The sequence below is a fragment of the Macaca mulatta genome, chromosome 19 (assembly GCF_049350105.2).
Source record: "Macaca mulatta isolate MMU2019108-1 chromosome 19, T2T-MMU8v2.0, whole genome shotgun sequence".
NCBI classification, from domain to species: domain Eukaryota; kingdom Metazoa; phylum Chordata; class Mammalia; order Primates; family Cercopithecidae; genus Macaca; species Macaca mulatta.
In genome coordinates, this window is record NC_133424.1 from 23,947,703 (window position 1) to 24,019,791 (window position 72,089).

General features: G+C 38.8%; 1 protein-coding gene and 1 pseudogene across 1 annotated transcript; both read left to right on the forward strand.

Moving 5' to 3' along the window:
- The first annotated feature begins 29,122 nt into the window (after window positions 1–29,122).
- On the forward strand, window positions 29,123–58,172 carry LOC144336629 (uncharacterized). Its single transcript, XM_077977100.1, has 4 exons — window positions 29,123–29,221; window positions 30,111–30,206; window positions 55,353–56,600; window positions 58,105–58,172. Exons 1-4 carry the CDS (start codon window positions 29,188–29,190, stop codon window positions 58,170–58,172), a joined length of 1,446 nt encoding a protein of 481 aa, XP_077833226.1. The 5' UTR covers window positions 29,123–29,187.
- MACMULV1R-PS1038 (vomeronasal 1 receptor macMulV1R-ps1038 pseudogene) lies at window positions 62,782–63,101 on the forward strand (annotated as a pseudogene).

A 72,089-nucleotide genomic window follows, 5' to 3' on the forward strand; every position in this document is an offset into this window, starting at 1 on the left:
TGTATTTTTAGCAGAGACGGGGTTTCACCATGTTGGCCAGGATGGTCTCGATCTCCTGACCTTGTGATCCACCCACCTTGGCCTCCCAAAGTGCTGGGATTATAGGCGTGAGCCACCATGCCCGGCCAGGTGACCTATTTTTTTATCCCCTGATAGCAAAAAACTTGTGAGCCATCCCTGACAAAAATGTCTTTATGAAAGATCCAGGCATCCTGGCTCATACCTGTAATGATAGATACATAATACATTGAGGTTGAAGAATTTCTTCAGGCCAGAATTTCAAGACCAGCCTGTATTATGTAAAAAGACTTCATCTCTCAAACAAGTACCTTCAAAAGAGCTTTGAGATCCAGGGATGGAGTTGCCAAACCCTCCTAAAGCCCAAGATTGAGGAACATTCTTTTTAAGAGACAGGCTTCTATTAAGGTGGCAAACTACAGAACCTCTGTTCTTGGCTATAGACCAAAAAATAACCAACCCAACTTGCTCCCACTGAGAATTCTGAACTTACCCTATAACCATTCCAAACTCCTCCCAGTCAAAACCTGGGAGAGCTTCTGCTCTTCCAGAGGCCTGGAGGAAAACACCCATTTGTAGCCATACAGTTTAACATTTTACTTCTAGCTCCAAGCCACAGTTCATGGCCAATTCTGCTGAAGTAGAATCCCACACAGTGACCTGGGAAGATGCTCTCTAGTACTCAGTGAAAGGCGTCCTCATCCACATCCTGATGTAAGACCCACCATATGCAGATATGACTGCAACAACTTCCCCTAGTGTCTGCTCTGCAGATGAAAGTCCTGAAGGATATTCAGTCTTCCAATAATAAAATGGGAATTACCACTACCCAAGCCTTTTGTAACAAGCCAACTAAAGGTAAATCCTCTGTAGACGCAGCAGCCTTGTGACCAACCTACCACCTCTGCCTATTACAAATGAAGAGGTCATCCTATAAATATGGGATCTTTGCCTCTTGTAACCAGTTTATATAAACTTGAAGAGGTTTTCGTTCAATGAAATTTTCAAAAACCAATGCAAAGCAAAACTATATTGTGCCCATTGTCAATGTTTCCATTTTAACATAACCCTGGAAGTATGTAGCAGAAGAGTTAGGCAAAAATACATTGTTTAAAGCCATTGAAATTGAAGACAAGTAAGTAAAGAGTTGCTGTTTGCAGATCATATCATATTATATATTTTTAAAAAACCATAAACGGTAAATTTAAGGCCAGGCATGGTGGCTCATGTCCGTCATCCCAACACTTGGGGAGGCCAAGGCAGGCAGATCACCAGAGGTTAGGAATTAGGAACCAGCCTGGCCAATATGGTAAAACTTTGTTTCTACTGAAAACAGAAAAATTAGCCACGCATGGTGGCGGGCGCCTACAGTTCCAGCTACTCAAGAGTCTGAGGCAGGAGAATCACTTGAACCTGGGAGGCAGAGGTTGCAGGGAGGCAGAGGTTGCAGTGAGCCAAGATCACGCCACTGCACTCCAGCTTGGGCAACAGAGTAAGACTCCATCTCAAAGAAAAAGAATATATTTTAGCCTAAAATATTAACTCCATGCTTCAGAAAGATAAATTTTCTTGTTTCACCTAAGTTGTACCTTAAGAAATGCAATGAGATAGACAACAACATAAAAATAGTGGGGGACTTTTATACGTTACTTACAGCATTACACAGGTCATCATGAGAGAAAGTCAAACAAACAAACAAACAAAAATCAATGGGCTTAAACTATACCTTAGAACAAATGGACTTAACAGATCTTTACAGAATATTCTACCCAGCAACTGCAGAATATACATTTTTTTCATCAGCACATAAAACATTCTTCAAGATAGACCATACGATAGGTCACAAGACAAGTCTGAATTTTTTTTTTTTTTTTTTTTTTTGAGACGGAGTCTCGCTCTGTCGCCCAGGCTGGAGTGCAGTGGCTGGATCTCAGCTCACGGCAAGCTCCGCTTCCCGGGTTTACGCCATTCTCCTGCCTCAGCCTCCCGAGTAGCTGGGACTACAGGCGCCCGCCACCTCGCCCGTCTAGTTTTTTTTTTGTATTTTTAGTAGAGACGGGGTTTCACCATGTTAGCCAGGATGGTCTCTATCTCCTGACCTTGTGATCCGCCCATCTCGGCCTCCCAAAGTGCTGGGATTACAGGCTTGAGCCACCGCCCCGGCCTTTTTTTTTTTTTTTTTTTTTTGTAACAGCGTCTCACTCCGTCACTAAGGCTGGAGTGCAATGGTGCAATTTTAGCTCACAGCAACCTCTGCCTCCCAGGTTCAAGGGATTCTGCTGCCTCAGCCTTCCAAGTAGCTGGGATTACAGGCACATGCCGCCATGCGTGCCTGCTTTGTATTTTTAGTAGAGATGGGGTTTCACCATATTGGCCAGGCTGGTTTTGAACTGCTGACCTCAGGTTATCTGCCTGCCTTGGCCTCCCAAAGTACTGGGATTAAAGCGTGAGCCACCATGCCCAGCCCCTGAATAAATTTAACAATATCAAAATTTTATCAAGTACTGTCTTAGACCGCAGTGGAATAAAATTAGAAATCAATTCCAATAGGAACACTCAAAACCATACAAATACATGAAAATTAAATAACCTGCTCCTGAATGACTGTTGGATCCACAATGAAATCAAGATGGAAATTAAATAACTCTTTAAACTGAATAATAGTGACACAACATATTAAAACCTCTGGGATACAGCAAAAGCGGTGCTAAGAGGAAAGTACATAGCATTAAATACACACATCAAAAAGTTCAAAACACCACAATAAACAACCTAAGATTACACCTCAAGGAACAAGAGAAACAAGAACAAACCAAACCCAGCAGGAAAAAAAAAAAAAAAAAAATCAGAGCAGAACTAAATAAAATTGAAACTTAAAAAACATAAAAGATAAATAAAACAATAAACTAGTTATTTGAAAAGATAAACCAAATTGATAGACTATTGGTGAGATTAACCCAGAAAAGCAGAAGGAAGATCCAAATATGCTCAATAAGAAATAAAAGATCATTCTGAGTTTTTGGCCAGGCGCGATGGCTCAAGCCTGTAATCCCAGCACTTTGGGAGGCCGAGATGGGCAGATCACGAGGTCAGAAGTTTGAGACCATCCTGGCTAACACGGTGAAATCCCATCTCTACTAAAATATACAAAAAACTAGCCAGGTGTGGTGGCCAGCGCCTCTAGTCCCAGCTACTCGGGAGGCTGAGGCAGGAGAATGGTGTAAACCCGGGAGGCGGAGCTTGCAGTGAGCCAAGATCCGGTCACTGCACTCCAGCCTAGGCGACAGAGTGAGACTCCATCTCAAAAAAAAAAAAATAAAAAGAAAGAAATAAAAGATCATTCAAAGCTACTATGAATACCTTTACATGCTCAAACTAGAAAATCTAGAGGAATTCCATAAATTCCTGGAAATATACAACCCTCCTAAATTAAACCAGGAAGAAATAAAAACTCTGAACAGACCAATAACAAGTAGCAAGATTAAACTACTAATAAAAAATTGCCGCTGGGTGCAGTGGCTCATGCCTGTAATCCTAGCACTTTGGTAGGATGAGGCGGGTGGATCACTTGAAGTCAGTCTGCTAGGGATGCAGAGATGATTTAACATAGGTAAGTCAATACATGTTATCCACCAAATAAACAGAATTAAAACCAAAAATTATATGATTATCTCAAAATACACAGAAAAATCATTTGGCAAAATCCAGCATCCCTTTATGATTAAAATCCTCAGCAAAATTGGGATAGAGGGAACATATTGTAAGGTCATAAAAGCCATCTATGACAGGCCAGGTGTGGTGGCTCACGCCTGTAATTCCAATACTTTGAGAGGCAGAGGTGGGCGGATCACCTGAGGTCAGGAGTTTGAGATCAGCCTGGCCAACATGGTGAAACCTCATCTGTACAACAATACAAAAATTAGCCAGGAATGATGGCGGGTGCCTGTGGTCCCAGCTACTGGGGAGGCTGAGTCCCAGAGGTGGAAATTGCAGTGAGCGGAGATTGTGCCGTTGCACTCCAGCCTGGGCGACAGAGCAAGACTCCGTATGGAAAAAAAAAAAAAAAAAAAAAAAAAACCATCTATGATAAACAGCCAACATTACACTGAACGGGAAAAAGTTGGAAGGATTTTTTCTGAGAACACAAGACAATAATGCCCACTCTCACCACTTCTATTCAACATAGTAATGGAAGTCTTAGCCAGAGCAATCAGAGTAAAGCAAAAAAAAAACAGCATCTAAATTGGTAAAGAGGAAGTCAAACTGTCACTGCTTATCAATGATATAATTGTATAGCTGGGAAACCCTAAACACTCATCTAAAAAGCTTTTAGGGCTGGGTGCAGCGACTCAAGCCTGTAATCCCAGCAATTGGGGAGGTGGAGGCAGGTGGATCACCTGAGGTCAGGAGTCCAAGACCAGCCTGGCCAACGTGGTAAAACCCCGTCTCTACCAATAATACAAAAATTAGCCAGGCGCGGTGGCAAGTGGGTGTAATCCCAGCTACTAGGGAGGCTGAGACAGGAGAATCACTTGAACCCAGGAGGTAGAGGTTGCAGTGAGCTGAGATCATGCTACTGCACTCCAGCCTGGGCGACAGAGTAAGACCTTGTCTCAAAAAGAAAAAAAAAAAAAAAAAGAAAAGAAAAAAAAGCTTTTCGATCTGATACGTAAATTCAGTAAAATTTCAGGATACAAAATCAATGTGCACAGATTAGTGGCACTGGTGTACACTAACAGTGACCAAACTAGGACTTAAATTAAGAACTCAACTCATTTAAAAAGAGCTGCAAAAAAAATAATAATTAGGAATATGTCTAACCAAGCTGGTGAAAGATCTCTACAAGAAAAATTACAAAATGTTGCTAAAAGAAATCACAGACAATGGAAACAAATGGAAACATATTTCATGCTTATGGATGGGTAGCAATCCTATTGCAACAATGATAAACCAACCAAAAGCAATCTTCAAATTCAATGTAATTTCCATCAAAATAGCATTATTATTCTTCACAGAACTAAAAAAAATCCTAAAATTTATATAAAATAAAAAGAGAGCCTCCATAGTTAAAGCAAGAAAAAAAAAAAAAAAAACCAAAAAAACCAAAAACACACACACAAAAATCTGAAGGCATCACATTATCTGACTTCAAACTATACTACAAGGGTATAGTTACCAAAACAGCATTGTATGGGTATAAAAATAGACATTTAGACCAATGAAACAGAATAGCGAAACCAGAAATAAACCCAAATACTTACAGCCAACTGATCTTTGACAAAGTAAACAAAGATATAAAGTGGGGAAATAACACCCTATTCAATAAATGGTGCTGGCATAATTGGGAAGCCACATATTGAAGAATAAAACTGGGTCTTCGGCTGGGCACAGAGGGTCATACCTGTTATCCCAGCCTTTAGGGAGGTTGAGGTGGGTGGATCACGAGGTCAGGAGTTCAAGACCAGCCTGGACAAGATGGTGAAACCCCGTCTCTACTAAAAATAGAAAAAAAATTTAGCTGGGTATGGTGGCGGGTGCCTGTAATCCCAGCTACTCGGGAGGCTGAGGCAGAGAATTGCTTGAACCTGGGGGGCAGAGCTGAGATCACGCCACTGCACTCCAGCCTGGGCGACACAGCGAGACTCCGTCTCAAAAAAAAAAAAAAAATATGGATCTGCATCTCTCACCTTATAAAAAAATTAACTCAAGATGGATCAAATACTTTAATCTAAGACCTGAAACTACCCGAATTCTAAAGCCTTGGAAAAACTCTTCTAGACATTGACTTGGGCAAAGAGTGCATGACCAAGAACCCCAAAGCAAATGCAACAAAAACAAAGACAGATGTGACTTAAACAATTCTCAAAAGAAAATATACAAATGGCCAACAACAACAAAAAATACTGAACATCACTGATGATTAATGATCAGGGAAATGCAAATCAAAACCACAATGTGATACCACCTTACTCTTGCAAGAATGATCATAATTGGCTGGTCATGGTGGCTGATGCCTGTAATCCCAGCACTTTGGGAGACCAAGACTGGTGGATCACCTGAGGTCAGGAGTTCCAGAGGAGCCTGGCCAACATGGTAAAACCCCGCCTCTACTAAAAACACAAAAATTAGCAGGGTGCGATGGCTTATGTCTGTAATCCCTGCTGCTCCGGAGGCTGAGGCTGGAGAATCGCTTGAACCCGGGAGGCGGAGGTTGCAGTGAGCCGAGATCGCACCACTGCACTCCAGTCTGGGCCAGAGAGCGAGACTCCATCTCAAAAACAAACAAACAAACATACAAACAGAAAAGACCATAATTAAAACATCAAAAAATGGACCAGGCACGGGTGGCTCATGCCTGTAATCACAGCAAACTCCCTCTCGGAAAAAAAAAAAAAAGAAGAAAAGAAAAGAAAAGAAGGGATAAAACCCCAAATGTTGTGTGTCCTCACTTATGAGTGGGAGCTAAGCTATGAAGATGCAAAGGCATAAAAATTATATAATGGGGCCAGGCGCGGTGGCTCACGCTTGTAATCCCAGCACTCTGGGAGGCCGAGGCAGGCAATCACCTGAGGTCGGGAGTTCAAGACCAGCCTGACCAACATGGAAAAACCCTGTCTCTACTAAAAATACAAAATTAGCCGGGCATGGTGGCGCATGCCTGTAATCCCAGCTACTCGGGAAGACTGAGGCAGGAGAATCGCTAGAACCTGGGAGGCGGAGGTTGCGGTGAGCCGAGATCGCGCCATTGTACTCTAGCCTGGGCAACAAGAGCGAAACTTTGTCTCAAAAAAAAAAAAATTAAAAAATTAAAAATTAAAAAGAATTATATAATGGACTCTGGACATACAGCGGGAAGGGTGGGAGAGGGAGTGAGGGATGAGAGACTACATATTGGATACAGTGCACACTGCTTGGGCGATTGGTGCACCTAAATCTCAGAAATCACCACAAAAGAACTTATCCATGTAACCAAATACTACCTGTACCCCAAAACTACTGAAATATAACAATTTAAGACAAAAATAAAACCCCCCAAACCCCATAAGTTGAAGTTTATATGCTTTGGCTTTTTTTTCCAGAAATGGTCTCACTCTGTCACCCAGAATGGAGAGCAGTGGCTTGATCAGGGCTCACTGCAGCCACAACCTCCTGGGCTCAGGCAGTCCTCCTACTTCAGTCCCTGAATAACTGGTACTACAGGTTCAGGCCACCATGCTAAATTAGCTGGGCGTGGTGGTGGGCGCTTGTAATCCCAGATACTCGGGAGGCTGAGGCAGAAGAATCGCTCGAACCCAGGAAGGCGGAGGTTGCAGTGAGCTGAGATCAAGTCATTGCATTCTGGCCTGGCTGGCAGAGCAACATTTGTCTAAAAACAAAAAAAGATAAAAATAAAGATTGTTTCAAGTTAAAAAAAAAAAAATCTAATAAAATAAAATAGAAAAAGTTAAAAAATTATAAGAGATTATAAGGCCGGGTGCCATGGCTCATGCCTGTAATCCCAGCACTTTGGGAGGCTGAGGTGGGCGGATTGCCTGAGGTCAGGAGTTTGAGACCAGCCTGGCCTCAACATGGTGAAACCCTGTCTCTACTAAAAAAACAAAAATTAGCCAGGCATGGTGGCAAGCGCCTGTAATCCCAGCTTCTAGGGAGGCTGGGGCAGAAGAATTACTTGCACCCGGGAGGTGGAGCTTTCGGTGAGCTGAGATCGCGCCACTGCACTCCAGCCTGGGCGGCAGAGGGAGACTGTCACAAACAAACAAACAAACAAACAAACAAACAAAAAAGAGATTATAAAATTTATGTGAAAGTTAGAGTGTTCAAAAATGACAAATTTGATGGATTTATTTATAAGATTTTACTAAAATTAGGTTTAGGTTTTTTTTTGTTTTATTTTTTGAGATGGCGTTTCACTCTTGTTGCCCAGGCTGGAGTGCAATGGCCCGATCTCAGCTCACTACAACCTCCACCTCCTGGGTTCAAATGATTCTCCTGCCTCAGACTCCTGAGTAGCTGGGATTACAGGTGCCCATCACCACACCTGACTAATTTTTGTATTTTTAGTGGAGAAGGGGTTTCACTACGTCGACCAGGCTGGTCTTGAACTTCTGACCTCAGGTGATCTACCCGCCTCGGCCACCCAAACTGATGCCATTAAAGGAGTAAGCCATCACGCCCGGTCTTCAGTATTGATAATACACTATTACTAAAGTAAAAATTGATTTACTGTTGAACAAAAATTTTATGTATTATTAACATGGCAGTAAACTATATTTGTTCACATTTTGAATACATTTAAAAAGAGAGTAAAGAAGAGAAAGAATTTTCCCATGCTCTGGGGTGGGCCCGGCTCAGCTCAGGGAGGAAGCCCTGCCTGGAAAGGCTGCAGCCTTTTGTTATCAGAAGCATGGGATAACATCTTCTGTCACTCAGGGCCTGAAGGGGCGGGGCCTTAAACATCATCCAATCAGGGACGCTGGGCTGGGACCGTCCAATCAGGCATGCAGCTGGAGCAGACAGGGCGACTTCCGGGATGTGGTCGGACCTTTGGCTCTCGCCGCAGCCGGAGGTCAAGGTGTGGTGCTTGCTGCTGTGTGTCTTCTCCTCCTAGAGGCCCAGCTTCTGTGGTCCTGTGACCTGCAGGTATTGGGAGATCCACAGCTAAGTCGCCAGGACCCCCTGGAAGCCTAGACATGGTGAGTGTGCCGGGTCCGACATCCGGAGAGAGTGGCCGGGGCTGGTTGGAACCGGCTGTGGCGGGACTCAGGCCTCCCCGCAGTCAGCTCCACAATCTGTGCCCGAAGTTCTCCTTGCCTAGCTCCACCTCAGTCCGCTTCAGCCATAAGATGGCGGCTGCGCTGACACCCGGCCCCCGGGCGTCCTGTCTCTAACCTGCGCTATAACTGTGCCCTGGCCTGGAGACCTCTTGGGGCAGCTCTGCACCCGCAGCGCGGAGTCTCTCCCATATGTGCAGGGACCATGGGAGGGTCGTCAGAGGAGAATCCTGACTCCGCGTGTGGGTTCATGAATGGGAAGAGGTTTGGTTCGTGAGGTTCCCAGCTCCTGTTTCCTCTTATTAAAAATTTACGGAAGTCAGCGCACAAATATAAAATAATTTATCCAAAGAGTGATTCCAAAATTGTAGAGCACCCAGCTGTGGGTTGTAGTTTATGGTCTATTGAAGGGATTTGACGGAAGAGTTTTATAAGGCGCATAATGAAGAAAACCAAATTCAATAATTGGTTAGGTACAGTTAGGTAGTTTCTTAGTTTGTACTATCAAGATGGAAATTTCTTGATTATGTAGTCAGAGATTAATTGGCAGTTTATAGTTTCTTAAGCCTGAATTTTTTTCCCCAATATAGTAATTTACAAAAAGTGCATTTGAATTAGTTTTTTTTTGAGACAAAGTCTCACTCTGTCGCCCAGGCTGGAGCGCAGTGGCACCGTCTGGGCTCACTGCAATCTCCGCCTACCAGGTTCACGTGGTTCTCCTGATTTAGCCTCCCAAGTAGCTGGGATTACAGGCATGCGCCACCACGCCCCCTTAACTTTTTTTTTTTTTTTTTTTTTTTGAGAAGGAATCTGGCTCTGTGGCCCAGGCTGGAGTGCAGTGGCGCCATCTCGGCTCACTGCAAGCTACGCCTCCCGGGTTCACGCCAGTCTCCAGACTCAGCCTCCTGAGTAGCTGGGACTACAGGCACCCGGCATCACGCCCGGCTAATTTTTCTATTTTTAATAGAGACAGGGTTTCACTGTGTTAGCCAGGATGGTCTCGATCTCCTGACCTCGTGTTTCACCCGCCTCGGCCTCCCAAAGTGCTGGGATTACAGGTGTAAGCCACCGCGCCTGGCCGGATTAGGTTTTTTAAAAGTAGAATTTAGGAACTAGAGCCTCTTCAGTCTAACTGCCTATTTGCACACCCCACAAGGAACTGCTCTTTCCTTGCATTTTTCACATGTGTCCCAAGCAGGGCCTCAAGTCTATCCCCCATCCCCTATTTCTCCAGCCTGACTCTGGCTTGCAGTAAAATACTTAATTTCCTCTTCCTTCTGACATTCCCAAATGCCAGTTTCCCCTCCCTTATTCATATTATCAACTATTTGTCCTTTAGTGTACATTTTGATACCTGTTTTAATCATTTTTTTGACAAAGCATTTGATGGCACATTTAAAAAAAAATGTTTTCTGTTTGTAAATATTTTTTCTTCTGTTTTCCCTAGACACAGATATCAGAATGTTTTGGGGGTCAAGGTTTCCCTTTGGAAACTTTATAGGGAGATGTGTCCTCAGCTACCCTTCAATTTTTTCTTGGACCTGAGATTCAGTACTGTCTGGGGAAAAACCAGGATACCCGCCATGGCTATGTCTGCGAGAGTGTCTAGTGAATATCAGTTCCTGGGTCATTTTCTCCCCTAAGACAACCTGAGGTATGGAGTGGAGCCTCTTAAGAGAGCAGGTGTTGGCCGGGCGCGGTGGCTCAAGCCTGTAATCCCAGCACTTTGGGAGGCCGAGACGGGCGGATCACTAGGTCAGGAGATCGAGACCATCCTGGCTAACAGGGTGAAACCCCGTCTCTACTAAAAAAAATACAAAAAGCTAGCCGGGCGACGTGGCGGGCGCCTGTAGTCCCAGCTACTCGGGAGGCTGAGGCAGGAGAATGGCGTAAACCCGGGAGGCGGAGCTTGCAGTGAGCTGAGATCCGGCCACTGCACTCCAGCCCGGGGACAGAGCGAGACTCCGTCTCAAAAAAAAAAAAAAAAAAAAAAAAAAAGAGAGCAGGTGAATGCCCTTTGACTGAGAGGCATCTTCTGGTGCGCTGTTTTTTTGGAAAGCTACCCCCTTGAGATACTAATATTGTCTTTACCCAACCCAGCTTCCATTTCTTGGAGACGCGTTGCTGTTCAGACAATCAGATGCTGGTAGTGAAGGGGAAACCAAAATAATTTTTGCCCCTGGATTCTCTTAGGGGACAGAAAAATAGTGATAGAAAAATGGTAAAAAGTTTGTGAAATAAAATAGCACTCCAAAGACAAAGAAAAAAACTGATCCCAGTGAGATGGTGCAAGAACTTGCAAAGTGAAATATACCTGGGGCACTCACTGGGACAGAGTTTGTTCAGAGTCTCCTGAGAGAATGATTATTGAGCACTTAAGTGAACAGGATGGGGTGGGAGAATCTCTAAGGTAATTGGATGGCCTGACTTGACACACGAGTCAGACATATCTGTATCTTGAAATGATTAAGTGATTTCTTCACTTATTTTGACCAGGTTTTTGTGTGTGTGTGGTTTTTTTTTTTTTTTTTTTTTTTGACAGTGTTTTCCTCTGTCACCCAGGCTGTATTGCAGTGGTGCAATCTCTGCAGTGCTACTTTTTGTATTTTTAGTAGAGATGGGGGTTTGCCATGTTGGCCAGGCTGTTTGAGCTCAAAATTCTGACCTCAAGTAATCTGCCCACCTTGGCCTCTCAAAGTGCTGGGATTGCAGGTGTGAGCCGCTGTGCCCGGCTGACCTCAGTTTTTTAACTGTAAATTGCATTTTATTAGTAGGGTTTGAAAGGTAAGAAAATATTTACAAAGGGCATAAAAAAGGTGAGTTTCAGAAAATAATACCTAATTATATATTTGTTGAAAATTCTCATTCACCTTTTTCTCAGAGTGAATTTAGAAGTTTTCTCAGGTTTGTTTTGTTTTGTTTTGTTTTTTGTTGAGACAGAGTCTCACTCTGTCACCCAGGCTGGAGTGCAGTGGTGGGATCTCAGCTCACTGCAAACTCTGCCTCCCAGGTTCATGCCGTTCTCCTGCTTCACTCTCCCGAGTTGCTGGGACTACAGGTGCCCACCACCATGCCCAGCTAATTTTTTTGTATTTTTAGCAGAGACGGGGTTTCACCTTGTTAGCCAGGGTGCTCTCGATCTCCTGACCTCATGATCCGCCTGCCTTGGCCCCCCAAAGTGCTGGGATTACAGGTGTAAGCCACTGTGCCCAGCCTTCTGGTGTGTTTTTTATGGCTGAATGATTTCAAACAGAATTCCATCTAGCTTTTAGAATGTTAGCTACTGAGAAAAAAAATAAGAAAAATTGTTCTTCCATTTCGGCTGTAGAGAATTAATATATTTCCACAAGCAAATGTGGTAGATAATTGGGGAGTTACATAGATTCGTGAAAACATCAGTTTCTTTTTTTGCAGGGTGAATTTGCTAAAGTAAATATCTTTGTTCTATATCCTGTTATTTCGATTTCTGAGTTTAATGCTAATTTTTTTTTTTTTTTTTTTTTTGAGACGGAGTCTCGCTCTGTCACCTAGGCTGGAGTGCAGTGGCCGGATCTCGGCTCACTGCAAGCTCCACCTCCCGGGTTCACGCCATTCTCCTGCCTCAGCCTCCCGAGTAACTGGGACTACAGGCGCCCACCACCTCGCCCGGCTAGTTTTTTTTGTATTTTTTAGTAGAGACGGGGTTTCACCGTGTTAGCCAGGATGGTCTCGATCTCCTGACCTCGTGATCCGCCCGTCTCGGCCTCCCAAAGTGCTGGGATTACAGGCTTGAGCCACCGCGCCCGGCCTTAATGCTAAATTTTATGTGATGAAACTTGGTACCTCCTAGAAGTGTTCCCATATAACTAATTGTTTACCACATGATTTTTAATACAAAAAGTAAAATAATACTTTATTGTCCAAAAGAAATAAATACCTTTCTTTCTCTTACTGAGGTACAAAATACAAGCACCTTAAAATTTTCTTATATGTTTTTGGATCATTTTGCTGGATTTTTTCAAACAGTTTCAAAAACTAAGTGAATGACTCTGACATGGTAATTAAAGCTTGAGACCAATGACTGCAAACTGAGGTTAATTTTGAGCCAGCAAAAGGAGGTTATTAAAGACCCAGTTAGTTCCTTCTGGAAAGCCTTTCCTGCAGATGTCCCAGCCTGCTTACCCCAGCGGTGGAAGAAGCCTCCATAGTGAGAGAAGCTACAGAGCCCTGCAAAGCTGGGGCCCCACAGGCAGATGCAGTTAAGGTTAAGATAGAAAGGGTTTGGTAGTGTCTTACTGAAGATAAAATTGTTACTGTTTTGAGGCAGTTTTGAGAGGTTTTAAACCAGTTACATGTATGTTAAAAAAAAAAAAATTGAATTCCAAAGGAGTATGGCAACAGGAGGAAGTACCAACTATAAGATCTTTAAGGATTGCAAAGATTAGGCAGAAAAGGGCTTTTTTTCCTAAGGATAAGAAAATAAGTTTAGAAAAAAGGTGAGGGGAATGTTTAAATGAAGGTTGAAATAATCAGGTTTTAGATCAGAGAATGTTTTACCCTGAAGTCAGTGTGTTCTTAGGAGGGATATAAAATGAGGTTGTATGGTGGCTCAGACTGAGCATAGCTCAGAGTTCAGGAGCCTGTGGGAAGAAAATAAACTTAAGTGAATTTTGATTAAGAAGTATTTTATGTTGACCACTGAAGACAAATTCAGCTGCTTTTTTAATGAGAAAAAGAAGAAAATATGCGAGTGTTTTCCTGGCTGTGTATTAGGTAAGTAAAGAGAGCACCATCTAAGTCATAATGGGAAGGGTGTGTCTTTTCATAAAGTGTTCCTGGAGAACACAGAGGATAGAGAATTTTATTAATCACAGCTGTTTATTGTCTATGTGCTTCATCTTTTCCCACCTCTTTTCTTGGTTCTATACTTTTCTTCCATTTGGCTTTTTGGGAGTTGTATATTTTATTTGAAACCAGTAAATAGGCCGGGCGCGGTGGCTCAAGCCTGTAATCCCAGCACTTTGGGAGGCGGAGACGGGCGGATCACGAGGTCAGGAGATCGAGACCATCCTGGCTAACACGATGAAACCCCGTCTCTACTAAAAGATACAAAAAACTAGCCGGGCGTGGTGGTGGGCGCCTGTAGTCCCAGCTACTCCGGAGGCTGAGGCAGGAGAATGGCCTGAACCCCGGAGGCGGAGCTTGCAGTGAGCCGAGATCCGGCCACTGCACTCCATCCAGCCTGGGCGACAGAGCGAGACTCCGTCTCAAAAAAAACAAAAAGATAAAAAAAGAAACCAGTAAATATAACTACAGTGTTCTGCTGAGTTCTGTGAGTAACTCTATCGGGTTACTGAATTTCAAAAAGGTTATGGGAGTCCCCAACTTTGAAACAGTAGGTCAGAAGCATAGATGAGCCCATGGAGTTTGTGACTGGCATCTGCAGTGAGGACAATGTTGTGGGACTGAGCCCTGAATCAGGGTCTATGCTGACTCTGGGTGGTGTCAGAATTCAAGTGTTAGACAATGAGTTGATGTTGGAGAATTGTTGGTGTTCATCAAACTCTGCAGATATGGTGCCAGAAGAAAAATAGCACAGACTTCTGGCCTGGAATGAAACTCTAGGTGTCTGGGAATGGGAGGCTCTGCTCTCCTCTACACAGGCTGTCACACTGCCCCTTGTTCTTTGATTTCAGATCTCCTCCCAGGGTGACAGAGGACTGAAAACTTAGAGGAGATCTGATGACAAACCCCTTTTTGCAAAAGCTGCCAGCAGAGGATTTCCACCCACTCACAAACACTAGACATTGATGTGTCCACACCCCTCTCAGGACAAGGCACCACCCTCAGGAATTTTACCACAGCATTTTTGACCCTAGTGGTTTTTTTGGCCAAAAACCTACAAAAGTATCTACAAGTCTCCTGGCATATCTCTGTTTTCAGACACTGAATCTGCAGTAGCGACCTGTTTCTCCACCAGCCTAGGGTTGTCGACCACGTGTTCATAATCTTATCTCCCTGCACAGCCCCACCTGAGCCACTATCTATTGCGCAGACCAGTCTGTCCACCTGCATTGCACTCTCTCTAACCCAGGGACTTTTTTTTCTTTTAACTTTTATTTTTGATTGGTTCAGGGGTACACATGCAGGTTTGTTGTACAGCTAAAATTGTGTCATGGAAGTTTGGTGTGCAGATTATTTTGTCACTGCAGTACTAATCATAGCACTAAAAAGGTACTTTTTCTGACCCTTTTAGTCCTCCCACCCTCCATCCTCAACTAGGCCTCAGTGTCTTTTTTTCCCCTCTGTGTTCATTTGTTCTTGTTATTTAGCTCTTACTTATATATAATAACATGCATTTGGTTTTCTGTTTCTGCATCAGTTTTCTTTTTTTTTTTTTTTTTTTTTTGAGATGGAGTCTCGCTCTGTCGCCCAGGCTGGAGTGCAGTGGCGCGATCTCGGCTCACTGCAAGCTCCGCCTCCCGGGTTCACGCCATTCTCCTGCCTCAGCCTCCCGAGTAGCTGGGACTACAGGCGCCCACAACCGCGCCCGGCTAATTTTTTGTATTTTTAGTAGAGACGGGGTTTCACCGTGGTCTCGATCTCCTGACCTTGTGATCCGCCCGCCTTGGCCTCCCAAAGTGCTGGGATTACAGGCGTGAGTCACCGCGCCCGGCCTTCTGCATCAGTTTTCTAAGAATAATGATCTCCAGCTTCATTCCATGTTGCTGCAAAGGACATAATCTTTTTTTTGTTGTTTTTTTGTTTTGTTTTATGGCCACACAGGATTTCATGATTTCATGATGTTTATGTACCATTATTTGTTTGTTTGTTTTGAGATGGAGTCTCGCCATGTCACTCCTGCTGGAGTACAGTGGCATGATCTCAGTTCACTGCAACCTCCACCTCCCAGGTTCAAGCAGTTCTTCTGCCACTGCCTCCCGAGTAACAAGGGTTGCAGGTGTGTGCCACAACACCCAGCTAATTTTTGCATTTTTAGTATAGATGGGGTTTTACCATGTAGGCCAGGCTGGTCTCAAACTCCTGACTTCAGATGATCCGTCGCCTTGGCCTCCCAAAGTGTTGGGATTACAAGTGTGAGCCATTGCACCTGGCCCATATTTTGTTTTTATTAGGTTTTTTGTGTCTTGTTATATTTGGAGACAGGGTCTCACTCTTTTTCTCAGGCTGGAGTGCAGTGGTGTGGTCTTGGCTCACTGAAACCTCAACTTCTCAGGCTCAAGCTATCCGCTTCTACCTAAGCTTCCCAAGTAGCTAAGAATAAAGGCTTGTGCCACCATGCCTAGCTAATTTTCTTTTTGTATTTTTTTGTATTTTTTTTTATAGATGGGATTTTGCCATGTTGTCCATGCTGGTCTCAAACTCCTGAGCTCAGGCAATCCACCTGGCTCGGCCCCCAAAGTGCTGGATTACAGGCATGTGCCATCATATAACCATACCATATTTTGTTTATCCAGTCTACCAGTGATAGGCATTTAGGCTGATTCCATGTCTGCTATTGTGAATAGTGCTGCAATGAACGTGATTGTGCATGTGTCTTTGTGATAGAATAATCTGTATATTTTTAGGTATATACCCAATTGTGAGGTTACTGGGTCAAATGGTAATTTTGTTTTTAGTTTAGTGAGGAATCACCACACTGCTTTTCACAATGGTTGAATTATGATAATGGCCATTCTCACTGGTTTGAGATGATTTCTTGTTGTGGTTTTCTTTTGCATTTCTGTAATGATTAGTGATGAGCATTTTTTTATATGCTTGTTAGCCACATGTTTGTCTTCTTTTGAAGACAAGCATCTTCTTAATGTTTTTATCTTTTAAGTGAGGTTTTTTTTTTCTTGTAAACTTGTTTTAGTTCCTAATGAATTCTGGATAGCAGACCTTTGTCAGAAGCATAGTTTGCAAGTATTTTCTATTATTCTGTAGGTTGTCACTTTACTGTGTTGATACTTTCCTTCGCTGTGAAAAAGATCATTAGTTTAATTAGGTCCCATTTGTCAATTTTTGCTTTTGTTGCAATTACTTTTGATATCTTCAATATCTTTGCCAGTTTCTATGTCTAGAATGGCACTTCTTACCTTCCAGGGTTTCTTTTTTTATATGCATAATTTTTCAGATTAACATTTAAGTCTTTCATTTACCTTGAGTTGATTTTTTTATATGGTGTTATAAAAGGATCCAATTTCAATCTGCTACATAGTGGTAGCTAGTTGTTCCAGCACCATTTATTAAATAGGAAATTCTTCCCACATTCCTGTTGTCACCTTTGTTGAAGATCAGATGGTTTAGGTGTGTAGCATTATTTCTGGGCTCCCTATTCTGTTACATTGGTCTATGAGTTTGTTTTTGTACCAGTACCATGTTGCTTGGTTTACTGTAGCCCTATTGTATAGTTTGAAGTCAGGTAATGTAATGCCTCCAACTTTGTTGTTTTTGCTTACGATTGCCTTGACTATTCAGGCTCTTTTTTGGTTCCGTGTGAATTTTAAAATTGTTTTTTTAGTTCTGTTAAAAAATATTTTGGTGGTTTGATTAAATTAGCATTACATCTGTAAATTTATTTCAGCAGTATGACCGTTTTATGATAGTGATCTTTTTTATTCATGAGCATAAAGTGGTTTTCCATTTGTTTGTATCATCTCTGGCTTCTTTAAGCATTGTTTTGTAATTCTTGTCATAGAGATCTTTTCCCTTTCTGGTTATCTGTATTTCTAGATATGTTATTCTTTTCTGTGGCAGTTGTGAATGGGGTTGTGTTTTCCATTCAGATTTGGCCTAGATGTTTTTGATATATAGGGTTGCTACTAATTTTTGTACATTTCTTTTGTATCCTGAGACTTTACTCAAGTTGTGAGTTTAAAGAGCTTTTCTGCTTAGAGTATATGGGTTTCCAGATGTAGAATCATGTTGTTTGCAAATAGGGATAGTTTGACTTTCTCTCTTTTTGTTTGGATGCCTTTTATTTTTATCTTTTGCCTGATTGCTGTGGCTAAGACTTTCAATTTTATGTTGAATAGGACTGTTGAGAGAAGGCATCCTTGTCTGGTGCCAGTTATCAAGAAGGAATGCTTCCAGGTTTTGTCCATTCAGTATGTTGGCTGTGAGTTTGTCATAGATAACTTACTATTTTGACGTATGTACCTTCAATGCCTAGTTTGTTGAGGGTTTTTAACATGAAAAATGTTAAATTTTATTGAAAGCTTTTTGTGCATCTATTGAGATAGTCTTGTGGTTCCTCTCTTTAATTCTGTTTATGTGATGAATCACATTTATTGATTTGTGTATGTTGAACAAACCTTGAATCCCCAAAATAAGCCATAGTTTATCACAGCGGGTTAGCTTTTTGATAAGCTGCTGGATTTGGTTTGCCAGTAGTTTGTTGACGATTTCTTTTTTTTTTCTTTTTTTGAGATGGAGTCTTGCTGTGTCACCCAGGCTGGAGTGCAGTGGTGTGATGTTGGCTTACTGCAACTTCTGCCTCCCAGGTTCAAGTGATTCCCCTGTCTCAGCCTCTTGAGTAGCTGGGCTTACAGTTGTGTGGTACCATACCCAGCTAATTTTTTTGTGTTTTTAGAAGAGACGGGGTTTAATCGTGTTGACCAGGCTGGTCTTGAACTCCTGACCTCAGGTAGTCAGCCCATCTTGGCCTCCCAAAGTGCTGGGATTACAGGTGTGAGCCACCAGGCCCAGCCGTTTGTTGAAGATTTTGGCATCAATGTTCATCAAGGATATTGGCCTGAAGTTGCCTTTTTTTTTTTTTTTTTTTTTTTTAATCTCTGTTAGGTTTTGGTGTCAGAATGATGCTGTTCTTACACAATGAGTTGGAGAGGAGTTTCTTCTTTTTAATTTTTTGATTTTGTTTTAGTAGAAATAATTTAATTTTTTGAAATTGTTTTAGTAGGAATAATATCAGCTTCTATTTGTACATCTGGTAGAATTCAGCTGTGAATATGTCTGGTCCTGAGCTTCATTTGATTGGTAGTTTATTTATTACTCTTTCAATTTTTTGAGCTTATCTCTCTATTTAGGGCTTTGATGTTTTTGTGTGTATTCAGTCTTGGGAGGATGTATTTGTTCCAGAACTTTTTCATTTCTTCTAGAGTTTTGTTTTGTTTTTTTATGTGCATAGTATGTTCATACAGACTTCAGTATATATATATATATATATTTTTTATTTTATATTTGCTTACATGCATAGTATATTCATAGACTTCAGTATATTTTTGTGGGGTCAGTGGTAATGTATCTTTTTCTCATTTCTAATTGTGTTTATTTTTATCTTCATTAATCTAGCTAGTAGTTTATTTACCTTTTTTTAAAAAAATAGATTGAATGCCTGGATTTCTTGATATTTTGTAGTTTTTCATGTCTAAATCTCCTTCAGTTCAGATCTGATTTTGGTTATTTCTTGTCTTTTGCTAGCTTAGTGGCTGATTTGCTTTTGCTGCTCTCAGTCTTTTGTTTATGTTGTCAGGTTGTTAAACTGAGATCTAACTTTTTGATGTGAGGATTTAATGCTATAAATTTTTCTTGTAATACTGCCTTAGCTGTATTCCAGGGATTCTGGTATGTTGTGTTTTTGTTCTTATTTGTTTCAAAAGACTTCTTGGTTTCTGCTTTAATTTCATTATTTACCAAAAAGTTATTCAAGTGTAGGCCATTTAATTTTTATTCAATTGTATGGTTTCCAGTTGTTTTATTGGTATTGAATTATATTTTTCTTAAGCTATAGTCTGTGTGTGTGGTTTGCATCATTTTGGGATTTTTGAATTTGCTGAGAATGGTTTTATTTCTGATTGTGTGGTCAATTTTAGAGTATGTGCCACGTGGTAATGAGAAGAATGTATATTATGGTATTTTTAGATGAAGAGTTCTGTAGATGTCTATTAGGACTATTTGGTCAAGTGTTGAGTTCAGGTCCTAATATTGTTGTTAAATTTTTTCTTCAATGATATGTCCGTTAGTGCCTGTGAGATGTAGTCTCCGATTATTACTGTATCAGATTCTAAGTCTCTTCATAGGTCTCTAAGAACTTGCTTTATTCATGTGAACCCATGGATTTTTTTATAACACCTTTCTCTCTTCTGCTTCCCCCCCATAAACGTCCTTTCAAGTGCACACAGTGTGCAAAATTCAGATGTCTAAGAGTTCAAGAACTTGTCCAGAGACCTGGCTGTTTTAAGAGAAAATACAAATTTACAACAAGAGGCTTTATTCTCATATGTGAAAATAAGGGAGGATAACTTGCTGATTTTTAAAAAAGGGTTTAGATTATGTGTATATATTTCTTCTGCTTTTTGAAATATATGTAAATCATATTAACAATGAAACAAACCTTTTGTCATTCTTTTTGACTCAGAATTGTCTTTATCTGGGACTTGAGATTCATTGCTTTCTTTTTGTCTTGGCAAAAGATTATTATTATTTTTTTTATCTTTAGTCTTTAAACTAGACACAGATTTGTTCAGAGTAAACTTCATTTCAAGAGCATTAAAACGTTGAGTACGAAGATCGGAATAAATTTAAAATACAGAATAATATAGACTAAAAGATACTGAGTAAGTTCTTTGGCAGAAACCTGATTATCCAAGATGATTATTTGCAGGCTGACATACTTACACTGCAAAAGCCAGAAGAGTTCAGTGTATAAACTGAACAGTGGAGTCTGTTGTACTTGGGTTACTTTAGTACAGTTAGTGCAGTTATGTGTAGTGTTTGTTGACAACCTGCATTCAAATAAATTAAACAGTATTTTCTACAATAGTATGAATATAAGGCCACAATGTTTACTTTGAATTCCTTAGTTATTTTAATATTGTTATTCATACTTTTGAAATACAGTGTTTTAACTGAATTATAGTTCAGATAATTTTTTAAAATCTTACCTTATGACAAGTACATAAAATTCGTCATACTTATATATGTATATCTGATATCCAAAGAAATTTACCATTAAATTGTTACAGTAGATATTAGTCTGACATGCTTATTAATTTATCCAATAGTAGTAATTATAGGTAAGCATAATTTTAGTGTCATATTTTACCAAATTAGTATGCTGCTATTACGGGACAAATAAAGACAGGTGATATGGCTACCCAAAAACCATAATAGCTCTCCAGTTAGCTATGTTGCAAGCTCTAATATATTCTACTATATTAACACAGATTTCAATGTTTTATAAAAAAGTGCTGGTGGAAGCTGTCAGATATATTCCAATATAGATCTCACATTCAATGGTTAGGAAATAAGAGAGCAGCAGAGATGGAAGATAAATCTTTTAAAATTCTGCTGAGAACTGGGCATGGTGGCTTATGCTTCTAATCCCAGGACTTTGGGAGGCCAAGGTGGGTGAATCACCTGAGGTCAGGAGTTTGAGACCAGCCTGGACAACATAGTGAAAACTTGTCTCTACCAAAAATACAAAATTAGCTGGGTGTGGTGGCACATGCCTGTAGTCCCAGCTATTTGTGAGGCTCAGACAGGAGAATTACTTGAACCCAGGAGGCAAAGGTTGAGGTGAGCCAAGATCACACCATTGCACTCCAACCTGGGCAACAAGAATGAAACTCCATCTCAAAAAAAAAAAAAAAAAAAAAATTCTGCTGAGAATATGCCCCCTTTATTCAATAATGCTCATGTTTCTCTTGCTGAGAGTAGCTATGCACTTTGGGTGTTTGGAGAGAAATTCTTGTTAGGGAGGTATTTTCTGGCTGACTTGATCAATCTTATCTCCAATCTCAGTTTTTTCTTAAGACATTTTAACTTTTTTCTCTCAATATAATTTTTCTCAGAACAAGAGCTGTTTTTCTCTCGAATGCATTGCGTGTCTGTTTCAGAAACCCTATTAGTATCCCATGGTATCTGTGAAAGACGTGGGCTGTCACAGTCAGAACTCTGAGAGCTATCTCTATCTGGAGTCATGCTAAAACACAGCAGTATTTTTTTTCATGTCACCATTATAAATAAAAACTGAGGGCCGGGCGCGGTGGCTCAAGCCTGTAATCCCAAGCACTTTGGGAGGCCGAGACGGGTGGATCACGAGGTCAGGAGATCGAGACCATCCTGGATAACACGGTGAAACCCCGTCTCTACTAAGAAATACAAAAAACTAGCTGGGCGAGGTGGCGGGCGCCTGTAGTCCCAGCTACTCGGGAGGCTGAGGCCGGAGAATGGCGTGAACCCGGGAGGCGGAGCTTGCAGTGAGCTGAGATCCGGCCACTGCACTCCAGCCTGGGCTACAGAGCGAGACTCCGTCTCAAAAAAAAACAAAAACAAAACAAAAACAACAACAACAAAAAAAACTGAGACTGAAACACTGCTCCCTTTTCTATTATTGTGAAGGTGCAATTCTACCCAGGAGGTCTGCAGACTCTCCTCCTGCTGCTCAGGCTTCACTCTCTGATTTGGCACCGGAGTGCTGCTGTGGCAATTGGGATTCAACTAAGATGTGAGTTTCCAACTGTGAGCCCTGTGCTGTGGGCCGTGCCTCAGTGGCAGATGGTAGGGGTCAAGAGAATACACTAGCCACCAGGAGAGGGAAACAGGAGTGCTCAAGCCCAATGCTCGGGAAGTAGAGAGCTATTACTTTAAAATTTAAATAGCCAAAAAGATAGCACCCGAATCAACAATTTTTGTAGAAGAGTCAAAGTCTACCTTCACCAGACACTGGGGTTCAAGTTGCACAACTACCTCCAGTCATGAAGATGTGAAAAGTTTATTTTTTCATTGATTATAACCATTTAGCATTCATGGATGGCCTTCCCAACTACCAGGTGAATTTAGGATGAACTATGTGTGACATGGTGCTGTAAATTCTACTTGTAGACGAATTATGGTGATTGTCTTTCTGTCTTTGCAATGTCTTGAGCAAATTGACTGTATTGCATGTCACATTCACATGTAATTGTATCATAAAACAGTTTTCTTTCTGTTCTGTTATTGTGGAGTTCCTTTGGGGCTAAAGAAAATTTTACTTTTAATTATATTTTCCAAACCCAGTCTAAAATTACCAGACATAATGTAAACACATAAGGTACCAACTAAGCTTTACTCTAGATGGGCCTTTTTGGCTTCCATTGTGCAGTGAAGTGCATGCTGTCCCCTAAATATGCAGGTGGAATTGTGTCTCTGCCTACTTGGTATCTATCATCCTCTACAGTCACTTTTAGAGAGGCTAGACCAGATGTCTACAAACTTCGTAGGTCAGATATTAACCATTTTACCTCTTCTGATGACTTGTGTCTTCAGACTTGAAACTGATTCAGTGACCATCTGTCACCGAAACCCAATCAGTAAAATATGTTCATTGAGTAGACCTGTAGACATGAGAATCTCCATTTCTCCCTCCTTCCTCATGCTAAAATGCCCACAAATGTTCAGGTAACATTTACCTTGAATATTGCTGCTACTTTACCCATGCAGGGCCTGAATTTGCAGCTCCAAATTCTAAATCTAGGTCTTGAGAATTGAGACGGAAAAAACAAGTTTTTATCTGAGGAATGCAAGTCCTTTTAGGTATCAAACTCAGAGAGACATTAAAATGAGAGCACAGTCATGTTTCTCTCCCTTTGTGTTCAGCTATATATCTCTTGAAACTGTTCACTGTTGCCACAAGTAGCTATAAATTAAACTAATTCCACACTGGACACTACATTCCATATCCTTTTTTTTTTTTTTTTTTTTTTTTTTTTTTTTTTGAGACGGAGTCTCATGCTGTTGCCCAGGCTGGAGTGCAGTAGCGCGATCTCGGCTCACTGCAAGCTCCGCCTCCCGGGTTCCCGCCATTCTCCTGCCTCAGCCTCCTGAGTAGCTGGGACTACAGGCGCCCGCCACCGCGCCCGGCTAATTTTTTGTATTTTTAGTAGAGACGGGGTTTCACTGTGGTCTCCATCTCCTGACCTTGTGATCCGCCCGCCTCGGCCTCCCAAAGTGCTGGGATTACAGGCTTGAGCCACCGCGCCCGGCCCATTCCATATCCTTAACCTTGATGTATATCCAATCAGTTATTAAAGTTATTTCTTTACATAAATAAGAATTTCTCACAACCAATTTTGTATCAGTGAGCACTCACTGTTCCTTTTTTTTTTTTTTTTTTGCCTTTACAAATCCACTTGTAAGTGCTGCTAATCAAAGTGTAGGTTTCAGGCAACTTGAATATTTTGTCTCAAGTTAAAATCCTTAAGCTTGACCCAAATAAACTGTCTGCTTTTGTTCATGTCGTGTCAGCTTTTTTAAGGTAAACTATTATTTAGAATGTTCTAGAGCAGCCTCTATGAGGGAATCTCTCCTTTGATTTCACTTTACTTGCTGTAACACCCAAAAATGCAGAGTGAGGTTGATTTCACCTAGAATTTGCAAATAAGGTTTGGCTGACCTCTGCCTGGGATTTACAAGGCAGGGCCGGACTTTGGATTTAGAATTTATAGAAAACCAACAGGAGGCATTTTCTGCATTGTGAGATATCAACATAGACATTTTTAATTCCTCTTTTGAGAGTGTGGCTTTTTGAACTTTTCACATCTTTTTCATTAACTTGCCATAGTTATGTGAGAGGCTCCAGGGGTAAATAGAATCTGATGGCAGAATCTGTAAGTGTAAACAAGCATCTTAAGGCCACAAAGTATCCAGAGCCACAACCACAACTATACCTACCTGTAAAATGTGATACTGGAGTAAAGTATTCTTGTCCAGGACAGCTAGCAAATCAGGATGGATGAGCCAGGTTCTGGAGTTCAACCAAGGCAGTTCCATTTTTTATTTAGAATCATCCTGAGTCTTCTCTGCCTGGCTTATCAGTGGACCATCAGCCCCAGGTCACTGGGAACCCTCTCACAATCACCTGTGAATCTTTGAGACATTTGAGAATGTCCAGAACAGAATTGTGTCAGGCTGACAAGAGTGATTAATTCTGCTTCTGTCCCAGTGTGAGAGAAATGAGTCATCCTGTGTTTGTTTTGCCCCTTACACAAGAAGTATCTTTGATTGGTACCCAGATGAGAGTTTTTCCAGTTCCCTGGTACTTGGGTAAAAAATCAGGAGGTCTGGAGGCTCAAACAGATAAACTAATTGCTTTCATTTCATATAGTCATTAAAAAAAATAGATGAAGCAGGCCAGGTGCAGTGGCTCATACCTGTAACCCCAGCACTTTGGGAAGCCAAGATGGGTGGATCATCTGAGATCAGGAGTTTGAGACCAGCCTGGCCAACATGGTGAAATCCTATCTCTACTAAAAATACCCAAAGTAGCTGGGTGTGGTGGCTCATGCCTGTAGGCTTGGCTACTTGCAAGGCTGAGGCAGGAGAATCTCTTGAACCTGGGAAGTGGAGGCTGCAGTAAGCCGAGATCCCATCTTTGCACTCCAGCCTGGGCAACAAAGTGAGACTTCATCTCAAAAAACAGAAAAAGAAAAGAAAAATAGATGAAGCAGTCATAGTTCCTACCATCCTGGCAGTTTTAGCCTAGACTAGCAACTGGAAATATGGTTGAAATATACATCAGATGGTGGGTACAGTAAATAGACGTGTGCAAAAAATTGGGGCTTTATTTGGGCCACTTTCTTTATACTGTGGCTTCTGATGTCTACACCTGAACTTAGAAGAGTCGTCATTATTATTTGTGTTTATTTTAGCCTGCTAAGAATACTTTTCTTTTTTTTTATTTGAGACAGAGTCTCGCTCTGTCGCCCAGGCTGGAGTCCAGTGGCGCGATCTCGGCTCACGGCAAGCTCCTCCTCCCGGGTTCATGCTATTCTCCTGCCTCAGGTTTCTGAGTCGCCGGGACCACAGGCGCCTGCCACCACGCCCAGCTAATTTTTTTTTTTTTTTTTTTTTTTTTTTTGTATTTTTAGTAGAGACAGGTTTCACCGTGTTAGTCAGGATGGTCTCGATTTCCTGACCTTGTGATCCACCCACCTCAGCCTCCCAAAGTGCTGGGATTCTAGGCGTGAGCCACCGCACCTGGCCAGAATACTTACTTTTCTTCTAAAAAAATTATTCTAGATAACCTTAAGGGATTTTTAAAAATTGCTTATTAGCATATAATATAAAATTTGAGGGCAGTGGCAAAAAAGATTAAAATTATACAAACTCAGACTTAGGTTTACTTAAGTAAGCTTTAAAAAAATGAACTGACAATACCCCCCAGTAGCACAGAGAACTTAATTGTACATCGGCTGTACACTCTGCCCCAGCCCTGTTCATATTCACCCTTTTTAGAGTCCTTATTTATGTTTGGCTCTACCCTGGCGTCTTGCCTCACAGAACTGATTAGAAGAGATCAGAGTTTTGGGTCATGAATCCTGTTGCCTTTTTAGAGCTGCTGCTCAACATTTTTTGCAACCCAACAGATAAATGGGAAATATAAAGTATGTATTATAGGATCTTACTTTTCAAATTTTTTATTAAAACCAGTGCTTGCAGAAACATTATTTAGCAACTTGTTTTCTGTTCCTGCAGATCTAGTAGTTGATTCACAAGTCCCAAGAAAGTAAGTATAAACACAATAAAAATTTATCTAAATTGCATTAAACTCTTTCCATCTGTATCTCTTTCATCTGTCTATATTTACCTTTTATTCTTTGCATTTTTTGAAAAAATCAATGACAGAACAACAGAAATAGAAATAAAAATGCTGGGTCCTTTAAAGTCTTGGAATTATTGAACACGTAGTATCGACTCACAGGGTGTTACTAGGATTAAACCACATAATGTGCTATCACAGTGCTCTGTAACATCCTATTGAGCACATAGTACCTGCTTAATAAACATTGCATTAGTACATGTGCACATGTTGTTTTCCAAATGCAGACTTACTCAGAAATTGCTACCTTCTGTTTTCTCTGTAAACTTTAGAGTCAGCAAAGAATATAATACTTTAGAATGAAGAATGATTGTCTTCATTTGTACCAGAAGTATTTGTGTTGTGACAAGAGTGCTGGGTTATCAGCCCAGGCTTCTAATGAGTGTCACCTGGCCATTTTGCAGAACTCTCTTTACTTGTGCCCTGTCCGTGGATTCTGTTTATTGTTCTGGTGGAAGCCACCATGTTATTTTAATTAAGTGGTTCATGTGACTCTAAGGTGAGGTCAGAATCAAGTATGAGGAATTCAAAATACATTCATGAGAGTTAAGTTCCATCTTTGCATTAAAGGGTGGTTCAAGAACCCGTTCTGTTTGGATTTGGTAGGGACAGGACAGCGTGGCCCGTATTTCCAGTATTGTAGTGGAAATTGCTGGTGCCTGTGTCAGGGGATGGCTCCTGAGGACAAAATAAAAGTGTATTTTTATCTCTGTGGAGCTACTCATTGTTTCTCAATCTCTTCTCCTATAAAGGACAGAAATGGGTGGAGTTTCTCTGTCTTGGTTCTTCTGCCTGTGGATGTGGTGACAGCAGGTAGACCTGTGGTGCTGACACTTTTAAAGGCATGTTCTCAAGATGCAGGTATAATTTGCCCAGAGAATTTTATCTGAGAAATAATCCTAGAGAAGGAGGAGAAAGAGGAAAAAATGGCCTTTTTTTTTTTTCAGCTAAATATGTCTCAGATCAAGATCTGTGTCCACTCTGCTTCCTCCAGGAAACAAGTTTGTTACTTGCAAACCTGTACTTCTCTACTTGTGTTTTTCCTCCCTAATGAGTTTGTCTTAACTACTTTAAAAAATTCTTACAATAATCAAAGTCTCTGAAAAATATATTTTTCTATATACCAGAGCCTTCTCTACATTATGGCTTCTTATATGTCATGCAGAAATCTCACTATGAATTTATAATCTGCAATATTAAAAATGTCCCTTTGTGGCTGTTGAACATGGGAAGGTGTAGATACTCCAAATTCCTGTTGGGGAAAACCTGGGGTTTTTAGCGAAGACAGAGAACATGTAATATTGAGGTTTCATCTGTGTTCTTTATTATGTCTATGCAGTATAGGATTAAGAAAATACCCATTGAAGCAGTATGGTATTTATTACCCAGAAAATTATAAAAAATTTGATAGGAGATAACTGCTCTTTACAGTGCTAAAGAAAGACTATTTAAAATCACTATTAAAAATTACAGAACATGGGAGATACCTGTATCTTGAACTTTCCATAAAACTAATGTTTCCTTATGGTTAAATTCAGACTATAATTTACCTTTCAGGGGGCAGTATCTCAGCAGTAATGCTGTGTCCTTCTGGGTGCATCAGGACATTATAAAAGTTTGTTCTAGTGTAGTTGATGTTAATAAATCACTTAGTTGAAAAGCTCTCTGATACATGTTTTACTATAGAATTAATTATTTTTCTCTTCATTGTTAAGTATCTTTATGCAGCTGATGTGAACAAACCACCACATTTAATCTGGCAGCTGCCCTTCTTTCTTAGGTTTCCTTTGCATTTGTCTGTTTTTGGAAAATGAAGGCTCTCATCTTCATTTACAAACCAGAAAAACACAGGGTCATTCAATTACTGGATATTTGACAAAATAGTCTTTTTGGGCCAAAAACATTGGCATACTGATGAGCTTGTTAAAAATTCAGCAACTCAGACTTTATCCCTGATCTTCTGAAAAAAAAAAAAAAATCTGCATTAACAGGATCTCCAGCTTATTGTACACATAAAAATTTGAGTGATAGCTTCTAACTCAACATGTCTATTCCATCTGAATAATATACAAAAGTATGTCCATCTGAAAAATACACACAATTAATTCTTTTTTTTTTTTTTTTTGAGATAGAGTTTCACTCTTGTTGTCCAGGCTGGGGGGCAATGGTGCGATCTCAGCTCACCGCAACCTCCGCCTCCTGGATTCAAACGATTTTCCTGCCTCAGCCTCCCAAGTAGCTAGAATTACAAGCACAAAGCACCATGCCCAGCTAATTTTGTGTTTTTAGTAGGGACGGGGTTTCTCCATGTTGGTCAGACTGGTCTCAAACTCCCGACCTCAGGTGATCTGCCCGCCTCTGCCTCCCAAAGTGCTGGGATTACAGGCATGAGCTACCATGCCCGGCACACGATTAATTCTGTATGATGTAAATGTAGCACTCAAAATTGTACATGTTAGTGTTTATGCCCTCAATTTTATACTTTATTGTCCGGAAAAATACACTATATACACTGGTGTTATGGATCTTATAACACTTTGTTTTCTCAGAGTTAGAGAATACATTAGAGAATATTTCTAGTTGAAAACTATTTTATTGAATTATTTCAGTCACTCTTAGAAGTCAGAACCAGCTCTGTTTACTCTCTCCATTTTACGTTGAGTCAAATTAAAAATTATGCCCATGACCACTTGGTAAATAAGTGTGTTTGTGTGTGTTTTCCAGGGATCATTGACATTTCGGGATGTGGCCATAGAATTCTCTGTGGAGGAGTGGCAATGCCTGGACACTGCACAGCAGAATTTATATAGGAATGTGATGTTAGAGAACTACAGAAACCTGGTCTTCCTGGGTGAGAATAACTTTAATACGCAATTCCTAGTATACGCGATAGGTTTCATTTTGCTGCGGACTTTATTGGCCTGAACAAAGGAGGTTGAATGCAGGAATAAAGACAAAGACGGCACCAGGGGACTCCTTGCTTCTAGTGAACAAGGGCTGTGAACTTCTATAGCTCTTCATATTTACTGAGTAAAGGAGATAGGGAGAAGGGGGAGGTTGTGGTCAGCTGCTTGACTTAGTGACTGTATTCTTTGAACAGTACTCTCCAGATGTTCGAGTAGTTAACCTCAAGGAGCATGGCACCAGGGAGTGACTGTCCTCAGTGTACCTTCTGGCGCCATGAGCAGAAGCAAGTTTGCCCACATTCTGCATTCATGATAAACAATTTGCCGTTTGATTCATTCAAGTCCAGTGGAATGCTGAGTTGGCCACAGCCCTCAGGCTTTCGACTCCCAACAGCATTGCTCTTTTGTATAATTTCTTTTTGGTAATTTATGCTTCAGATTTCTGTTTTCAAGAAAATCATAGGGAGTTTTTCATAGAGAAAAAAATTTCAAGATGTTTCATCTTGACCTGAACTTACCACATTCTTGAGCTCCTCTCTGTCCTTCACTTTAGGTTAATGGTAATTTCAAAATTTTACTGGCATAAAATATTATTGCTCACACTTTAAAATCTAATTACCACCACCAATTTTTAATTCAGTAGTACCAGGTGATAAAAGTAAGAACCCACAAAATTAGAGTATTTTCTAAATATTTAGAAATTTCTGTTGTAATTTAGTATTTTGGGATAAATGTATTAGAATATTGTGTTAAATCCTCTTTACTGAGCACATTATTAAGTTGTTAATTGGAGAATATGAGCAAGAGGCATGTTACTTATTTTTAATAAAACAGGTATTGCTGTCCCTAAGCCAGACCTGATCATTTTTCTGGAGCAAGGAAAAGAGCCCTGGAATATGAAGAGACATGAGATGGCAGAAGAACCCCCAGGTAGGTGAGAGTGAATACAACAGACAACGTGGATGACAGGTCCAAAGTCAAGAAGAAAGCAAGTCCCTAAAGTGATATGGGAAGCAGTGTTCCAAAAGAAATAGTTTCTGGAAAGCCTAATTTTTATTTTTATTTTTAAATTTTCTCTCACACAGGGGCATCTTCTCTCTTTTGCTTTTAAAATATCTAAGAATTCTTCTTTCCCTTCAGTAATCTTCCTTCAAGTTTACAGTGGCAGCCAAAGTACTGTTCATGGCATACAAGAGAGTGTGCAATCTGAGTTTTTTCGTTTTTGTTTTTGTGGACACACAGATGTTTGCATAATTTTAAGACACTCCACGTTAGACTATCTTTTAAGTTCTCTTTTTCCATCATCTCTGAAATGTGTGAGAGTAGTGATTTCTGTATTATTGGGTGTTTTTTGTTCATTTTTCTGCACATTTCATCCTGTTTTTATTATAGTCTTGAAATATAGTTTGAAATTATAAAGTATGATGTCCTTCTGCTTTTTTCTTTTTCTTCAAGATTGCTTTGGCTATTCACAGTTTCTTGTAGTTTCATGTAAATTTTATGATTGTATTTTTCATTACTGTGAAAAAAAACCACTGGAATATTGATAGAAAGTGTATTGAATCTAGAGATCACTTTGGATAATATGGTGTTTTAGCGTTTATTCTTTGAATCGATAGAGAAAATGTATTTAAATTTATTTGTGTTTTCTTATTTTTCATTGATAAATCTTTCACTTGAAAAGTTTTTCAGTTCCTCGGTTAAATTTGTCCTCAGATATTTATTATTTTAGTGCTATTTTAAATAAGATTGTTTTCTTCCTCTATTTTATCAGATAGTTTAAGTGTATGGAATCATAACTTGTATGTTAATTTTATATTTTGCTAATTTACTGAGTGTATTTATTAGTTTTAAAAGGTTTTAATGTACTGTTTATGGTTTTCTTATAGAGAACATTGCATGATCTACAAGCAGCAATGTTTTACTTGTCTTCAATTTCAATGACTTAAAAAATTTTTTGACTAATTTTTCTTCCACATACATCCAGTGCTGTGTTAAAATAGAAGCCTTGACGATGGGCACAATATACTTTTGCGTTGGTGTCTCAATTTGAAGGAGCAGACACCTCAAAGTTTTGATAAACTGGTTTCAGAGGGTAAAAATCTTCCTTTCTTGGGCCCCCAGGGTGATAGAATGCCCTCTGGGTTTGTAGTAGAGCGGGGTTGTAGCTTGGTCACAAGACTGCTGGCTCTGCACTAGGGTCAGCTTATCATAAAGGACTTGGGTAGTTGTAATTCCCATTTTACTTTTGGACACAGTAAATATCCTTCAGGACTTTGCTCAGTAGGATAGATGCTAGGGCAGGTTTCTGCAGTCAGGTCTGCATATGGTGGGCTTTATATTAGGATGTGGATTAGTATGGCTTGTACTGAGTACCAGAGAGGATTTCTGAGGTCACTGTGGGTTTCTACATAGGCAGAACTGGCGATGAACTGTGGCTTAGGAAGCAGGAACTGAGTCATGGATCTGTTATTGGGACCAAGGTCTGCAGGCCTGCCAGCTTGGCTCTAAATGGGTATCTCTCCAGGCTCCTGGAAGACCAAGACCTCTCACAGACTGTGGCTGGGAGAAGTTTGGGATGCTTACAGAGTAAGTTCAAAATTCTCAGTGGGATGGAGTTGGGTGGGACATTTTCTGGTCTGTAGTCAAGAGCAGGGGTCCTGTAGTTTGCCACCTAAATGAAAGCTTGCCTTCTGAAAAGGGTGCTCCTCAATCTTGGGCTCAGCAAAGTTTCACAATTCCCTCCCTGGATCTCAAAGCTCTCTTAAAGGCACTTATTTCCGAGATGGGGTCTCACTGCATAACCCAGGTTGGTCGTAATATTTTGGCCTGAAGCAGTTCTCCAACCTTACTGTACCATGTAGCTTTCATTACAGATACTAACCATGATGCCTGGTTCTCTCATTAAGACATTTTTGTCATGGATGACTGACAAACTTTCTTGCTGTTGGGGGTTAAGCAAATAGGGCACCTTTTTCTTTTTATCTGCTTCTAAGAGTGTAAATGCTTTATATCTATCTATCTCTTACAATCTTTGTCTTTTTGTGGCTGACATTTCATTTTGCATAACGTTATCAAGATTTATCTTTATAATTGGTAGACTGTTTTCTGCTTTTTGAAAACTGAGTGATATTCCAGTATTTTTATATTTCAAATTGTATTTACTGAATGATTTGGTGATGGAAATTTGCATTGCCTTTACCTGTTAGCTTACAGTAATAATTATTGCTATGTAAATGACTCCTCATATGACCATACATGTTGAAGTATATATATATGGGTTGCTTTCTATTTCATTAGTTTAATTTTCATCCTTATACCAGATTGTTTTAATTCTGTAGCTTTGTAACGTCTTTTCAAATCAGGAACTTTAATGCCTGCAGCATTCCTTTATTATTATTATTATTTTAAGATTGATGGGAACTTTATTGCCTTTGGGGTTCGATATACTTTTGGGGTTGCTGTTTCTGTTTCTTCAAAAATACAATGAGAAATTTGAAAAACATTTCATTAAATTTGTAGATTACATTGACCAGGATTGACCAGGATGAACATCTTTACAATATTAACTATTACAACCTTTACATAAGAGCGTGCTCGAGTGTTTTGTTAAATTCCCATGTGTGTGTATATATATATATATATATATGGTTTTTTTTTTTTTTTTTTTTTGAGACGGAGTCTTGCTCTATCTCCAGGCTGGAGTGCAGTGGCACGATCTCGGCTCACTGCAACCTCTGCTTCCTGGGTTCAAGCGATTCCTTTGCCTCAGCGTCCTGAGTAGCTGGGACTACAGATGTGTGCCACCAAGCCTGGCTAGTTTTTCACATTTTAGTAGAGACAGGGTTTCACTATGTTGGTCAGAATGGTCTTGATCTCCTGACCTCGTGATCCACCTGCCTCGGCCTCCCAAAGTGCTGGGATAACAGACGTGAGCCACCATGCCTCACATTTTTTTTTTTTTCCAGTTTCTGTCTATTATTATTGTATACTTGCATTTGAGTTTAGTCATAGAAAATAATTCATAAAATTTCAGTTTTAAAAAATTTGGTAAGACTTCTTTTTTGGCCTAAGAGGTGGTCTATCAAGAAATATGTTGTATGAGCTATTGAGAAGGGTGTGTATCCTGATGTTGAGGAGTGCTCTCTATACCTCTGTCAGAAATATTTGTTTTATACCACCTTTAAGTAGTCTGTTTCCTTATTAATATTCTGTTTTGATTTTTTAAAATTATACTTTAAATTCTGGGGTACATGTGCAGAGCGTACAGGTTTGTTACATAGGTATGCACGTGCTGTGGTGGTTTGCTGTACCTATCAACCTGTTATCTACATTAGGTATTTTTCCTAATGTTATTCATCCACTAGCCTCCCAACCCACCACAGGCCCCGGTGTGTGATGTTCCCCTTCCTGTGTCCCTGTGTTGTCGTTGTTCAACTCCCACTTATGAGTGAGAACATGCTGTGTTTGGTTTTCTGTTCTTGTGTTAGTTTGCTGAGAATGATGGTTTCCAGCTTTATCCATGTCTCTGCAAAGGACATGAACTCATCCTTTTTGATGGCTGCATACTGTTACGTGGTGTGTATGTGCCACATTTTCTTTATCCAGTCTATTACTAATGGGCATTTGGGTGGGTTCCAAATCTTTGCTATTGTGAATAGTGCTGCAATAAACGTATGTGTGCATGTGTCTTTATAGTAGAATGATTTATAATTTTTTGGGTACCCAGTAATAGAATTGCTGAGTCAAATGGTATTTCTAGTTCTGGATCCTTGAGGAATTGCCACATTGTCTTCCACAATCGCTGAACTAATTTACACTCCAACCAACAGTGTAAAAGCATTCGTACTTCTCCACATCTTCTCGAGCATCTGTTATTTCCTGACTTTTTAATGATCACCATTCTAACTGGGATGAAATGGTATCTCATTGTGGTTTTCATTTGCATTTCTCTAATGACCCGTGATGATGAGCTTTTTTTCATGTTTGTTGGCCACATAAATATCTTTTTTTGAGAAGTATCTGTTCATATCCTTTGCCCACTTTTTGATGTTTTTTTTTTTTTTCTTGTAAATTTGTTTAAGTTCTTTATAGATCCTGGATATTAGCCCTTTGTCAGATGGATATATTGGAAAATTTTTCTCCCATTCTGTAGGTTGCCTGTTCACTCTGATAGTTTCTTTTGCTGTGCAGAAGCTCTTTAGTTTAATTAGGTCCCATTTGTCAATTTGGCTTTTGTTGCCGTTGCTTTTGATGTTTTAGTTATGAAGTCTTTGCCCATGCCTGTGTCCTGAATGGCGTTGTCCAGGTTTTCTTTTAGGGTTTTTATGGTTTGAGGTGTTACATTTAAGTCTGTAATCCATCTTGAGTTAATTTTTCTATAAGGTATAAGGAAGGGGTCCAGTTTCAGGTTTCTGAATATGGCTAGCCAGGTTTTTCAACACGATTTATTAAATAGGGAATTCTTTCCCCATTGCTTGTTTTTTTCAGGTTTGTCAAAGATCAGATGGTTGTAGATGTGTGATGTTATTTCTGAGGCCTCTGTTCTGTTCCATTGATCTGTATATCTGTTTTGATACCAGTACCATACTGTTTTGGTTACTGTAGCCTTGTAATATAGTTTGAAGTCAGGTAGCATGATGCCTCCAGCTTTGTTCTTTTTGCTTAGGATTGTCTTGGCTATATGAGCTTTTTTTCTGGTTCCATATTAAATTTAGTTTTTTCAAAATCTTTGAAGAAAGTTAGTGGTAGCTTGATGGGGATAGCATTGAATCTAGAAATCACTTTGGGCAGTATGGCCATTTTCACGATATCAGTTCTTCCTATCCATGAGCATGGAATGGTCTTCCATTTGTTTGTGTCCTCTCTTACTTTCTTGAGCAGTGGTTTGTAGTTGTCCCTGAAGAGGTCCTTCACATCCCTTGGTGGTTGTATTTCTAGGTATTTTATTCTCTTTGTAGCAATTGTGAATGGGAGCTCAGTCATGATTTGACTCTCTATTTGACTCAGGCTCTCTCTCTATTATTGGTGTATAGGAATGCTTGTGATTTTTGCACATTGATTTTATATCCTGAGAGTTTGCTGAAGTTGCTTATCAGCTTAAAGAGATTTTGGGCTGAGACAATGGGGTTTTCTAAATATACAATCATGTCATTTGCAAACAGAGAGAATTTGGCTTCCTCTTTTCCTATTTGAATACCCATTATTTCTTTTTCTTGCCTGATTGCCCTCATGAGAACTTCTAATACTATGCTGAATGGGAGTGGTGAGATTTAATTTAACATCCAAGTTAAATTAATCCTCCTCACCACGGATACCCCCCTCACTTAGGTGTCCCTTGTTCACCATCCTCCATGAAATCAATATCCCGCACAAGAGTGCTACTCTCCTCGCTCCGGGCCCATAAATCGTAGGGGTAGCTATAATGAACTGTATCCGGCATCTGGTTCTTTACCTCAGGGCCATATAACTAAGATCGCCCACACGTTCCCCTTAAATAAGACATCTCGATGGATCACGGGTCTATCACCCTATTAACCAGTCACGGGAGCTCTCCATGCATTTGGTATCTTTTATCTCTGGTCTGCACGTGACCCCATCGCAGAAAGCTGGTCCCACCACAACACGTCCCGCAGAACCTGTCTTTGATTCCTAGTCCATGCCATTATTAATCGCACCTACGTTCAATATCCTAGCCCCACATAAGTTTTACAAGGTGTTATTTAATTCATGCTTGTAGGACATACCAATAATTACCATGTAATCCATTTTCAATCACACTGCAAATAATGCAGGAAACTATCAACAAACCCCCCCACCCCCATCTCTGACTTCTCCAAAAATTTACTCTTGCCAAACCCCAAAAACAAAAGCTTTCACACACCTAGCCAGAGATCGCGTTTTCATCTTTTAGGTGTGCACAACTTCAACTGCCATTTCCTCAACTAACACAAAATTACTTCACTTTACCCCTCTTAACTTCATCCCACTCCTTCTCTTTCCTACTTCCTTGCTCTCATGCACTTGTTCACTACTAAATATGGGCCCTCAGTGTCACAACCCGAAAGACAGCACCTCACAACTATACTTCTCTCCGTGCTTATGTAGCTAAATTCACCTAAAGCAAGACACTGAAAATGTCTAGACGGACTTGCACACCCCATGAGCAAATAGGTTTGGTCCTGGCCTTTCTATTAGCTCTTAGCAAGATTACACATGCAAGCATCCCTGCCCCAGTGAAGACACCCGAGAAATCACTACGATCATATGGAGTAAGTATCAAGCACGCACAATGCAGCTCAAGACACTTTGCTCAGCCACACCCCCACGGGAGACAGCAGTGACAAACCTTTAGCAATAAATGAAAGTTTAACTAAGCTATGCTACAATCTAGGGTTGGTCAATTTCGTGCCAGCCACCGCGGCCATACGATTAACCCAAGCTAATAAAAACCGGCGTAAAGGGTGTTTTAGATCTAGTCAAATAAAGCTAAACTCCATCAAAATTGTAAAACCTTAGCTGATGTAAAATAAACTACGAAAGTGGCTTTAAAATTTCTGAACACACAATAGCTAAGACTCAAACTAGGATTAGAGCCCCCACTATGCTTAGCCCTAAACTTCAATAGTTAGAACAACAAAAGATTTATGGGTAGAGGTGACGAGCCTACCAAGCCTGGTGATACCTGGTTATCCAAGATAGAATTTTAGTTCAACCTTAAGTTTACCTGTAGAACTACCCAATCCCCCTGTAAACTTAATTGTTAGTCTAAAGAGGGACAGCTCTTCAGACATCAGGAAAAAACCTTGTATAGAGAGTAAAAAATCTGACCTCCATAGTTGGCCCAAAAGCAGCCATCAATTAAGAAAGCGTTCAAGCTCAACATCAATTATATAAAAATTCCATGGCCGGGCGCGGTGGCTCAAGCCTGTAATCCCAGCACTTTGGGAGGCCGAGACGGGCGGATCACGAGGTCAGGAGATGGAGACCATCCTGGCTAACACGGTGAAACCCCGTCTCTACTAAAAAATACAAAAAACTAGCCGGGCGCAGTGGCGGGCGCCTGTAGTCCCAGGTACTCGGGAGGCTGAGGCAGGAGAATGGCGTGAACCCGGGAGGCGGAGCTTGCAGTGAGCTGAGATCCGGCCACTGCACTCCAGGCTGGGAGGCAGAGCGAGACTCCATCTCAAAAAAAAAAAAAAAAAAAAAAAAAAAAATTCCAAACACACCACTAAACTCCTTATTCCACATTGGATTAATCTATCATTTCATAGAAGCAACAATGCTAATATAAGTAACATGAACATTTTCTCTGCTGCATAAGCCTAAATCAGACTGAAAAACTTCACCGATGCTTAACAGCCTAACACTAACAAACAGAAACAAGTCAGTATTACTAACACTGTTAACCCGACACAGGCATGCTTTAAGGAAAGGTTAAAAAAAGTAAAAGGAAGTCAGCAAACTTAACCCCGCCTGTTTACCAAAAACATCACCTCTAGCATTACCAGTATTAGAGGCACTGCCTGCCCGGTGACACATACTCAGCGGCCGTGGTACCCTGACCATGCAACGGTAGCATAATCACTTGTTCCTTAAATGGGGACTCGCATGAATGGCATCACGAGGGTTCAACTGTCTCTTACTTTCAACCAGTGAAATTGACCTGTCTGTGAAGAGGCGGACATGAAACAATAAGACGAGAAGACCCTATGGAGCTTTAATTTATTAATGCAATCAAAACTATACAAATCCATGGACCCTTACACCACCACACCTGCATTAAAAATTTTGGTTGGGGTGACCTCGGAGCATAACTAAACCTCTGAACAGCCTACGCTAAGACTACCCAAGACAAAGCGAACCAGCACCTGTAATTGACCCAATGACTTGACCAACGGAACAAGTTATCCTAGGGATAACAGCGCAATCCTATTCCAGAGTCCATATCGACAATAGGGTTTACGACCTCGATGTTGGATCAGGACATCCTAATGGTGCAGCAGCTATCAAGGGTTCGTTTGTTCAACGATTAAAGTCCTACGTGATCTGAGTTCAGACCGGAGTAATCCAGGTTGGTTTCTATCTATTCTATATTTCTCCCTGTATGAAAGGACAAGAATAATAAGGCCCACTTCATAAAGTGCCCTCATTCCATAGATGACCTAATCTCAATCTAACAAAATAACACCAACCCAACCCAAAAACAGGGTTTGTTAAGATGGCAGAGCCCGGCAATTGCATAAAACTTAAAACTTTACAATCAGAGGTTCAACTCCTCTTCTTAACACCATGTCAACAACAAATCTCCTACTCCTTATTATATCCGTAATGGCCGCCATAGCATTCCTCACACTCATTGAACGAAAATTACTGGGCCACATACAACTACGCAAAGGACCAAACACCATTGGCCCCTACGGGTTGCTACAACTTTTCGCTGACGCCATAAAACTATTCACCGAAGAACCCTTAAAACCTTCAACATCTACCACCATTCTCTATATTACCGCACCAGCCTTGGCCTTTTCCATTGCTCTTCTCCTATGAACTCCCCTTCCCATACCCCATCCACTAATTAACTTCAATCGAGGACTTTTATTTATTCTACCCACATCTAGTCTAACTGTCTACTCCATTTTATGATCAGGATGGGCATCAAACTCAAACTATGCACTTATCGGAGCACTATGAGCTGTCGCCCAAACAATCTCATATGAAGTCACTCTTGCTATTATTCTCTTATCAGTCTTACTAATAAGCGGCTCATTTAATCTTCTCATACTTATCACAACACAAGAACACCTCTGACTCCTCCTACCATCATGACCCCTAGCCATAATATGATTCACCTCCACATTAGCTGAAACAAACCGAGCTCCTTTCGACCTCATAGAAGGCAAATCGGAACTAGTCTCAGGCTTTAACATTGAATATGCCGCAGGCCCATTCACCCTGTTCTTCATGGCTGAGTACATAAATATCATTATAATAAACGCCCTAATAACCACAATCTTCCTAGGCACATTATACTCTATTAATTCCCCAGAACTATTTACAACGTGCTTTACCACCAAAACACTTCTTCTAACCTCATTATTTTTATGAATCCGAACAGCATATCCTCGATTCCGCCATGATCAACTTATACACTTACTATGAAAAAATTTCCTCCCACTTACACTAGCTCTTCTCATATGATATATCTCAACACCTGTTGCAATCTCCAGTATTCCTCCGCAAACCTAGAAATATGTCTGACAAAAGAGTTACTTTGATAGAGTAAATGATAGAGGCCCTAATCCTCTTATTTCTAGGATTATAGGTATCGAACCTACCCCTGAGAACCCAAATTTCTCCATGCTACCCACCACACTCCATCCTAAGTAAGGTCAGCTAAATAAGCTATTGGTCCCATACCCCGAAAATGTTGGTTATACCCTTCCCGTACTAATTAACCCACTAGCCCAACTTATTGTCTACCTCACCATAATCACAGGCACTCTCATTACAACGCTAAGCTCACACTGATTCCTCGCCTGAGCAGGCCTAGAAATAAATATACTAGCTTTCATCCCAATTCTAATCAAAAAAACAAACCCCCGTTCTACAGAAGCTGCTATTAAATATTTCCTAATACAATCCACCGCATCTATAATCCTCATAATAGCAATTATCTCCAACAACCTACTCTCCAGATGCTGAACCACAACAGACAACATCAACCAACTTTCATCTCTAGCCATAACAACAGCCCTAGCCATAAAATTAGGAATAGCCCCCTTCCACTTTTGAATCCCAGAAGTCACCCAAGGGACATCTTTAATTTCTGGCCTGCTCCTCCTCACATGACAAAAACTAGCTCCCATCTCAATTATATACCAAATACATTCTTCAACCAATACAGATATTCTCCTGACCATCTCTACTCTATCTGTTATAATAGGCAGCTGAGGAGGCCTTAACCGAACACAACTACGCAAAATCATGGCATATTCTTCAATTACTCACACAGGCTGAATAATAACACTAACCTACAACCCAAATATCACAATCTATTACCTAACCATATACACTATTATGACAACTACGGCATTCCTAACTCTCAACCTAAACTCAAATACCACAACTCTTATACTATCCTGCACTTGAAACAAACTAACCTGACTAATACCATTAATATCAACCACCCTCCTATCCATGGGAGGCTTACCCCCACTAATCTGTTTCCTACCCAAATGAATTACCATTCAAGAACTTACAAAAAGCAATAACTTCATCATCCCCTCCATTATAATTACCATAACCCTACTCAACTTATACTTTTATATACGCCTATTTTATACCACCTCCATAACAATACTCCCTACATCCAACAATACAAAAATAAAATGACAATTCGAAAATACAAAACCCATACTCCTCATCACCCCACTCATTATCCTCACCACCCTCCTCTTAACAATTTCTCCACTAACCCTAGTCATCCTCTAGAAATTTAGGTGAAGTAAGACCAAGGACCTTCAAAGCCCTCAGTAAGTTAAACCATGCTTACTTTCTGAAATATATGAGGACTGCAGATTCTACTCCACATCAAATGAATGCAAATCAATTACTTTAATTAAGCTAAGCCCTTACTAGATTAATGGGACTCAAACCCATAAAATTTTAGTTAACAGCTAAATACTCTAACCACTGGCTTTAATCTACTTCTCCCGCCGCAGGGAAAAAAGGCGGGAGAAGCCCCGGCAGAAATTAACTGCTCCCTTGAATTTGCAATTCAACATGAAAATCACCTCAGAGCTGGTAAAAAGAGAACTTTAATCTCTGTCTTTAGTTTTACAGCCTAATGCTTACTCAGCCATTCTACCCCCCTCCCCCACCTATGTTTGCCTACTGTTGGCTGTTCTCAACAAACCACAAAGATATTGGAACCCTTTACCTACTGTTCGGCACATGGGCTGGGATCATAGGCACAGCTCGAAGCCTTCTTGTTCGAGCTGAACTGGGTCAACCAGGCAGCCTATTAGGCAACGACCATATCTACAATGTTATCGTTACAGCCCATGCGTTTGTCATAATTTTCTTTATAGTTATACCCATCATAATCGGAGGTTTCGGAAACTGATTAGTACCACTAATAATTGGTGCCCCTGACATGGCTTTCCCCCGCCTAAACAATATGAGTTTTTGACTTCTCCCCCCTTCCTTTCTACTGTTACTGGCATCTGTGGCAGTAGAAGCCAGTGCTGGGACAGGTTGAAGAGTTTATCCTCCTTTAGCAGGAAATTTCTCCCACCCAGGAGCTTCCGTAGATCTAACTATCTTCTCACTTCACCTAGCAGGCATCTCCTCCATCCTAGGGGCTATAAACTTCATTACCACTATTATCAACATAAAAGCCCCTGCAATATCTCAATATCAAACCCCCTTATTCATCTGGTCAGTGTTAATCACAGCCATCCTTTTACTCCTCTCTCTACCAGTACTAGCTGCCGGCATTACTATATTACTAACAGACCGTAATCTAAATACCACTTTCTTTGATCCTGCCGGGGGGGGGGATCCTATCTTGTATCAACATCTATTCTGATTTTTCGGCCACCCCGAAGTCTATATCCTCATTCTACCTGGATTTGGGATGATCTCTCATATTGTGACATATTACTCCAGAAAAAAAGAGCCATTTGGCTACATAGGTATAGTTTGAGCTATAATGTCAATCGGGTTTTTAGGCTTTATTGTATGAGCCCATCATATATTTGCAGTAGGAATAGATAGACACACGAGCCTACTTCACTTCCGCCACTATAATTATTGCAATTCCCACTGGCATTAAAGTCTTCAGCTGACTTGCCACGCTTCACGGAGGCAATATCAAATGATCTCCCGCAATACTTTGAGCTCTAGGCTTTATTTTTCTCTTTACCATAGGGGGCTTAACCGGTATCGTGTTAGCAAACTCATCATTAGACATTGTACTACATGATACGTACTATGTTGTTGCACACTTTCACTATGTACTATCAATAGGAGCTGTATTTGCTATCATAGGAGGCTTCATTCATTGATTCCCCTTATTTTCAGGCTATACTCTAGACCAAACTTATGCCAAAGCCCACTTCACCATCATATTTGTAGGTGTAAATTTAACCTTCTTCCCACAACATTTCCTCGCCTTATCCGGAATACCCCGATGCTACTCTGACTACCCCGATGCCTATACCAGATGAAATATCTCATCCATAGGCTCCTTCATTTCCCTAGTAGCAGTAATACTAATAATCTACATAACCTGAGAAGCCTTCGCCTCAAAACGTAAAGTCTCATTAATTGAACAGCCCTCTACCAACCTAGAGTGACTGCATGGTTGCCCTCCACCCTACCATACATTTGAAGAACCAACCTACATTAAACTAAACGAAAAAGGAAAGAATTGAACCTCCTAAAACTGGTTTCAAGCCAGCCCTGTGACCTCCACAACTTTTTCAATAAGATATTAGAAAAACTATTTCATCGCTTTGTCAAAGCTAAATCATAGGTTAAACCCTATATATCTTATATGGCTCACTCAGTTCAACTAGGCCTACAAGATGCTATATCCCCTATCATAGAAGAATTAATTGCTTTTCATGACCACACTTTTATAATTGTATCCTTAATTAGCTTTCTAGTCCTATATGCCCTGTCTTCAGCTCTCACAACAAAACTAACCAACACCAATATCACGGACGCCCAAGAAATAGAAACCATTTGAACCATCTTACCCGCAATCATTTTAATCTTAATTGCTCTTCCATCCCTGCACATCCTATATCTAACAGACGAGATCAACAACCCCTCTTTTACTATTAAATCAATTGGACACCAATGATACTGAACCTACGAATACACAGATTACGGAGGATTAATCTTTAACTCTTATATACTCCCCCCATTGTTCTTAAACCCAGGAGACCTTCGACTTCTAGAAGTTGACAACTGAGTAGTTCTCCCAATTGAAGCCCCTGTCCGAATAATAATTACATCTCAAGACGTCCTACACTCATGAACAATTCCTACTCTAGGCCTAAAAACAGATGCAGTTCCTGGATGCCTGAATCAAACCACATTCACCGCTACACGACCAGGTGTATACTATGGACAATGCTCAGAAATCTGCGGTGCTAACTGCAGCTTCATACCCATTGTCACAGAATTGATTCCACTAAAAATTTTTGAGATAGGGCCTGTATTTACCCTATAGACCCCCCCCCACATCTCACTCCATAACTCTCTGTAAAATATTCTTATAATACACTGTACAGCTATCCTAGCATTAACCTTTTAAGTTAAAGATCGAGAGAAATACCCTCTTTGCAGTGAAATGCCTCAACTAGATACATCCGTATGGTTTACTATCATCATAACTATACTCCCCACACTATTTCTTATTATACAATTAAAACTACTAAACACAAACTACTACCCACCTCCCCTACAAAAGAATCCCAATACACAAACCTACAATAACCCCTGACAATTGAAATGAACGAAAATCTATTTGCCCCATTTACCTCTCCAACAATCCTAGGCCAACCTGCTGCAGTACTCATCATTTTACTCCCTGCGCTACTATTTCCAACCTCCAAACACCTTATTAATAATCGACTAATTACCATCCAACAAAACCTAATCCAACTAACCCTAAAACAAATAATAATATCCCATAATACCAAAGGACAAACCTGGTCCCTAATACTAACATCTTTAATTATTTTTATCTCAATAACCAATCTTCTCGGACTTCTACCCTACTCATTTACACTCACCACCCAACTATCTATAAACCTAGCCATAGCAATTCCCCTATGAGCAGGGACAGTAATCATAGGCCTTCACTTCAAAACTAAAAGCTCTCTGGCCCACTTCCTACCACAAGGCACACCCACTCCCCTTATTCCTATACTAGTAATTATTGAAACAATCAGTCTATTTATGCAACCAGTTGCCCTAGCCGTACGCTTAACCGCCAGTATCACAGCTGGTCATCTACTAATGCACCTAATAGGAAGTGCTGCACTAACATTATCAACCATCAACCTCCCTATCACCTCACTAATCTATGCACTTCTAGTACTATTGACCATTCTAGAAATCGCAGTGGCCCTAATCCAAAGCCTATGTCTTCACACTATTAATCATGCTTTATCTACGTGATAACACTTAATGACCTACCAATCTCATGCCTATCACATAGTTAAACCTAGCCCCTGACCACTAACAGGGGCTCTCTCAGCCCTGTTAACAACATCAGGCTTAATTATATGATTTCACTTTTACTCCACCACTCTACTAATGCTAGGCCTACTAACCAACGTGTTAACCATATACCAATGATGGCGTGACATTATTCGAGAAAGCACCTACCAAGGCCACCATACAATACCTGTCCAAAAAAGCCTTCGTTATGGAATAGTCCTTTTTTTCATCTCAGAAATCCTCTTCTTCACCGGTTTCTTCTGAGCATTCTACCACTCGAGCCTTGCTCCCACCCCACACCTAGGAGGACGCTGACCACCAACAGGAATTACTCCCCTAAATCCCCTAGAAATGCCCCTTTTAAACACCTCCGTACTACTTGCATCAGGAGTTACAATCACCTGGGCCCACCACAGCCTAATAGAAAGTAATCGAAAACAAACAATCCAAGCTTTACTCATTACAATCCTACTAGGCATCTACTTCACCCTACTACAAATTTCAGAGTACTTTGAAGCGCCCTTCACTATTTCCGATGGTATCTATGGCTCAGCATTCTTTATCACCACAGGCTTCCATGGACTTCACGTCATCATCGGATCTACATTCCTTATTACCTGCCTTATCTGTCAACTATTATACCACTTCACATCAAACCACCATTTTGGATTCGAAGCCGCTGCTTGATATTGACACTTTGTAGATGTGGTCTGATTATTCCTTTATATCTCTATCTACTGATGAGGATCCTACTCTTTTAGTATAATTAGTACAGTTGACTTCCAATCAGCTAGTTTCGATACTATTCGAAAAAGAGTAATTAACCTAGCATTAGCACTGACAATTAATACCCTTCTGACCCTCCTACTAATAATTATCATATTCTGACTACCCCAGCTGAACTCTTATGCAGAAAAAACCGATCCTTACGAATGTGGCTTTGACCCACTAAACCCTGCCCGCATTCCCTTCTCCATAAAATTTTTCTTAGTCGCCATTACCTTCCTACTATTTGACCTAGAAATTGCCCTACTACTACCCCTACCATGAGCTCTCCAAACAACAGATCTTCCAACCATGCTTAAATCATCAGTTACACTAATTATTGTCCTAACCCTAAGCCTAGCCTACGAATGAACTCAAAAAGGACTGGATTGAACTGAATTGGTAAGTAGTTTAAACAAAACAAATGATTTCGACTCATTAGATTATGATAACCATACTAACCAAATGCCTTTCATCTATATAAGTGTTACACTAGCATTTATAATCTCACTCCTAGGTATGTTAACCTATCGCTCACATCTAATATCCTCCCTATTATGCCTAGAAGGAATATTATCATCACTGTTTATTATAAGTACTCTTATAGCTTTAAACATGCACTCCTTACTAGCTAACATTATACCCATCGCCCTACTAGTATTTGCTGCTTGCGAAGCAGCAGTCGGTCTTGCCCTACTAATCTCAATCTCTAACACATATGGTCTAGACTATATCCACAACCTAAATTTACTTCATTATTAAAAATAGTTATCCCCACAATTATACTACTACCAACAACGTGATTTTCCAAAAATAGCATAATCTGAATTAACCTTACCGTACATAGCCTAACCATCAGTATTATCCCCTTATTATTTTTCAACCAAACCAGCAACAATCTCCTCAACTACTCAATCCATTTATCTTCCGACCCTCTAACGACACCTCTCCTAATATTAACTGCCTGACTCCTGCCCCTTATGATTACAGCAAGCCAATATCACTTACATAATGAATCCCCCTCACGAAAAAATTCTCTCTCTCCATGTTAATTTTCCTACAAATCTCTCTAATTCTAACATTCATAGCCACAGAACTATTCATATTTTATATTCCATTCGAAACCAGTCTCATTTCTACCCTAATCATCATCATCCGATGAGGCAGCCAAGCAGAACGCCTTAACGCAGGCACATATTTCCTATTCTATACACTAACTGGCTCTCTCCCCCTACTCATTATGTTAATCTATACCTATAATAGTTTGGGTTCACTAAACATCATGCTACTCATGCTCATGGCTCAAAAACTAACAACCACTTGGTCCCACAATCTTACCTGACTAGCATGCATAATAGCCTTCATAGTAAAAATGCCCCTGTACGGCTTACACTTATGACTCCCCAAAGCCCATGTTGAAGCCCCCATTGCTGGATCAATAGTCCTTGCCGCAGTACTCCTAAAACTAGGTGGCTACGGCATGATACGACTCACCTCTATCCTTAACCCTACAACAGAACATATAACCTACCCCTTCCTTATACTATCCCTATGGGGCATAATCATAACAAGCTCTACCTGTCTTCGACAGACAGACCTAAAATCACTCATCGCATACTCCTCCATAAGCCACATAGTCCTAGTAATCATAGCCTCCCTCATTCAAACCCCCTGAAGCTTCATTGGTGCAACTGTTCTTATAATCACCCACGGACTCACCTCATCCATATTATTTTGCCTAGCAAACTCAAACTATGAACGAACCCACAGCCGCATTATACTACTTTCCCGAGGACTCCAAATACTATTTCCATTAATAACCTTTTGATGATTTGCAGCAAACCTTACCAACATCGCCCTACCCCCTACTATTAACCTAGTAGGAGAACTCCTTGTAATAATAACCTCATTCTCCTGATCATACATCACCATTACGCTTACAGGACTTAATATGCTAATTACAGCCCTCTACTCCCTCTATATATTTACCACAACACAACGAGGAATACTTACATATCACACTACTAATATAAAACCTTCCTTTATACGAGAAAGCATACTAATATTCATACACCTTTCCCCTATTATACTCCTGTCCCTTAACCCTAATGTTATTCTAGTTTTCACCTCCTGTAAATATAGTTTAGCCAAAACATTAGATTGTGGATCTAACCATAGAGGCCTGCCACTTCTTATTTACCGAGAAAGCTAGCAAGGGCTGCTAACCCATGTCTCCGTTTTTAATAAATACGGCTTTCCCAACTTTTAAAGGATTACAGTTATCCATTGGCCTTAGGAACCAAAAACATCGGTGCAACTCCAAATAAAAGTAACAACCATGTACACCTCCATTACCATAACAATCCTAACCACTCTAATTCTACCAATTGCTATTACCTTTATTAATCCCAACAAAAAGCACCTAAACCCATACTACGTAAAAACAACTATGATATATTCTTTCACCATTAGCCATCTCCCCATAATCTTGTATATTCTCCTGGACCAAGAAGCAATTATCTCAAACTGACATTGAATAACAATCCAAACATTAGAATTAACACTAAGCTTCAAATTTGATTACTTCTCCATAATATTTATCCCAATTGCACTATTCATTACTTGATCTATTATAGAATTCTCACTATGATATATAAGTTCAGACCCAAACATTAATCAATTCTTTAAGTACCTTCTCACATTTCTCATCACCATACTAATTTTAATCACTGCCAACAACCTCTTTCAACTTTTCATTGGCTGAGAAGGCATAGGAATTATATCCTTCTTATTAATTAGCTGATGGTATGCTCGAATAGAAGCCAACACAGCAGCCACTCAGGCAATCTTATACAACTGTATTGGCGATATCGGCTTTATCCTAAGCATAACATGGTTCATCCTACATTACAACTCATGAGACTTTCAACAAATGTTTATCCTAAACCCCAACCCAAATCTTCTCCCACTAATAGGTATTCTCCTGGCAGCAACAGGAAAATCAGCCCAATTTGGTCTTCACCCTTGACTACCTTCCACCATAGAAGGCCCAACACCAGTCTCAGCTCTACTCCACTCCAGCACGATAGTTGTCGCCGGAGTATTCCTGCTCATCCGTTCCACCCTCTAATAGAAAATAATACATTAATCCAAAGCCTTACATTGTGCCTAGGAGCCATTACCACCATATTCATAGCAGTTTGCGCCCTAACACAAAACGATATTAAAAAAATCGTAGCCTTTTCCACCTCAAGCCAACTGGGCCTCATAATAGTTGCTATCGGCATCAACCAACCATACCTAGCGTTTCTACATATCTGCACCCATGCCTTCTTCAAAGCTATATTATTCATCTGCTCTGGATCCATTATTCATAACCTAAACAACGAACAAGACATTCGAAAAATAGGAGGGTTATTTAAAACAATACCCCTTACTTCAACCTCCCTATTTATTGGCAACTTAGCACGTGCAGGCATACCCTACCTCACAGGCTTCTACTCCAAAGACCTCATCATCAAAACCGCAAACATGTCGTATACCAATGCCTGAGCCCTATCTATCACTCTCATTGCCACATCCCTAACTAGCGCTTACAGCACCCGAACTATCTTTATAACCCTAACAGGACAACCCCGCTTCCCAACCTCAATCTGTATTAACGAGAACGACCCCACCTTATTAAAACCAATCAAACGCCTCACTATCGGCAATATACTAGCAGGATTTCTTATCACCAACGATATCTCCCCTACTTCACTCCCCCAACCAACAATACCTCACCATCTAAAACTCTCAGCCCTATATCTAACCACCCTGGGCTTTCTAGTAGCCCTAGACCTTGCCCTTATAACCAACAAACTTAAAATAAACATGCCATCACACACATTTAAATTCTCCAACATATTAGGATATTACCCTATCACAATTCACCATATAACCTCCTACCAAAATCTACTTATAAGCCAAAACCTATCCTTCCTCTTACTAGACTTAACCTGACTGGAAAAATCTATAACCAAAACAATTTCACATATCCACACTACCATCTCCACCATCACAACCACCCAAAAAGGCATAATCAAACTTTACTCCCTCTCCTTTCTTATTCCCCTCATTCTAACTTTATTCCTAATAACATAATCTATTACCCCGAGTAATCTCAATAATAATGTATACACCAACAAACAACGTTCAACCAGTAACCACTACCAATCAACGTCCATAGTCATACAAAGCACCTGCACCAATAGAATCCCCTCGAACTAACCCCGACCCCTCACCCTCAAAAATCACCCAATCCCCCATACTATTAAAGTTAACCACCACCACTAAATCATCAAAATCTGTAACTCATAAAATTAAACCCACCTCCATCGCTAATCCTACCAGAAAACTCACAAAAACCTCAAGCCCCGATCCCCATGTTTCAGGATACTCCTTAATAGCCATCGCCATAGTATACCCAAAAACAACTATCATACCCCCCAAATAAACTAAAAACATCATTAAACCCATATACGCTCCCCCACAATTCAAAATAATCACACAACCAACTATACCACTAACAATGCCAACCCTCCATAAATAGGAGAGGGTTTAGAAGAAAACTCCACAAACCCCATAACTAATAATACGTTTAACAAAAATAAAATATATGTCATTGTTCTCACGTGGACTCCAACCATGACCAATGATATGAAAAACCATCGTTGTACTTCAACTACAAAAACATTAACGACCCCAATACGCAAATCCCACCCAATCCTAAAAATAATTAACCACACCTTCATTGACCTACCCACCCCACCTAACATTTCTATATGATGAAACTTCGGCTCACTTCTTGCAACCTGCCTAATTCTACAAATTATTACAGGACTATTCCTAGCAATACACTACTCACCAGACACTTCCTCCGCCTTCTCCTCAATCGCACACATCGTCCGAGAGGTAAATAATGGCTGAATCCTTCGCTACCTCCACGCCAACTGTGCCTCCATACTCTTCATCTGCCTTTTTCTACATGTAGGCCGAGGTCTCTACTACGGCTCCTTTCTTCTCACAGAAACTTGAAACACTGGCATCACACTTCTACTCATAACCATAGCAACAGCCTTCATGGGCTATGTGCTCCCATGAGGCCAAATATCATTCTGAGGCACCACCGTAATTACAAACCTACTATCAGCAATCCCATACATCGGAACCAATCTCGTCCAATGAGTTTGAGGTGGATATTCTATTGAAAACCCCACCCTCACACGATTCTTTACCGTTCACTTTATCCTACCTTTCATTATCACAGCCTTTACTACTCTACACCTATTATTTCTACACGAAACAGGATCAAATAATCCCTGCGGAATTTCCTCTCACTCCGATAAAATTGACTTCCACCCCTACTACACAATTAAGGACATCCTAGGCCTAGCCCTCTTTTCCACAACCTTAATAACATTAGTATTATTCACGCCTGACCTTCTAAGCGATCCAAACAACTACATCCCAGCCAACCCCCTAAGCACGCCTCCACACATTAAACCAGAATGATACTTCTTATTCCCATATGCAATTCTACGATCCATTCCTAATAAACTAGGAGGGGTGTTAGCACTCCTCCTATCAATCCTTATCTTATTATTCATACCCACTCTCCACAAATCCAAACAACAAAGTATGGCATTCCGCCCACGCAGCCAGTTCCTATTTTGACTCCTAATCACAATTCTACTAACTCTTACCTGAATCGGAAGTCAACCAATAAGCCAACCCTTTATGACTATTGGACAAGTAGCATCCGTAATACATTTCACCACAATTCTAGTCTTAATATCACTTGCCTCCCTAATTGAAAACAACCTGCTCAAATGAACCTGCCCCCGTAGTATAAATAAATACACCAGTCTTGTAAACTGAAAATGGAAAACTTCTCCCTAGGGCAACTCAGAAAGAAAGTACTTAACTTCACCACCAACACCCAAAACTGGCATTCTAACTTGAACTACTTTCTGTCTTTTATGGTATGCAAGCTTTAAATGCAACTTAAGTATTAAACATTTCAATAAACTTTTATGTAAATCGTGCATTACTGTTAGCCAACATGAATACTATATAGTACTATTTATGTTTAACTGTACATAGCACATATTCTTACATACTTACTAAACACAGTCCCACAACATGCTTACAAGCAAGCACTCTAATAGATCAATCAACTGTAACACATAACAACAAGACTCAAAGCTCAAGCATCACAACCCGAATATCAACTAACCTATTGTTCATTTACAGTACATAGTACATTAAATCGTTCACCGGACATAGCACTTCCAAGTTAAGTTAATCCTCCTCACCTCCTTGTCTTGTGCAGGTTTTCAAAGGGAATGCTTCTGGTTTTTGCCCATTCAGTATGATATTGTCTGTGGGTTTGTCATAAATAGCCCTTATTATTTTGAGATACGTTCCATCAATACCTAGTTTATTGAGTTTTTAGAACGAATGGGGTGTTGAAATTTATCGAAGGCCTTTTCTGCATCTATTGAGATAATCATGTGGTTTTTGTCATTGGTTCTGTTTATGTGATGGATTATGTTTATTGATTTGCCTATGTTGAACCACCCTTGCATCCCAGGGATGAAGCCAACTTGATCATGGTAGATAAGCTTTTTGATGTGCTGCTGTATTCAGTTTGCCAGTATTTTATTGAGGATTTTTACATCCATGTTCATCAGGGATATTGGCTTGAAATTTTTTTGCTGTTGTTGTGTCTCTGCCAGGTTTTTGTATCAGGATGATGCTGGCCTCATAAAATGAGTTAGGGAGGCTTCCCTCTTTTTCTATTGTTTGGAATAGTTTCAGAAAGAATAGGTCAGCTCGTCTTTGTACCTCTGGCAGAGTTCAGCTGTGAATCCATCAGGTTCTGGACATTTTCTATTGGTAGGCTAATAATTACTGCCTCAGTTTCAGAACTTGTTATTGGCCTCTTCAGGATTTATTTTATTTTTATTTTTTGAGGGTTTTTTTTTTTTTTTTTTTTTTTTTTTGTCGCTCTCTCCTTCTGTTCTGCTCTTAGTTATTTGTTATGTTCTGCTGGGTTTGAATTTGTTTGTTCTTGCTTCTCTAGTTCTTTTAATTGTGATTTTAGCATGTCTATTTTAGATCTTTCTTGCTTTCTCTTGTGGGCATTTAGTGCTGTAAATTTTCCTCTAGACATTGCTTTGTCATAGTCCCAGAGATTCTGGTATTTTGTGTCTTTGTTCTCATTGGTTTCAAAGAACTTTTTAAGTTCTACTTTCATTTAATTATTGACCCTGTAGTCATTCAGGAGCAGGTTGTTCAGTTTCCATGTAGTTGTGCGATTTTTAGTGAGTTTCTTAATCCTGAGTTCTAATTTGATTTCAGTGGTCTGAGAGACTGTTATGATTTCCATTCTTTTACATTTGTTGAGGAGTGTTTTGCTTCCAATTATGTGGTCAGTTTTACAATAAGTGCGATGTGGTGCTGAGAAGAATGTGTATTCTGTTGATTTGTGCCAAAGAGTTCTGTAGATGTCTATTAGGTCTGCTTGGTCCAGAGTTGAGTTCACATCCTGAATATCCTTATTAGCATTCTGTCTCATTGATAAGGCTAATATTGACAGTGGGATGTTAAAGTCTCCCACTGTTATAGTGTGGGAATCTATGTCTCTTTGTAGGTCCCTAAGAACTTGCTTTATGATTCTAGGTGCTCCTGTATTGGGTGCATATATATTTAGGATAGTTATCTCTTGTTGTTGCATTGACCCCTTTACCATTATGTAATGCCCATCTTTGTCTCTTTTGATCTTTATTGGTTTAACGTCTGTTTTATCAGAGACTGGGATTGCAACCCCGGATTTTTTTTTTTCTTTCCATTTGCTTGGTAAATATTCCTCCATCCATTTATTTTGAGTCTATATGTGTCTTTGCACATATAGACTGAAATACAGCACTTAGATGGATCTTGACTCTTTATTCAATTTGCCAGTCTGTGTCTTTTAATTGGAGCATTTAGCCCTTGTATTTAAGGTTAATATTGTTATGTCATTATGATGCTAGCTGGTTATTTTGCCCATTAGTTGATGCAGTTTCTTCATAGTGTCGATGGTCTTTACTATTTGGTATGTTTTTGCAGGGGCTGGTACCAGTTGTTCCTTTGTGTGTTTAGTGCTTCCTTCAGGAGTTGTTGTAAGGCAGGCCTGGTGGTGACAAAGTCTCTCAGCATTTGCTTGTCTGTAAAGGATTTTATTTCTCCTTCACTTATGAAACTTAGTTTGACTGGATATGAAATTCTGAGTTGAAAATTCCTTTCTTTAAGAATGCTGAATATTGGCTCCCCACTCTCTTCTGGCTTGTAGGGTTTCTACAGAGAGATCCACTGTTAGTCTGATGGGCTTCCATTTGTGGATAACCCCACCTTTCTCTCTGGCTGCCCTCAACATTTTTTTCATTTCAACCTTGGTGAATCTGGCAATTATGTGCCTTGGGGTTGCTCTTCTCAAGGAGTATCTTTGTGGTGTTCTCTGTATTTCCTGAATTTGAATGTTGGCCTGTCTTGCTAGGTTGGGGACATTCTCCTGGATGATATTTTGAAGAGTGTTTTCCAACTTGATTCCATTCTCCCTGTCACTTTCAGGTACCCTAATCAATCGTAGATTTGGTCTTTTCACATAGTCCCATATTTCTTGGAGGCTTTGTTCATTTCTTTTTATTCTTTTTTCTCTAATCTTGTCTTCTTGCTTTATTTCATTCAGTTGATCTTCAATCTCTGATCTCCTTTCTTCTGCTTTATCGATTCAGCTATTGATACTTGTGCATGCTTCACGAAGTTCTCATGCTGTGTTTTTCATCTCCATCAGGTCATTTATGTTCTTCTCTAAACTGGTTCCTCCTGTTAGCAATTCGTCTAACCATGTCATAAGACTGTTTGCAAATCACTTTTATCTTGCAGCTCCCAAAATTCTCTTTTTGTCTGTAACTATTGAAATTGTGATTATAAATATGTTTTTGTTATAAATGTATTTGTGTGTATCGTAATTTGCTTTTTGAGCTTTTTTATTTTTACATAGTTTTTCTTAATTTTAGAATCTTTCAATTATTTATTTTTGTATTTTTATCACCACAATTTAGATATTTTTGTTCTTATCCTCATTTTTCTAACTTTTTATAGTCTTTTGTGTTCCTGTTTCATGCATTATTATTCCATTTTAAAAATTAGTATATAAATTTTTAGTGGTTTCTTTCTGAAATTTTAATAATATTTTTGGTGGGATTATGTTGCCCTATTTTGTATAGATTGTATGTAATCTTTGAGATTTGGACATTTAAAAAGGTTACCTGTCACAAAATTTATTAATGTAGCTTTGTCCTGGCATAGTCAGAAAGCAATGGTCTTGACTAGAGATTGTGTGGGTCTGTCAAACATGTTCTTCAGATTTGTGTTGTCTGAAATTTTGTGCTTACTTTTAGTTTAAAGAGATTATGTTTCTCCTGAAAAGTAATTACCTGGTACACCTGTTCTGTCTCTGCAGCACTGCAGTGCTCTGTTGCAGTGTATTTACCTTTGGTCTCAGCAGACTCAAAATGAAAGTATACCATCATTGATTTCAGCAATTTATGTCATGGGAGACAGAAACCAGTGTGTGGAAAGGCCAGTAGAAGACAGAAATTAAATTGTACATGCCAATATTTTACTTTCCTTTAAAAAAAAGCCAGAAGTTACAATTTACTTCTGAAGGGACTAGGTAATACTGAGGAGCAGAAAGAGTTGTAATGGGTAAATGTAACAAACTTTTCTTTTTTTCTATGTGGTTCTTTGCATTGGGTTTAATTCAGACACTGTACACACTTAACTCATGTATAAATTATCCACATATGTATTTTGGTCTGTATGTTTTCATTACATTTATATGTCTGTGAAGAATTAGGGCCTGTGTCATATTGCAATGTAATCTTACTTATGTAGTTTGAATAATTTTATAGGTTAGATTTGGAAACTGTATTTATCTGAGTCTAATAAGTGGACTAATTTGTTATTTTTATTTCTTTTCAGTTATATGTTCTCATTTTGCTCAACGCCTTTGTCCAGAGCAGGGCATAGAAGATTCTCTCCGAAAAGTGATATTGAGAAGATGTGAAAAATGTGGACCTGAGAATTTACAGTTAAAAATTGGTTGTACCAATGTGGATGAGTGTAAGGTGCACAAAAAAGGTTATAATAAGCTGAACCAGAGTTTGACAACTACACAGAGCAAAGTATTTCAATGTGGCAAATATGTAAACGTCTTTCATAAATGTTCAAATTCAAAAAGACATAAGATAAGGCATACTAGACAGAAGCTTTTGAAATGTAAGGAATATGTCAGATCATTTTGCATGCGTTCACACCTATGTCAACATAAAAGAATTTATACCAGAGAGAATTCCTACAAATGTGAAGAAGATGGCAAAGTCTTTAACTGGTCCTCAACCCTTACTTATTATAAGAGAATTCATACTGGAGAGAAACCTTACAAATGTGAAGAATGTGGCAAAGCCTTTAGTAAGGCCTCAACCCTTACCAAGCATAAGGTAATTCATGCTGGAGAGAAACCCTACAAATGTGAAGAATGTGGCAAAGCTTTCAACCTGTCCTCAGATCTTGTGACACATAAGAGAATTCATACTGGAGAGAAACCCTACAAATGTGAAGAATGTGGCAAAGCTTTCAACTGGTCGTCAAGTCTTATGGTACATAAGAGAATTCATACTGGAGAGAAACCCCACAAATGTGAAGAATGTGGCAAAGCTTTCCAGCGGTCCGCAAACCTTATGGTACATAAGAGAATTCATACTGGAGAGAAACCCTACAAATGTGAAGAATGTGGCAAAGCCTATGGTAACTTCTCAACCCTTACTAAACATAAGGTAATTCATACTGGAGAGAAACCCTACAAATGTGAAGAATGTGGAAAAGCCTTCAGCTGGCCCTCAAGCCTTATTGAACATAAGAGAAGTCATGCTGGAGAGAAACCCTACAAATGTGAAGAATGTGGCACAGCTTTCTACCGGTCCTCAAAACTTAGTGAACATAAGAGAATTCATACTGGAGAGAAACCCTACAAATGTGAAGAATGTGGCAAAGCTTTCAACCGGTCCTCAAACCTTACGGAACATAAGAAAATTCATACTAGGGAGAAACCCTACAAATGTGAAGAATGTGGCAAAGCCTATGGTAACTTCTCAACCCTTACTAAACATAAGGTAATTCATACTGGAGAGAAACCCTACAAATGTGAAGAATGTGGAAAAGCCTTCAGCTGTCCCTCAAGCCTTATTGAACATAAGAGAATTCATGCTGGAGAGAAACCCTACAAATGTGAAGAATGTGGCAAAGTTTTCCAGCGGTCCGCAAACCTTACGGTACATAAGAGAATTCATACTGGAGAGAAACCCTACAAATGTGAAGAATGTGGCAAAGCCTATGGTAACTTCTCAACCCTTACTAAAGATAAGGTAATTCATACTAGAGAGAAACCCTACAAATGTGAAGAATGTGGAAAAGCCTTCAGCTGGCCCTCAAGCCTTATTGAACATAAGAGAAGTCATGCTGGAGAGAAACCCTACAAATGTGAAGAATGTGGCAAAGCTTTCAACCGGTCCTCAAGACTTAGTGAACATAAGAGAATTCATACTGGAGAGAAACCCTACAAATGTGAAGAATGTGGCAAAGCTTTCTACCGGTCCTCAAAACTTACGGAACATAAGAGAATTCATACTAGAGAGAAACCCTACAAATGTGAAGAATGTGGCAAAGCCTATGGTAACTTCTCAACCCTTACTAAACATAAGGTAATTCATACTGGAGAGAAACCCTACAAATGTGAAGAATGTGGCAAAGCCTTCATCTGGTCCTGAAGACTTAGTGAACATAAGAGAATTCATACTGGAGAGAAACCCTACAAATGTGAAGAATGTGGCACAGCCTATGTTAACTTCTCAGCCCTTACTAAACATAAGATAATTCATACTGGAGAGAAACCCTACAAATGGGAAGAATGTGGCAAAGCCTTTAGTAAGGCCTCAACCCTTACTGCACACAAGACAATTCATACTGGAGAGAAACCCTACAAATGTGAAGAATGTGGCAAAGCTTTCAACCAGTCCTCAAACCTTACAGAACATAAGAGAATTCATACTGGAGAGAAACCCTACAAATGGGAAGAATGTGGCAAAGCCTATGGTAACTTCTCAACCCTTACTAAACATAAGGTAATTCATACTGGAGAGAAACCCTACAAATGTGAAGAATGTGGAAAAGCCTTCAGCTGGCCCTCAAGCCTTAGTGAACACAAGAGAATTCATGCTGGAGAGAAACCCTACAAATGTGAAGAATGTGGCAAAGCCTTTAGCTGGGTCTCAGTCTTCAATAAACATAAGAAAATTCATACTGGAAAGAAATTCTACAAATGTGAAGAATGTGGTAAAGAGTTCAACCAATCCTCACACCTTACTACTCATAAGAGAATTCATACGGGAGGAAAAACCCTACAAATGTGAAAAATGTGGCAAAGCTTTCAATTAGTTCTCAACCCTTACTGAACATAAGGGAATTTATACAGAAGAGAAACCCTACAAATGTGAAGAACGTGGCAGATTTTTTAACTCTTCCTCAATCCTTACTAAACATAAGGTAATTCATACTGGAGGGAATTCCTACAATTGTGTGGAATGTGGCAAAGCCTTTAACCAGTCCTTAAGGCTTACCACATATAAGACAACTCATACTGGACAGAAACCATACACATGTGAAGAATGTGGGAAAGCCTCTAACAGATCCTCAATTCTTAACAGACACAGGCTAATTCATACTAGAGAGAAACTACAAACCTGAAAGATGTGACAATGCTTTTGGCAACACCTGAAACTTTTCTGAGTATAAAAGAAATCATACTGGTGAGAAATCCTAGAAATGTGAAGAATGTGACAAAGCCTTTAAATGGCTCTCACACTTGATTGTAGGTAAGATAACTCATATTGGAGAAAACTAGTGTGAACAATGTGGCAAAACATTTAACCAATGCTCATGCCTTTTTGCAAAGGAAAGCATTTATACTAGCCTGGGCAACAGAGGGAAACTCTGTCTGGAAAAAAAAAATCATTAATATCTTCTCACATCTTAGTCAATATCAGAGAGTTCATACTAAATAAAAGCGTCAAAAGTGCAATTGGTGTCAATAGATCTTTCAGAAAATATAAGCCCTTAAATTACAGAAGAATATTTATTTTGAGGAAACACATTACAAATATAAAGAGGATTGTAGTACCTTTACTTGTATCACAGGTTTTATTGTACACATTTTGTACTACAGGAAAACCCTGAGGTAGTTGTTCCAACTTTGCTCAACATCAGGGAATTTATATTGAAGAATAACCCTGCAAATTTAATGAATTTGGAAAAACATTTTTAAAAAAACTACAGATTATAAAACACAAAAGTTTATACTAAAATATATTTTTGCAGATACAGTAAATATTTTAAAAATTTAATCCAAAATTAAGTAAAGAGAATCCACAGTAGAAATACCTGTCTCTCAAACTTCAGACATTATTACACTTACTCAGATTGCTGAGTATAGGAAAAAATTCAAAACTAAAGTTGATAAAAAGAAAAATTATTTGTAAGTAACTTTAAAAGAAGTAGATCTTTGAAGAGTTATAATTTCATTTAAAGTATACTTTTGTCCTGAAAATATAGATTTTTTTTTTTTGCCAGACACAGTGGCTTACACCTGTAAGGCCAACACTTTGGGATGCTGAGGTGGGCAGATCACCTGAGTTGAAGACCAGCCTGGCCAACATGGTGAAACCTCATGTCTACTAAAAAGAAATACAAATATTAGCGAAGCATGATAGTGCACACCTGTAGTCCCAGCTACTTGGGAGGCTGAGGCATGAGAATCACTTGAACCTGGGAGCCAGAAGTTGCAGTGAGCTGAGATGTTGCCACTGCATTGCAGCCTGGGTGACAGAGCGAGACTCTGTCTCAAAAGACAAAAAAAAACAAAAACAAAAACAGCTTATTTGGAAACTGAATACTGATGGAATTCAACTCTTTAATTACTTCATGCTATTTCTTCGTTTCTGTTGTTTTCAGATGTAAAAGCCTGTGATCAGTTCTTTCTGCATCAAAGATTTGGGAGACTTTTATTAGGTGGTCATTATTTATTACCTTTCTTATGGATGACTGAGGACATTAAAATGTAAGATGCATGATGAAAATCTAAGTAGAAAAGCTATTTGTGGTTAACTTATAGAATTGAGTGATGTATGAGGTAGGCGTTCAGAGTAATATTCTTTTTTTTTTGAGAGGGAATCTCGTTCTGTTGCCCAGGCTGGAGTGTAGTGGCATAATCTCGGCTCATTATAAGCTCTTCCTCCCAGGTTCAAGCTATGCTCCTGTCTCTGCCTCCCAAGTAGCTGAGATTACAGGTACCCATGACCACATCCAACTAATTTTTGTGTTTTAGTAAAGGAAGGTTTCACCATGTTGACCAGGCTGGTCTTGAACTTTTGACCTCAAGTGATCTGCCTGCTTTGGCTTCCCAAAGTGCTGTGATTATAGATGTTAGCCACTGCACCCAGCCCTAAGTAATATTCTAATACATTATTATGAGAGAAAATCGTTCTTATAGTTTTTTTTTTTTTTTTTTTTTTTGAGACGGAGTCTCGCTCTGTGGCCCAGGCTGGAGTGCAGTGGCCGGATCTCACCTCACTGCAAGCTCCGCCTCCCGGGTTTACGCCATTCTCCTGCCTCAGCCTCCCGAGTAGCTGAGACTACAGGCGCCCGCCACCTCGCCCGGCTAGTTTTTTGTATTTTTTAGTAGAGACGGGGTTTCACCGGGTTAGCCAGGATGGTCTCGATCTCCTGACCTCGTGATCCACCCGTCTCGGCCTCCCAAAGTGCTGGGATTACAGGCTTGAGCCACCGCACCCGGCCATTACTTATAGTTAAAATTAAATCAAAATAATTAGTATGTCATTTTACTAATTGTACTTTTATGTGATAAAACTACAGTTTTAAAGTTTTAAATTGTGTGTTAATTTTTTAATTGAACATTGATGACATGTTAAACACTGTTATACATTCAGCAAAGTGTTATTATGCCACTAATTTTAACCTATTCCACCTTTCTCAAGGGTGTATTTAAAAGATGGTAACAATACACTATTTGGTAACATAATAGACTAACATTTCTAGTATTCTTCTTTTTCAGTGTACATAATATGTGTATATATTTATGTCATATATGGTATATTTTGGTACAGTCATACAATGTATAATAATCACATTGTGATAAGGTATCTATAACCTCTGGCTTTTATGTTTTGTATTACAAACAATTCAATTCTACAGTCTTAGTTACTCTAAATTGTACAGTTAAATTGTTATTGACTACATGGTTATTCTTATGGTATCATAAAAATTATATATAAACATAAATAAAATCAATATATTCCTGAGTCCTGAATAATTTTCGAAACTTTATTATGTATTTTTTGAACATGTGGCCTCTGCCTGAGAGCACATAATGGAGTTTTACTTTTGACTTACATACAGTTAAATATACACATCTATTAGTCTAAAGATATAACTTAGGTTTAAGGAGCAAGGGTGTTTGAGTATAAGTTTGTAACTGTTTTCAGAAGTAAAGGGCAATATTGAAACAAAGCAAAGCATTTTAACAAGATGTCTAATTTACTAGAAAACAAAAATCCTCAAAAATGCTAAAAGCAAATGTATACTCTGCTTTGTATTCAGTTTATTACACTATCTTATAGCTTATGATTTAGAATCTTTCCATGCAAATTTTCTGTTTTTACTTGCATGATACTCATTCTAGACGCATAATCTTTTTTTTTTTTTTTTTTTTCTGAGACCAAGTTTCCTTCTTGTTGCCCAGGCTCGAGTGCGATAGCATGGTCTTGGGTCACTGCAACCTCCGCCTCCTGGGCTCAAATGATTCTCCTGCCTCAGCCTCCCGAGTAACTTGGATTACAGGCATGTGCCACCACACCTGGCTAATTTTTGCATTTTGCGTAGAGATGGGGTTTCACCATATTGGCCAGGTTTGTCTCGAACTCCTGACCTCAGGTGATCCAGCCATCTCAGCCTCCCAAAGTGCTGGGATTACAGGTGTAAGCCACCATGCCCAGCCTAGACCCATAATCTTTTTGTTTCCTGTTTTTTTTTTTTGTTTGTTTTGTTTTATAGTTTATGAAGTATTTATTATCTGAGCTCATTTGTAGTTATAAGAATAATTTTTATAAAATTTCATCATGCACACAAAATTATTTTTAGAAGTAATTCCACAATTTGTGTATTATTACATTTTATTTAGTTAAAACATTCCATTAGCTTCTAGAACCCTATATAAGCTTACTTTTCTTTAATTATTCCCTTAACTTCCTATAAGTGACATAAGTAAATTTTATTTATTGAGTCAATTTGTTTCAGTAAGTACTAGGGAAGCTTCATAAGTCATGTGGATGCTTTTATATATAAATGTAGCAAACAAATATGATGGTGTTCAGTGTATAACAGATGCTCCATAATTAGTCATAAATATTCCTGCTAAAGTTAGTTTGTAACTTCAGGTCAGAGATGGAAAATACCAATTGCAAAGAAATAACATTTATTCTTCATGTGAGAACATTTTTTCCAGGCTGCAAAGCTGAATCTTGCTGAATTTAAAGAGAAATGCTTCATTCATGTCCTAATTATCTAAGTTTTATCCTTTTATGTGCATTCAAACCATATATGCATCACAGACCTTCTTTTTCTGTGTTACGACTACAGTTTTCTCACTGTTGTTTTCCTGCCATGTGGTTTCACACGGCATGTTGTAGGTTTTAAGGAGGACATTGGTATTTTTTAATGCACTGAAAAATTGGTTTTGACTGGAAAGTTTGCTTATAAATATAACTTTAAGATTGGCTAATTAACATAAAAGACATACATTGTCTACCGAAGAGAGGATTAAATCATCATGGTGTTTCTTTGTAAAAGAAAAATGTTAGGCTTTTATACAAAGTGTGGCAAATATGTAATTTGCTAGAACATATATATAAAAATTAAATTTTTAAGAGAATTAATAGTGAGCAATTTTAAATTTAGTTATTTAGGATGTACTTACAGAACAACTTACATTTCCATGCAAAATCCTCTATTTAAAGTGTGAATGTTAAAGACTGCAAAACAATAAAATAACTGCTGTAAATTTGGAATAATACTTATTTTCTATATTGATACTACAATTTGGAGAAATTTATCACTCATTTTTTAAAGAAATGTTTTAGTGGTTGAAGTTTAGTCTACAGTTTATATTCTTAGTCACCTAACTGTAGTGATCTCCTAGATGATTTTCTCTGAAAACGTTTGGAGATAATGGCAGCTTTTGGATTAAAACATTTCCTGTTAGTTTGCATGCAAACCAGTTTACTGTGATCACACAGTGGCCAATCATGTGAGCATAAGCAAGCCTGCCCTTTTCGTGTCTTTCATACTATTCCCATAAGCACCAATAACTTCAGGTGCCCCAAGCTTAAAATAAAAGTCCTAAAGTCTTTGACTTCTCCCATGTACTGTGCTGGGTTCAGAACATACTGTTAAACATCAAAGTTCCTGTGGTTATGACTGACAAATGAGAAAACAGCAAAGAGACAGACAGTATTTGAAACATTGTTATTCTTAACTTGACAAATAAAATGTGTATTTCATTAAACAACATTTTGAAGTATATATATACATTGTCAAATGCTTAGAACTAGGTAATTAATACTTTATCTTATATTGTTAACATTTTTATGGTTAGACAACATGAAATTTTAAACATTTTTCAAAAATACAAATACATTATGAACTATAGTCATCATGCTGTACAATAAGTCTCTTGAAATTATTTCTTTTATCCAAGTATAATTATGTATTATTTGACAGGCATCTTTCAATCCCCCCATTTCTTCTAAATACCTTGGCATTTGGTGGTCACCAGTTTACTCTACATCGATGAGATTAACTTTTTTAGAATCCATGTGTAAGTGAAATCATGAGACATTAATCTTTCTGTGCTTCCCTTATTTCAACTAATATAATGTCCTCCAGGGTAATCCATGTGATTGAAAATAATAGAACTGTTGATTTTATATATTTTAAACGTGAAGAGTGCTGCAAACAACCTAGAAGTGCAAATGTTTCTTCATTCTAATTTCATTTGTTTTGGATATACAGTGGTGCAATTGTTACATGGTAGTTTGACTTTTAACTTTTTTAAGAAAACTATTTTGTTTTTCATAATGGCTGTCCTCACTTACATTCAAACAAACAGTGTGCAAGCATTTTCTTCTCTTCAGAATTCTACCAACACTTTTTCTTCTTAGAGTCCTTCTAACAGAAGTGAGTTGGTATCTCATAGTTCTTTTTTTTGCTTGCCTTTCCCTGATAATTGACGTTGAGCATGTTTTTAATATATCTGTTGGCCGTGTGTATGTCTTTTTCTGAAAAATATTTAAGCCTTTTTCTCATTTTTAATAGTTATTTGTTTTTTGTTGTATAGTCATTTGATTTTGTTATATAGTTTTGATATTAATCCTTTATCACATTTATGATTTGCAAACATTTTCTTCCATTTTTTGGTTTCCTCATCCTGTTGATTGTATTATATTCCGTGCAGCAGTTTTTAAATTTAAAATAATCTGATTCATCTATGTTTTCAATTTGCTCCTTGGGATTTGAAGTCAAATTTTAAAAGTCACTGCCCAACCAGTGTTACAGGGCTTTCAATCTATGTTGTTTATAGTAGTTTCAGAGTTTTAGATCTTATATTTAAGTATCTAATTTATTTTGTGTTTTTAAGTATCTAATTTATTTTGTGTTTTTATTTTATTTAAGTATCTAATTTATTTATATATGGTATTAGTTGAGGGTCTTATTATATTCTTGTATATGTGGATGTAAAGTTTCTCAACACCATTTATTGAAGATGCTGCCTTTTCCCTAAGAAATTGCCACCATTATTTAAAAATCAGATGGCTGTAAATACATCAATATATTTCTGGTTTCCTTTTTCTTCTCTACTCGCTTGTGTGTTTTAATTCAGGTACCACACTTTTTTTTTTTTTACTATAGCTTTTTAGTATATCTCAAAGTCAGATACCTTCACTTTTTCTATTGCTTGATTACTTTGGCTATTCAGGGCCTTTTGTGGTACCCTATAAATTTTAGATGTATTTTTAAAAATTTGTTAATTATGTCACTGGTATTTCGGTAGAGGTTGCATTATAGCCGTACATCATTTTGTATAATAAAGATGTTTAACAATATTAGTAACGCCAATTTATGATTAATATTTTTCCAATTGTGTTTAATTTCTTTAATTTCATTTAATGATAGTTGTCAATGTATAGAAATTCTACTGACACTTGTATGTTGCTTTTGTATTCTGCAAGTTTAATACATTTATTAGTCCTACTAATTTTTAGTAATGTCTTAGGCTTTCATTTACTTAAAATTATGTATAGAAATAAAAATTACACCAGAATAATTTAACATTTTTTCTAATCTCAGTGCTTTGATTTTTATTTTCTAATTTTTCTTTCCTGGATAGTTAGTACTATGTTTAATAAGACTGAAGAAAGTGGGCATTTTTGTCTGCTCTTAGAGTAAAAGCTTACAAGATTTCCCTGTTTAGTATGTTATTAGCTGTGCTTTTTGTGTGTATGTGTGTGTTATATGTGGCAATTATTGGCTTGAGGTTCATTTGTCCTATACCTCCTTTTTTCAGAAATTTATGAAGAAATGTCGAATTTTGTTAAACTCTTATTTGGCATTTATTTAAATGTTAGAGATGAGAAATCACATCTGATTATACATAGATTTAAAAATATCTTCAGGCCGGGCGCGGTGGCTCAAGCCTGTAATCTCAGCACTTTGGGAGGCCGAGATGGGCGGATCACGAGGTCAGGAGATCGAGACCATCCTGGGTAACAAGGTGAAACCCCGTCTCTACTAAGAAATACAAAAAATAGCCGGGCGAGGTGGCAGCGCCTGTAGTCCCAGCTACTCGGGAGGCTGAGGCTGGAGAATGGCGTGAACCCGGAATGCGGAGCTTGCAGTGAGCTGAGATCCGGCCACTGCACTCCAGCCTGGGCTACAAAGCGAGACTCCGTCTCAAAAAAAAAAAAAAAAAAAAAAATATCTTCAGAGACTTCTGTGAACATGCATGCAAAGTAGAAAATTTAGAGAAAATAGATAAACTCCTGGATATACAAAACTTCCCAATATTGACAGAAAATAACAGAAGTCTTTAACAGAGCAAAAATGTAAAATGTGTAATGACATTGAATAAGTAATAATAAAACTACTAACCATAAAAAGCCCTGGATCATATGAAACCACAGCCATATTTTACTACATATACAAAGGTAAGCTGGTCCTAATCCTACTGAGTATTCCAAAAAATCAAGGTGGCATTTCAACCTAATTGCATGAAATCAGTGAATTATGTGAAACAAATCTAGTGAAAACATAACAAAGGAAACTACAGGTCAATATTCTGGGTGAACGTTGGAACAATAATCCTCCATGAAATACTAGCAAACTGAATTCAAAAGCAAATCAAAGTTATTTTGCTACTATCATGTGAGCTTTGTTCCATAAATACAAAGATGTTTCATCATATGCAAGTCAGTAAGTGTGATTCACCATGTAAAGATAATTAAAAGAAAAAATATTTAATTAACACAGTAGGGGCAGAGAAAGCATTCAAGAAAATCCAATATTGACTCAAAAATATTCTCAACACACTAGAGATTGATGAGACATACCTCAAAAGAATGAGAGTCATCTATGACAAATCCTTAACAAACATACTAAAAAAGCAAAAAGTAGATGCATTCTCCATAAGAATAAAAATAAGATGAGAATATCCATCCTAAACAGTCCTACTGAACATAGTAATGGAGTCCTAGCCAGAAAAATAAAAGGAATCCAAATAGCAAAGGAAGTCAAATTATCTTTATTGATGATGTATTTCTCTACCTAGAATACTTTAAGGATTTCACCAAAAGACTCCTAAGCCTAAAGACTTCAAAAAAAAATCTCAGAATACAAAATCAACACAAATACATAGAATTTTATATGCCAATAATAAACTGAGAACAAAATTTGAAAAAGAGCTCTATTTACAATAGCCACACACAAAAAAATTACCTAGAAATACATTAAGTCAAGGGGGTAAAATATCTCTACAAAGAACTGCAATGCTGAAAGAAATGAGAGAGAATGCAAATAAATAGAAAAATACTGGATGCTCATGGATTCAAATAATATAGTTAAAATGGTCATTCTGTCTAAAGCAACCTACAGATTATGTGCTGTTTTTATCAAGACTATCCATGACGCTTTTTTATAGAATTAGAAAAACTATTCTAAATATATATACAAAAGAATTAAAGAGTTCAAATAGCCAAGACAACTTCAGACTAAAAGAATAAATCTGGGCCAAGTGTGGTGGCTCACGCCTGTCATCTCAGTCCTTTGGGAGGCTGAAGAGGATGGATCACCTGAGGTCAGGAGTTTGAGACCAACCTGGCCAACAAGGTGAAACCATTGTCTACTAAATACAAAAAATCAACCAGGTTTATCACCGAAACAAGTGCTCTTCATCATCATAAAAGTAAGAAGAGCATTGCCTGCTTTCTTGGAAGCAGCTGACCTGTTTTCTACTGATACAAAGTGGAGAAGGCATTGAAATAGTGAAAGAGGATGATATAAATTGAATACTTATGTGAAATACAGTTTATAATAAAAAATAGCATTTGGTGTTGTACAACTGTAGATGAGACTATTAACATGAGGTCATATTCTTATTTCTATTGACAAATTACCTTCATTTACAATATTCTTGTTTCAGAAATATTCTTTTTTCTGCTCTATATTTGCTAGCTTTTGGTAAAATCTTATCTGAACTCAATAGAAATAAAATAAATCCATTCTACCACAAGCATTTTATTATTGCTGCATATACTTATTTTGCTTAAAATACGTTAGCTTTTGTTGAAAGATTTATAGTTTTGTTTCCGAGCGTTGTTTATTTCTGAGAAGTTGCTTTCATTATAGAAAACTGCTATTCTCAGCTCAAATCACCTTGACTAATAGCAAGTGAAACTGATGTGTGGATGAGAAGAAAATGTGTCTTCTCTGCATCTCTTTTTTAATCAATTGGCTGAAGAAAGAGAATGCAGATAGAAGGTGAACCAAAATATAATCCCTGAAAGACCATGAAAAAGTCCTCTTAATCAGGAAAAAAAAAAAGGAAATGGTGATTTGAGCAGAATATATATTATTTTGCAAAGCCTCTGAAATTTCAGTATACAACCTTCATTGCTTTAATAAATATGTTATTCTTTCAGTTGTAATTCTTCAGGAAGTAATTCAATTCCCTGGTGATTTAAAAAAGAGAAGAATAACTTATTTGTTAAGGTAAGAGATGTAGGAAAGACTCATTACTTTTGACCAACATCTCCTCCACCTCCAGCTTCAGGCAATCATCATTCTACTCTTTGCTTTTATGAGTTTGAGTTTTTTTTATTTTCCAATTTAAAACTTTTAGTTAAGAAGTAGACTTTAATGTCGAAAACACAAACTTGGGGAGGGCAGAAAGATCACACACAAGGCCGCCACTTCACACCTGGAGTGAGTTTGAATTTTTTAATACTCTACATAGAAATGAGATAATTTTTTATTATTTTGTGTGTGTGCTGGCTTATTTCACTTAACCTAATGTCTTCCAGGTTCATCAATGTTGTTGAAAATAAAAAGACTTTTTAAAAAAATTTTTCTTCTTTGAAATATATTTTTAAAATGACCAAATAAAGTCTAAGTGAATTAAGTATAGCTCCTAGCATAACTCACAGTTAATTTTAATTGACTGTCGTCTCTGTAGAAATATTTTTTATCAGCATTTTTTAACATACAACTAGAACTCAACTAACAGTCATTATGTGTCACAAAAATGAATCAGTTTAGAAGCTATGTTAATAATGAGACAATTGACTTCTGGTACCCAATTCAGAACAACTACAAAAGGAGTGGAGAACAGATTTCAACTGTGATGCACAATCTTATTCATTGGCTTGGTAGCTGAGTGCAGTGTTAAGGATTGTAAAGTCACTATTAAGTGGAAGTAGATCATCATAAAAGTCTTCATTCTCATCATCATCTCACTGAGTAAGGTTGCTTTCTTTTCTGCAATTGTGTTTAAAACTGTCCAAAGAGACTTTCCAAATGCTTGGTTTCTGTCTGGAAGTTTCAAATGAGGCTTTTGGGTGTGCATCTTTTTCTAGTTTTGCACAGCTACAGAGGCTTCAGGAAACTTCCCATCGTGGTGGAAGGCAAAGGGGAAGCAAAGACTTTCTGGTTGTGGCTGGAGAAAGAGCTACAATATGCTAACTGGTCTCACTCGGGACGTTCCTCACTTTCAGGATAGGTGGGGTGACCCAGCAATCATATGGACACTATCCTTTGCAGTGTCCCTCAAACTTTGGTTGCATCAGAATATCTGCAAGGCTTGCTAAGGCACAGACTGCTGAGCCCACCTCCAAGACTTCTTTCTTTTTAAGAAATAAATAGCATTCCCTTGTGTAAATATATCACTTTTTAAAATTCATTCACCTGTTGATGGACACTTAGGTTGATTTCATACCTTAGCTATTGTGAGTAATCCACTTTTTTTCTTTTCTTATTTATTTATATATCTCTTTTTTTATTTCTAGAAACATTTTAATTTTATACTATATAAGTTTTTAAAAATTTTTTTGGATCAAGGCCATTACTTTGTTATTAACATAATTTGAGACAAAATAACAATAAAAATCAACATTGATTAGTGAAAACAATTTTCTAGCCCTTAGTAATCATTTTCTCTCCCAGCTGACATAAAAGTTGAATCTTTGTGTCATTTCTCAGAGTTGTAACAAAGTAGCTTCTGATTAAATTGGTCTGCATATAATTTTGTAAAATTTTACTTTTTTAATCTAAAAATTAAACTTCTCTATTACCAGAAAAGTTATTTTTAATAGGTATTATTTTACTCTATTATATTTAAATTCTTCAGGAAAACTAAGCTGACAAGGAATGCACTCAAATTTTTTTGAAAAATAAAATGCTTAAGAAACGTTTATTACAGAATCTAAAACTGAAAATATTTTTACATTCTTAGAGAACATCTCTCAAATCCTTCAAGTTACCTTCTTCTGACAGTAGATATATATTTTTCTGTATTGCTATAATACAGCATTGGCTGTCCTTTGTGGTCAACTCCATCATTTTTATTCTATTGCGCAGTATTTATGTTATGCATTTTATATTTTATTATTTTTTCTTTTTTAATTATACTTTATGTTCTAGGGTACATGTGCACAACGTGCAGATTTGTTATATATGTATACATGTGCCATGTTGGTGTGCTGTACCCATTAACTCATCATTTACATTAGGTATGTCTCCTAATGCTATCCCTCCCCCCTCTCCCCACCCCACGACAGGCCCTGGTGTGTGATGTTCCCCTTCCTGTGTCCAAGTGTTCTCATTGTTCAATTCCCATCTATGAGTGAGAACATGCAGTGTTTGGTTTTCTGTTCTTGTGATAGTTTGCTGAGAATGATGGTTTCCAACTGCATCCATGTCTCTACAAAGGAATGAACTCATTCTTTTTTATGGCTACATAGTATTCCATAGTGTATATGTGCCACATTTTCTTAATCCAGTCTGTCATTGATGGACATTTGTGTTGGTTCCAAGTCTTGCCATTGTGAATAGTGCTGCAATAAACATACGTGTGCATGTGTCTTTATAGCAGCATGATTTATAATCCTTTGTGTATATACCCAGTAATGGGATGGCTGGGTCAAATGGTATTTCTAGTTCTAGATCCTTGAGGAATCACCACACTGTCTTCCCCAATGGTTGAACTAGTTTACAGTCCCACCGACAGTGAAAAAGTGTTCCTATTTCTCCACATCCTCTCCAGCACCTGTTGTTTCCTGACTTTTTAATGATTGTCATTCTAACTGGTGTGAGATGGTATCTCTTTGTGATTTTGATTTCCTTTTCTCTGATGGCTAGGGATGATGAGCATTTTTTCATGTGTCTGTTGGCTGCATAAATGTCTTCTTTTGAGAAGTGTCTGCTCATATCCTTTGCCCACTTTTTTATGGGGTTGTTTGTTTTTTTCTTGTAAATTTGTTTGAATTCTTTGTAGGTTCTGGATATTATCCTTTTGTCAGATGAGTAGATTGCAAAATTTTTCTCCTATTCTGTAGGTTGCCTGTTCACTCTGATGGTAGTTTTTTTTGTTTGTTTTTGTTTGTTTTTTTTTTTTTGCTGTGCAGAAGCTCTTTAATTAGATCCCATTTGTCAATTGTGGCTTTTGTTGCCATTGCTTTTGGTGTTTTAGACATGAAGTCCTTGCCCATGCCTATGTCCTGAATGGTATTACCTAGGTTTTCTTCTAGGCTTTTTATGGTTTTAGGTCTAACATTTAAGTCTCCAGTCCATCTTGAATTAATTTTTGTATAAGGCATAAGGAAGGGATCCAGTATCAGCTTTCTACTTATGGCTAGCCAGTATTCCCAGCACCATTTATTAAATAGGGAATCCTTTCCCCATTTCTTGTTTTTGTCAGGTTTGTCAAAGATCACATGGTTGTAGATGTGTGGTATTATTTCTGAGGGTTCTGTTCTGTTCCACTGTTCTATGTCTCTGTTTTGGTACCAGCACCATGCTGTTTTGGTTACTGTAGCCTTGTAGTATAGTTTGAAGTCAGGTATTGTGATGCTTCCAGCTTTGTTCTTTTGGCTTAGGATTGTCTTGGCAATACGGGCTCTTTTTTGGTTCCATATGAACTTTAAAGTAGTTTTTTCCAATTCTGTGAAGAAAAGCATTTGTAGCTTAATGGGGATAGCATTGAATCTATAAATTACCTTGTGCAGTATGGCCATTTTCATGATATTGATACATGAGCATGGGATATTCTTCCATTTGTTTGTGTCTTCTTTTATTTCATTGAGCAGTGGTTTGTAGTTCTCCTTGAAGAGGTCCTTCACATCCCTTGTAAATTGGATTCCTAGGTATTTTATTCTATTTGAAGCAATTGTGAATGGGAGTTCACTCATGACTTGGCTCCGTTTCTCTGATACTAGTCTGTAAGAAAGCTTGCAATTTTTGCACATTGGTTTTGTATCCTGATACTCTGCTGAAGTTGCTTATCAGCTTAAGGAGATTTTGGGCTGAGATGATGGGGTTTTCTAAATATACAATCATGTCATCTGCAAACAGGGACAATTTAACTTCCTCTTTTCCTAACTGAATACTCCTTTTTTTTTTCTCCTGGCTGATTGCCCTGGCCAGAACTTCCAACACTATGTTGAATAGGAGTGCTGAGAGGGCATCCCTGTCTTGTGCCAGTTTTCAAAGGGAATGCTTCCAGTTTTTGCCCATTGAGTATGATATTGGCTGTAGGTTTGTCATAAATAGCTCTTATTATTTTGAAATACGTTACATCAATGTCAAAGTTATTGAGAGTTTTTAGCATGAAGGGCTGTTGAATTTTGTCAAAGGCCTTTTCTGCATCTATTGAGATAATCATGTGGTTTTTCTCTTTGGTTCTGTTTATATGCTGGATTACGTTTACTGATTTGCATATATTGAACCAGCCTTACATTTCAGGGATCGATGAAGCCTACTTGATCA

Bases quoted from the DNA above. Each gene is read 5' to 3' on its own strand.
- LOC144336629 (XM_077977100.1), top strand. From the start codon at position 29,188: ATGTTAGAGAACTACAGAAACCTGGTCTTCCTGG. The intron at 29,222-30,110 runs GTGAGAATAACT...TTAATAAAACAG, and splicing joins CAGAAACCTGGTCTTCCTGG to GTATTGCTGTCCCTAAGCCA. The intron at 56,601-58,104 runs GTCCCTCAAGCC...AATGTGGGAAAG, and splicing joins ATGTGGAAAAGCCTTCAGCT to CCTCTAACAGATCCTCAATT.